The 72,089-nt window shown below is 42.1% G+C and overlaps 1 protein-coding gene across 2 annotated transcripts; it reads left to right on the top strand.

Annotated features, from left to right (window-relative positions):
* Nucleotides 1-38,256: 38,256 nt before the first annotated feature.
* ZBTB18 (zinc finger and BTB domain containing 18) lies at nt 38,257-46,048 on the top strand. Of its 2 annotated transcripts, none has more exons than XM_053459482.1 (2): nt 38,257-38,416; nt 43,731-46,048. In XM_053459482.1, the coding sequence occupies exon 2, from the start codon at nt 43,745-43,747 to the stop codon at nt 45,305-45,307; it is 1,563 nt and encodes a 520-aa protein (XP_053315457.1). In that variant the 5' UTR covers nt 38,257-38,416; nt 43,731-43,744; the 3' UTR covers nt 45,308-46,048. The 2 variants fall into 2 exon arrangements, with proteins under 2 accessions (XP_053315457.1, XP_053315456.1); XM_053459481.1 differs by lacking the exon at nt 38,257-38,416 and adding an exon at nt 42,400-42,580.
* Nucleotides 46,049-72,089: the final 26,041 nt, after the last annotated feature.

Here is a 72,089-nt window from a genome sequence, read left to right as displayed (position 1 = left end):
CTCCCCAAGACCTGTCATTAAGACCAAATTGTCTGTCACTGTATGATCAAAACAGAATGACCACAGAGTCTACACCAATATTTAATGAAATAGATGAATAGACAGACCAAGAAAAACAGTTTTAGCATTAGTTGTACCATAATTCTACTTAATAAAATATGAAATAATGTGAATAGAATCTACCAGCTAAAACTAATGAGCACAAAACTACATTGATTTGGCCCAGGGTGGATGAATAGAACATCTGGCATATTTGGCACCAATGACACAGCTGGCATTGTTGGAACTGTTTCTGCAGAAGGTACAGATGCAGAAATGGAAGAATTGGTACAAACAGTGCAGATGGAGCAGTTGGAACAGATGACAGTGGGCAGAGCTGGCGATGCTGGCACAGGTGTCATAACCTCAACAGCTGGCACAAGTTGTGACAATCCTGGGATTTCTCAGTGCAAGGCACATGTTCGTTTTGGCATTAACTGCTCAGAGATAACAGCATTTATAATTAGTAAATGTGCCATTAAAAAAAATCCCTGCTCATCCTTGAGGATATCCACCCCCAACTGTTTGAACTATGAATATTTATTGCAAATTATTTTCTTATACAACATTACAGTTGATATATATATATATATATATATATATATTGTAATCACAACTGTTATTAAAAAAAGAGTTTATTCTTTGATGTTTGTAATCATAAGCATAGTTAAGGCTGTGTTAGACATCAGAATACAAAACAGCTTTTTAAGTAAAGCCAAAACTTGTTTACCTCCAAATTGTTCCTTAAATTTAAGTATTCTACAGAGAGATTGTTACACAAAGTTGTGTTTTATATAACAATAGGAATTGTTCCTAAAATAAAAATTATTATAAATTCTTTGATATTCACTTTTAAGCTTTTCCAATTCTAACTATGTAGTCTTATTAATATATTTACAATAAAAATATTCACTTAGTCCTTTGGCTAGTGGGTGATTGCAAGTACAAAAACCCAGCCATATTTAACAAGCAATTACCGTATTTGCTCGATTATAAAACAACTATATGCCACTGTGCCCCATGATATGCCTTTTAACCCTCTAAGTGCCACTGTGCCCCATGATATGCCTTTTGACCCCATATGTGCCACTCTGCCTCCAGAATTGCCTCATACCCCTATATGCCACTCTGGCATTTACGGGGTTAAAAGGCATATTATGGGGCAGAGTGGCATATAGGGAGGCAAAAGGCATTTCAGGAGGCAGAGTGGCGTATAGAGGGTTAAAAGGCATTTTGGGAGGCAGAGTGGCATTGCCTCCAGAAATGCCTTATGTCCCCCGTTTAACACTCCCTCCTCCAAACTTACCGGTGCTTCTGAGTCCCCGGTGCTTAGTCCGGGCAGCGTGTAGAGCTCTACGCGATTCGCGTACACAACTTCCGCTTGAGCACCGGTAAGATAGAGGACGAGGCATGTCTTACCCGCCTAGACAAGTTAACCCTTCTTTCCGGGTGATGCCATTCCTGCTTGATGATATCAGACTGGCAAAGAAGGGGTCACTCTTCTGGGTAGCAGTCTCCTCTAGATGCATAGCAGACATCACAGCAGAGGTAGGGGTATCAATCTCTTCCAATGGGAAAAGAAAGGAACTGTCTTCCCGGATTTCTCCCTCTTCAGATGAAAACTCTTCCACCTCAGGGTAATCAAATTCCAAGCCCAAAAACGGGCCGGCGACCCAGGAGAGTGGGATCCTGCACTGCCGGGAGGTGAGGCCTGGAAGATGCAGGGACAGCTTGTCAAAAGGCAGAGAAGGTAGACTGCATCTCCTCTTTGAGGCAAGCGGTGCAAAGCTTCTTCCTGGGCATTGAGCAAGCATAGTCTTCATTAAAGCCTTCTTAGGCTTGTCCTCAACAGAGGGGGGCTCAGAATAATCAGGAGCAGACATGTTAATTCAGGATGCAACAGCACCCTATAAAAGAAATAGCAAGCAGCAGGAACTGAAGACAAAAGTTTCCTACTCACCCATCTGTTTAAATAGCGGCAAAATGGCAGCAACATTTTCAAAGTTATATGGAAACGAGGCTTGAAACTACCCAGGGGACCGGCTCAACCTTGAGCTGTAGGAAAACAAACGCATGACGAGTAGGGCTGCAACTAAAGATTATTTTCATAATCGATTAGTTGGCCGATTATTTTTTCAAATAATCGATTAATCGGATAACAAAAAAAAACAATATGCAAATTTTTTGTTTATTTAAAATAAAAACTTATAATTTACATTAAGATGTGTCATTAACACTGACATAATAATTAAAGCTATATTTTAAAGGAACCCAAACACACAATTTCTCAAACTAAGTTTTAATACCAAAAAAGTTTTACTAGTACATATTAAACAATTTTTTTTATATTTAATAAAAACTATGAGAAAAATGCCTCTTGTTTATATTTTCTTTTATTTGTCAACGTGCTCCCCAGTTATGCACATCTCACTTCCAGCTTGCAACTCTGCCCCATATATGCCTTATACCTTCTATATACCAGAGAGGCCACTGTGCCCCCCCAATATGCCTTATAGCCCCCTAAATGCCACTGCCATGCCACTGTGCCCCAATATGCCTTATAGCCCCCTATATGCCAATGTGCCCCTCTGATATGCCTTATAGCCCTCTGATATGCCTTATAGCCCCCTGATATGCCACTGTGCCCCGATATGCCTTATACCCCCTATATGCTACTGTGCCCCGATATGCCTTATACCCCCTATATGCTACTGTGCCCCGATATGCCTTATAGCCCCCCTATATGCCACTGATAAGCCACTCTGTCCCCTGATATGCCTTATAGCACCTATATGCCACTGTTCCCCGCTGATATGCCTTATACCCGATATGTCACTGATATGCCTTTTACCTCAATATGCCACTGATAAGGCCACTGTGCCCCGATATGCCTTATACCTCCTATATGCCACCATTTTGTGAGTCTCCCTGACTGACCCACTTGTGTATTCTGCACGGTAATCCACACAAAAAACGATCCATGACAACTATTTCCACAATCACAGCAGGTAACAGTTACCTGGTTTAAGCCACTCCCGTAAGTCATATAGTTGTGATATTTGGTGCTTTTTCAGGATCATAAATCCAGGAATAAAAGTGTTTCTGGATTCTGGTTGCTTGACTCGTGATCAGGACAGTTGTGCCACTTAACTCATTAATGTCTTGTTTCAGGAGGCTGGTGGCTTGTCACTGTTCCACCCTTGTAATTTCCTATATTGACACAGCCATTTGTGGTATCATGGCTGCCATACTTTCCGAAAATACTTTTGCAGATTCTGCATGAGCTTTCATCAGGATTGCTGTATTCTCTGCTTGTGCGTTGGCACATGTCCTGGGTCTGTGAGAGCTGGTGCAAGCCTTCCATTAACACCTTTGCACTGTTGTGCAAGCTGTAAGGACTTCATAAACTCCCCATGGTTTTCTTTAATACTTTAGAGTGCCCACAATCCATTGCTCTCAAGGAAAGACCCAAATGCAAATCATTAAAATACCAGCATTTGAAATAGCCTGGAATATCTAGTTTTCAAAAAAGTATGGTTTGGTTTGTAAATTCATTGGCCAGGTTCAAAGGGCATGGGTAAAAGATCACCATATGTCAGTTCAAAACTGAAAATTGCGCATCCTCCAAATGTGGCCCTTTGGCCCCCAAACAACCATGCAAACCTATGCATGGGTGGTATTACTGTGCTCAGGAGATGCTGAACACGTATTGGGGTGTTTGGCAATGACATTTACCAGAAGTTGTAAATTCATACCTAAGTAGAATATGTGGGGGGAAAAAACAAAAAATACTACTCCAGACTTTGAAAAAGACTGGTGGTAAAATGTGTCTGTGGAAAGAGTAAAAAGAAAACACATTTGAAATACCCAGGGGTCTCTAGTTTTCAAACATGTATATTTGATGCGGGTAAATTGAACTGACTGACTTCAAAGACTTCAAAGATGTCCCAAATAGCACACGGGGGCAGAATGACCCATTTGGAAAAATGTTTTTGAAATAGCAATATACTACTTGTACTTATTGCCTTATAACTTACAAAAAACATAAAACATTGGGTAGTTCTAAACTCAGGACAAATACCGTATTTGCTCGATTATAAGACGAGGTTTTTTCCAGAGCAAATGCTCTGAAAAATACCCCTCGTCTTATAATCAGGGTCGTCTTATAATCAGACGTCAAATAGCTCTGATTATGAGACTAAGATCCAGATCCCCCGCAGCGATGCAGAGGACCTGGATCCTCCTGTGTTAACCCCCTCCCCCCCACTTACCGGTACTTCTGAGTCCCCGGTGCTTAGTCCGGGCTGCGTGTAGAGCTCTACGCGATACAATCGCGTAGAGCTCTACACGCCTCCCGGACTAAGCACTGGGGACCCAGATGCAGGGGACCTGGATCCTCCTGTGTTAACCCCCGACCCAACTTACCGGTGCATCTGAGTCCCCGGTGCTTAGTCCGGGCTGCGTGTCGAGCTCTACACGATACAATCACGTAGAGCTCTACACGCTGCCCGGACTAAGCACTGGGGACTCAGAAGCACCGGTAAGCTGGAGGGGGGGTGGCATAACACAGGAGGATGCAGGGGACCTGCATCCTCCTGTGTTATGCCCCCTCCAACTTACCGGTGCATCTGAGTCCCCGATGCTTAGTCCGGGCTGCGTGTAGAGCTCTACGCGATACAATCGCGTAGAGCTCTACACGATACAATCGCGTAGAGCTCTACACGCTGCCCGGACTAAGCACTGGGGACTCAGAAGCACCGGTAAGCTGGAGGGGAGGGGGGCATAACACAGGAGCCCCGCGTGGAGCTCTACATGCTGCCCGGACTAAGCACCTGGGGCTCAGATGCAGGGGACCTGGACCCTCCTGTGTTATGCGCCCCCCCCAACTCAGAAGCACCGGTAAGTTTGGAGGAGGGAGGGGGAGTGTTAAATGGGGGGTGTAAGGCATTTCTGGAGGCAGAGTGCTCTTTGAAATGCCTTTTAACCCCTTTAATGCCACTCTGCCTCCTGAAATGCCTTAAACCTCCCTATATGCCACTCTTCCCCATAATATGCCTTTTAACCCTCTAAGTGCCAGATAGGGTTAAAAGGCATTTAGGGTTAAAAGGCATATCATGGGGCACAGTGGCATATAGGGTTAAAAGGCATATCATGGGGCACTGTGGCATTTAGAGGGTTAAAAGGCATATCATGGGGCACAGTGGCATATAGGGGGTATAAGGCACTTCTGGGGCAGATGTGCATAACTGGGGGGCAGGTTGGAAAATAGAAGGAAATAAAACCAAAATATTTTTCTCAAGCATACCTTTTATTAAAAAAGTGTTTAAATGAATTAACATTTACTGGTAAAACTTTTTTCCTATAGGGTCTTCTTATATTCAGGCTTTTTCTTTTTTTCCTAAATTAATATTAAGATTTGGGGGGTCGTCTTATAATCAGGGTCGTCTTATAATCGAGCAAATACGGTAATTGAATCTACTTAGCAAGTTTTTTTTCATCAGCTTTTGTAGATGAGTATCTATAATATCTTATAAAAATAAAAGTAAGAAAAAGTATTTTTTAAAATTTTTCACCATATTTTATATTTTTCGTTATAATAAATTATGATTGTGATATGATCAAAATAATGGTATCTAAAGAAGGTCCCTGTTCTAAAAAATTAAATATATAATTTGTGTGGGTACAAAAAAGGAGAAAGGAAAATTACAGCTAAAAGATGAGCCCCACAGAAATGCTAAAAGAACCATTGTCACAAAGGGTACAAAAAAAAAAACAGCTGTCCAAACAGAAGAAAATAAAGCAAAGCAATTCTGAACTGCCAATTTTTATAGGAAGACAGGGGGCTTCATATTTTGCATTTGCTCTGAAAAAAACCTTGCCTTATAATCGAGCAAATATGGTATTACATAGTTACGTAGGCTGAACAAAGACGTGTATATATATATATATATATATATATATATATATCAATAGGAGACCCAGAAGAACAAACTGTGCAACTGACACCAGAAGCCAAAACCTCACTACCACCCCTGCCTTTACAGAGCACAGCAGCTGAGATGAGGCATAAGATCCTGGATAAACTAGCTAAAATCAACCTTTGAGATCGATTACCAAGGCTCAGTGGAGAAAGACCATCGCCTAGTATGTTAGAAGATGCCAATAGATGCCTCACAACCATCCCTACTACCATCATAACCGATGAACTGGACTGGACCAATGAACTGGTATATGTTATAGCTGTTGTAATCCTGAAAATGCTTGGCTACACACTCAGGAAGAAAAAGAGAACATACCATACAAATGAGATTGGAAGCCAAGATCAAGGCAATTCATAGTGAAGTTAGCCAGCTGGTAGAAGTACAGAAGAATGTAAAGGTTAACAACAAGACTCGTCTACTTGAAAAATACAAAGGCTTAACTCCATCTTCAGCACTAGAGACCGCTTAACAAAGGCTCACAGTGCTGGATATTAGACTAAGGAGATATACTAAAGAAACAGAGGCCAAAACTATAAATGTTCTGTTCTCCAAAGAACCATCCAGGGTGTAATTGCAGTGTAACACAGTAACACAGTAACAGCAGAACCACCAGCAGCAGTAACTGGAAGGACATATAGGAGAAATGAAGGACATGGGAGAAATAAACACATAACACCAATGCAAAATGGCTTCAGGACCTGAGAGTATGTTATCCATGCCCTCAATACAGAACAGAATGGTCCTGACCATGTATTAGAATGGCTATGACTTGTGCTATTATAGGAGAGGAATGTGGTACCTGGATTGAAGACTCATGACCCCATAGAAGCACACTTGAATAAGATAAAGGAATTGACGCAAAAAAGCCAGAGATATAGCCAAGGAGGGGTGGAATCTCTTCTCCTGGAAGGGGCCTAGCAAAGTTTAGCAATATGCTTTCTAGTCTAGTGAAACCCATAGTAGTAGAGATAGGATTGATCTTTTTTTACTGCCTGAACATTATTCAAGCTGGAAGTTGTGTGGTGGACAACCCTTTGAAACAGGATCCCACAGGTGCACTACAGCAATTTGAGCAATGCTTTAGGAAGGATTCAGCTCCCTGAGACTGATTTCACAGGAGGGCCAATTAGGCCTATTGTACCTTCTGACCAAATTATTGACTTAATCGCTACAATGTTATCTTCTCTGCTGATTGACCTTTTATTACCAGCACAATCCCCTGCTCCTACTACTGTTCCTGTTCGTAGATTGTTTGTATCCCAGGTGAGTGAAAGTCCTTGCCCTGAATCACTGTTTTAAGTCTTGGAGGACAGATGCTGAATATTAATTTTGGTTTGTCAAACTTCTGCCGCCTCTAAGTCCTCTCGGAATTTACCATGTGGTTTACTGCAGCGCCTTCCCGTACGCAACTGTTTTTCATCCCACTTTGCTATGGATTTTATAGTCGACAGAGTACAGAGAGTTGTAAATGGTAAATCTTCAAGCTGGATAAAAGAGGTAAGTGGTGTTTCTCAGGGTTCTGTTCTGGGACCAATTTTATTCAACATATTCATAAATGACCTTGCAATAGGCATTGAAAGTCATGTTTCCGTGTTTGCAGATGACACTAAACTCTGTAAAGTAATACAATGTGAGCAGGATATTACTTTGCTGCAGAGGGATTTAGATACACTGGGGGATGGGGCACACAAATGGCAGATGAAATTTAATCTAGATAAATGCAAAGTTATGCACTTCGGGGTAAGGAATGCACAAGCAATTTACACCCTAAATGGTAGTGAATTAGGGATAACAATAAATGAGAAGGATTTGGGAATTGTTATAGACTAGGAAACCATGTGCAATGTCAGTCAGCAGTTGCTAAGACCAGTAAAGTATTGTCATGTATAAAATGGGGCATCAATTTGCGGGATAAAAATATAATTTTTAGGGATGCACCAATATATCTGTGGCTGAAATATATCGTCCGAAAAGGGCATTATCAGCAAAAAAAACGCAATAAGAAATAAAAAAACGTCTGAAAATAATCGTCTGCAGGGGCTGGGCTGCTTACCTGCGGGTTGGTCGCACAGTGTGCGAGCAGCATCTCGGCCAGGAAAAGCAGGAACCCAGCAGATTCACGTGAATGCACATCATGTGACTCTGCTCTGTTCGAGAGGAAGAAGCAGGGCCCCTGCAGTAGTCTGCGAGTGAGAGATCCGCAGTTCAGGTAAGGGGGTGGGGGAAGGTGTATGAGCAAGTATATGTGATTAAGGGAATTAATTAGTATCTGTAAATAAATGAGTATATGAGTGTGTGTGTGTGGGGGGTGGTATGGCATAGGTAGCCTGTAATGACACTCCTATCATGCCCAGGTTCTAGCATGTGCTGGCTGCCTGGGCATGATAGGAGTGTGATTGCTGTTAGACATTATATATATTTTATATAAAATATTGTTATTGATTTTTTTTATTGATATATGTTAACATATATATGTTAATATGATTGTTAACAGCAATCACACTCCTATCATGTCCAGGCATACCTAGATTCTAACATGTACTGGCTAACTTTGCATGATAGGGGTGTAATTGCTGCTAACAATCATATAAGTAATATTGTTATTGAAATCACAGTCCTATCATGCCCAGGTTCTAGCATGTACTGGTTGCCTGGGCATGATAGGAGTGTGATTGCTGTTAATCATATATATATATATATATTTTCAGTTTTTGTTCCGGAATTTTCATTCCAGTGCATCCCTAATAATTTGGCCCCTTTATAAATCAATGGTAAGACCACACCTTGAATATGCTGTGCAATTTTGGGCACCTATTCTAAAGAAGGATATTATAGCACTGGGAAAGGTGCAGAGGCGGCTACAAAATTAAGGAATGCTATAAAAGGAATGGAACACTTTAGTTATGAAGAAAGGTTAATTCATTTAATTTATCCCCTCAGAGGGGATATGATAGCATTATATAAATATATTCAGGGCCAATACATACCATTGTGTGGAAATCTATTCATAAGCAGGACTATGCATAGGACATGTGGTAACGCATTTAGACTGGAAGAAAGGAGATTAAGGCAAAGGAAAGGGTTTTTTACTGCCTGCAGAGGTAGTTTTATTTGAGTCTGTGCAGGACATTTAAACAACAATTAGATGTATACTTGCAAAAACATAATATTCAGGGACATGATTCTTAAATTATGGGGAAACACCTTCTTGATCCAAGGAGAGATCTGACTGCCATTCTGGGGTCAAGAAGGATTTTTTCCCCTAGTTTGTGAAAAATTGGAAAGAGCCACAAATTGGGTTTTTTTGCCTTCTTTTGGATCAATGGACGCATGTTTTTTTCAGCCTAACTATGTAACTATATGTGACCTGGACACCATCATGTAAGGCAACCTAGTGGAAACCAGGAAGGAGACATGATCAGTAGTGTGAACAGTGTCCATAGTGGAAGGGAGCCTTGAGAAGCCCAAGACATAATTGAGTCTATGGAATACTGGATAAGCTCTAAAAAATTAAGCCTCAAAATAGTTCCAGGGCTAGATAGGCTAAATGATTATATTGGACAGATGATTCACCACCTTTAATCACAATCTCAAGTTGGAAGCTCCTGCAGATATAATCATATTGATGCTGGCCGGAAATCAACACCCCATTATGTTTCGAGAGAGCTAATGTATCTTTTTGTGAGAACTCACTATAAAATATTCTGCGTAAAAAATACATACAGAAAGGAGACCAATAGGTACCCAAAACAGAGCAAGAAATCAGCACATATCTAGCAAATACCATTCAGAAACACTTATCTGAGGCATAAATATTTGTATTTCCATCCCACTGATTGATTAGCCCGCTTCTACAACAAAGTACCCCAATATCGGCAAGCCCTATCTAATTTTACATGGTTACATTGCTTACCAAGGTGCTGAATAAGTGGGATTGCAGTGCATTTTAACCCGCTTAGATTCTCAAGCAATTTAAAGTTGTTTCTGCACACCATTAATGAGGCACCTGTGTGGCAGGTGGATTGTGCAACCATAAAGTTTAGGAGCACTCCCTAAAAGGCATGAAAAGCATCCATATTCAGATTCATGGCTTGTTGGTAAAATAATAATGACTAATACTCACATAAAACAGCAAGGAATCAGTGCATACCCAGCAAATACCAAAATATATCTAAGGGCATAAATACCGTATCTGCTAGTTATAAGGCGACCCTGATTATAAGACAACCCCTTAAAATTTGAATATTAATATAGGAAAAAAAGAAAAAGCCTGAATATAAAACTACCATATAAGAAAAATGTTTTATTAGTAAATATTAATTCCCATGTGAACTGACTGAGAAAAATGCATTTTTTGTTTTTATTTCCTTTTAATTTCCTGCCCCCCAGTTATGCACATCTGCCCAACGGCTTGCTACTCTGCCCCCAGATATGCCTTATACCCCCTATATGCCACTCTGTCCCCTAGATATGCCTTATTCCCCCCTATTTGCCAATCTGCCCCCCCCGATATGCCTTATACCCCCTATATCCCCCCCCTGACTTACCAATGCATGCCTAGACATGTCCCCCATGCTCCAGACTTCCTGGTGTCAAGTGGGTGCAGCCAGTGAACGTCTTCGCCATGCGCACAGACAACCTCCGCTGCTACCCGGGACTTCTATGACTGCGCACCGGAAAGGTCATGTCACGCTGGTGCTCCATCATAGAAGCCCTGGCGGACGTGTTGGGTAGAAGCGGAGGTTGTCTGTGAGCATCAGGCAGACATTCACCAGCTGCCAGAGAGGACCCAGGTCTCCTTCAGTGCTGTGGGTGTCCCCCTCTCTGGCAGCCGGGGAACGTCTGCGCGATGCGTGTAGACAACCTCCGCTGCTGCTCGCTAATACTTCCGCCGGGGTTTCTATGATGGAGCACAGGAACGTCATGTCACGCGCTCCGTCATAGAAGCCCCGGCAGAAGTGCCGGGAGCAGAGGAGGTTGTCTGCATGCATCGTGCAGATGCCCACCGGCTGCCAGAGAAGAAGATCCAGGTCCCCTGCAGCGATTGTAGTCAGACCTCTATTTGAGGTCTGATTATAAGACAACCTCAAATATAAGACAAGGGGAATTTTTCAGAGCAATCGCACAAATACCGTATCAGGGATTCGATCACACTATCAGGTCATATCTTGCCGAGCTAGCCAAAGTACATCAAAGTACCCCGATTTCTGTGAGTCCTATCTAACTTTACATGGCTACATGCTTTGCGTACAAAATTGAGGTAATATGAAGTAGTGGGAAATGTGACTCCGCTAGACAATCACATACCAGAGTGGGCTAGCTCAGTGTTAAGGGTCATGTTTGGCTGACCCTGCTTGATCAGCTTGGACCAGGGAAACTGCCTTGTGTAGAGAATTGCACCACCCCCAGGCTAGCTAGCCCCAATAACAAAAGTTTCATAGATGTGTCAAGATTTAAGGGGTTGCCCATTACTGTAGAGAACATCACCCTATTCTTCTTCTATACCTCTCTTTTAATAAACATGTAAGAACTTGAATATTATAGTTATTTAACCCCTTAAGGACCAGGCTGTTTTTTATTTTTTGTACCCTTTGTGACTAAGGAATATAGCTTGGGTTGAGGAATGTTTGACCTATTGAGAGGTTAAGTGCATGAAGCGTGCTGCCATAGGCTTCTCGGCCTAGAATAAATCCCATTTGGTCTGGGTGGAAAAGGCTTGATGCGGTTCAAGAGGATTTTTGCAAAAAGAGTTGCATAAGATCGATGCCACAAGTGTGTGACTATGAATGTTGGTATCCTTTAGGATGGATTTGAAAGATTTGAGGAAGTGTGGTCTCTAGGAATAGCTTTTACACGATTTTAGCGATACACCATCTGGTCCAGGGCACTTTGGGAGAGATTAATAGTGATGGTCAGTTCAGGGAAGGAAATAAGGCTCAGCAAGACCCGTTAAACCTAAAGCAGACGAACCCCCACAAAAACCGCATCCTCCTGAAGCCCCCAATCCTCCAATCTTTACCCCCAAAGAACCCTAAATCCTCCACGATTGTCAATTGTGCAAGCCCTATGTATAGGTAGGCATAGGTACATGGTTCAAAGTGTACATATTTAAAAAAGAAAGCTCACATAATTCACCAGGTCGCCAAATGGGCAAGGCCCACTCTCTCTACTGCAACCCAGGAAGAATGCGCGGGAAGGGTTCAGAGGCCCCCTGGGCGGGATATAGAGCATTGGTAGGATATAAAAGGACAAAAGTATATCTTGGGCTCCGTATCCACATCAGGCCCTTAGGTAATATTGGACTGATTCCGAGTGGCAGCAGAATAACAGCTGTAACTTCCAAGGCTCTGGCCAAGGACAAAACAAATCAAATTTCCAGCCAAGCCTCCCCAAAAGCCCCTCTCCCAAATAGTGTCTTTCCTAGGCCTCAGGGTGCAGCTAAAGAGTCCAGTTCGAATAGAGGCAAAGAGGGTTTCTGCTCAATCGGGAAGAAGGCAATAGTCCCAATCTGGGTCCTCATCAGGCCAGATGAGTACAGTTCAACTGTGTCACCTCTACAGTGTCAGTCTGGTAGAGGGCAGGACACCCCATGGGTGTCAGGGTCCGCGTACTAGACCCCGCCACCAGAGTACGCGCACACCCTCTCACAAAACGTTATTGTTCCCGCACAGGGAACAAAGAGAATACGCTCGGATGACGTCCCGCCCTGTGAGGCGGGGAGTACCCAAGCGACAAGTTTAAAACCGAGCACTGAGTTTTGTTATTGTGCCTACTTACCATATCTCCTGTGTGCTCCTGTATTATCCTCACTGTGTACCAGGCGGCTTGCCTTGACTTCTCCATTCTCTACTGTATCCTCACTGTGTATCAGACCGGGCTTGCCTTGACTCCTCCATTGTCTTCCTCGTTGCCCTTGGAAACTAAACGGCTCCTGCATTTGTGTACCGACCTTGGCTATCCTTTGGACTTTGCGTATTGCTGTCTTTCCGTGTATGAACCTCTGGCTTATCCTCTTGACTACGCTTTTGGGACTGATCTACTAAGTACCTCGCCTGGTTATTATCCTGCGTACTGGTCTCCGCTCCCCACCTGTCGCTTCGGACAGACCTTGACAATGGGTTTTTCACGACTCAGAAACTGATCATTCCTAGCTTCCCACAACCCTGTCAGAGTATCATATGTGGAGATGCGGGTCTGATGTAATTCCTCAAATCCCATCACAGCGGAGACCTCAAGGAGTGCTGGGGACAGGGGCCTCCGCTGGACCACCCAAGGGACTCACGCCCATCAGGATCCAATTGCAGACCTGGCTGTACGAGACAGCTTGTGTTTGCAGAAGGTCTGGGACCTTGCTGTGGTGCCTCAATGTGCTAGGCACATTAATGTGCCATATCATAAAAGGAACAGGTAGCCCCAGCAATAATATATGTGCAGCCTCTGCAGCTCTGTTAAGGGGCGGAGGGCCATGGAGGGTGAGATCGGAGTTTGGTAAAAGGAGATTGGGTGGTCATCCAGACCCAGGTTCAGACCTCATGGGCCCTCTTCAAAATCCCCTCCTTTAATCAGAAGTCTGCCAGGCACCATATGGTATCCCTTGGGGACTAAGTGGGGAGCTTCTCAGCCAGAAAGCCTGGTGTGGCCTGTCCTGTTGTGCAAAGTCCTCTGGGGGACTTATGGGATGGTTAATGGAATGCTCTTTTGTTTGAACCAGCGGTGGAGCAGCCAGTTTAAGTAGCCATCTTCCCTGGTAGCTGGACTACCCCAACAATGTTTTTTGGAATGCTTTGTACTGTGGTTTGATTATCCTGGAGATTAGGTAAAATGTGCTTGTAAAAAGATGCAAAGAGGTGTGCTTGTCATAATCCTTGCAATCAAATGTCCTGTGTTTGTGAACTATGTGCCACTTTTTAAGCCCCTTTTTCAACTCTTGGCTCCAAGCAGCACTCCAAACTTGAGTTTAAAACTGATAACAAGTTACGGGGATAGTGGGCTGGTCCTGTTTTTTTCTGCAAAACTCTTGGGCAAAAGTAAATCATTTTCTATTGCTGGATGCTTTTCATATCACTGAACTGTAAGATTAGAGCCAACAAGAGTATTACAAAAATATTACAAAAGTATAAATACATTAAAAAAGCAGTTTATAATATAAAATATTAAAATTGCAATATCAGGTTTAATTATTGTTTTTTGGCATTTCTTGTTTCTATAACCTAAATTACTGTTTAAAAATATACTTTTTAAACAGAATTCTTATGACAAGTACTTCTCACCATTGATATTACCACCTGCCATCACTCCTCCACCTGCCACCATACCTCCATATGTCATATCGCCACTTACAAACAGAGCACCAGCTGCAAGCACAACAGCACATGACACTATGTCACCACATGCAGGGATGCCAACACCAGTAAAAACCCCAGGAAGGGACACATATATATGTTCATAAAACAGCATAAAAAATAATTTACAATAAAGAGGTAAAAGTCAATTTACATAATATATATATATATATAACCAAAATAATAAATGAGTATGAGAAAATCAATATATATATATATATATATATATATATATATATATATATATATATATATTTTACTGCTGTAGAGCATAATGCATATTTGGAAACTGACCAAAATAAAATAGATTTAACTCATGTGATGAAAAACAGTTTTCTATAATTTATATTGTTTTAGGACACTCTTCGTGAGTGGTTTGTGGTTAGGAAATAAGCATTTGTGGTATACCGAAGCTGGGACTTAAAAAGGTGATTATATATATTTGGCTCAAAAAACAAAGCATAGAAAAATGAGGAATTAATTTAGATAACAAAAGGAAATGATTAGTAGCCTTCATCACATTGTACAAAAAAACCTTTTTTGCTAATTGCATTCATTCATTGTTTTTATTTTTTTATTTTAAATCACTAGAAAGTTTGGGAATTAGGTGTTTATACAGGCGTGTATCCTCCAGGCAGCAAAAACAGTTTATACTTTCTCTTTTTTTCCCCTCCATTTTAAGATTTCAAAAAAGTTTAAAGCTCTCGAAAAGGGTAAAACTAAAAGCATGGAAGCCTTATAAAACCAGAACTTGTATCCCGTATTTGCCCGATTATAAGCCACACTTTTCCTCCCCAACCTATAACCGGGGTTTAGCGCAGGGATGCTCAATTCGTATTCATTTAGCTCTGCTGTGGGCAAGCAGCAGGGTTAGGATCCAGATCCCCCGCAGCACTGCAGGGGACCCGGATCCTCCTCTCCGGAATACAGTGGACATCTGCACGATGCAGACAACCCCGCTGCTGCTGGCACTTCCGCCAGGGCTTCTATCACGGAGCGCCGGTGTTATATGACCCTCTGGTGCTCCACCATAGAAGCCCAGCGGAAGTACCTGTCAGCAGCAGCGGAGGTTGTCTGAGTGCATCGTGCAAATGTTCACTGGCTGCCTGGATCCACCTCTCTGGCAGCCAGGGGAACATCTGTGCGATGCGCGCAGACAACCTCCCCAGCTACCCGACACTTCCGCCAGGGCTTCTATGATGGAGAGCTGGCACAGATGCCCTGGCGTAAGTGGCGAACAGCAGCAGCGTTTCTCTACGAGCATCGTGCAGACGTCGACCGGACACCAGGGAGTCTGGGGATGGATTGGTAAATCGAGGGGGTGGGGCATAAATCATATCAGGGGACCAGAGTGGCATATCTGAGACCAGAGTGACATATCAGGGGAGCAGAGTGGCATATCTGGGGGGCATAAAAAAAGATCAGAAGGCAGAGTGGCATATCTGGGGAGCAGAGTGGCATATCTGGGGGCATAAAAAAAGATCAGAAGGCAGAGTGGCATATCAGGGGAGCAGAATGGCATATCTGGGGGGCATAAAGCATTTCAGGGAAGCGGAGTGGCATATCTGTGGGGACAGAGTGGCATATCTGTGAGGACAGCGTGGCATATCTGTGGGGCATAAAGCACTTCAGCGGAGCAGAGTGGCATATCTGGGGTGTAGAGTGGCATATCTATATGTAAGATGCATTATGAATTAAAGGGGGGACCTTAAAATGGCTATTGGTTTCCTGTTTGTATATAACCTTTGCTGACTAACTGTATAATAGATACCAAAAATGTTAAAATGCATGTATTTCTGTTCATTAGATAAAATACTGTAAAAATAGTACCAAACTTTAAGGGTGCGACTTATAATCGGGTACGGCCTATAATCGAGCCAATACTGTAATGTTATGTGCTCCATTTATTAACTGCAGGGATCAGAGCATGTTAGCCATGTGAAAAAAAGCCAAGACTAAGTAGATTGGGCCCCTGGAGCACTTATTCTTTTGTACCCAAATCAACACAAAAACATTTTTATTGCAGATTCCTTTATACTCCCTTCTTGGTGACACTCTCTGTTCATATCAAGCATTATATATTATGTCCCTGGCCATTGCGCCAAGTTTAACTGTAAAATAGGCGCTGCTCATGTGCAGCCAATGAAGTGCTAATTTGTTGTGACATTGGACAAGATTTGGCAAGTGGTCTCCTCGTCAAGATTGTCTAATTCATATCAGGCCCAATGGCAAAAAATTAAATCTGGGGCACAACATAACAGTGCTACTTATACCACACAACAAAGGGGTGGAATATGGACTTAAACTCCTTTAAGCTAACAGAGTTACTATCAGCCATTGCAAATAAAGACACGTCCTTGTGCTTACTGACTTCACCAAGTCCACATCCTTATCACTTCTCCAGCCTGTTTTCCATAGCTTAGCCTCAGAGCTGGTTACCGTGACTCTACAGGCTTGCATATGATTGCCAATTCTCCTTAGCTGTGTCTGGTCAGTTGTCTACTCTCTGTGTAAAAAAAATAAATAAATAACTTCCTGTGACTGTGTCTTTGCTAGATTTGCTTTAATCAAGGTGGCTGCTGCTTCTTCTTTTACTTACCCTTTGCTCATTCTAGACAGTGTGATTTTGCTGCATTCTCCTACTCACTGACCTCGGCTTGCCTGACTAACTACCCTTCTGTTCCAGCCACCCAGGTGTGCTGGAACAGAAGGGTTCCAGCACACCTGGAATACATATATATATATACACACACACACACAACGATCAGCCATAAAATTATGACCACCTAATCTTGTGTAGGTCCCTCTTTTGCTGCCAAAACAGCCCTGCCAAAGCATGGACTCCACTAGATCTCTGAAGGTGTGATATGGTATCTGGCACCAAGACATTAGCAGCAGTAAGTTGCAAGGTGGGGCCTCCATGGATCTGACTTCTTTGTCCAGCACATACCACAAATGTTCGATTGGATTGAGATCTGGGGAATTCGGATGCCCAGTCAACACCTTGAACCCGTTGTTGTGTTCCTCAAACCATGTTTGCTCTGTGGCTGGGTTGCATTATCCTGCTAAAAGAGGCCAATGCCATCAGGGAATATCATGTCCATGAAATGGTGTACATGGTCAGCAACAATGCTTAGATAGGTGGTACGTGTCAAAGTAACAGCCACAAGAATGGCAGGACCCAAGGTTTCCACGCAGAACACTGCCCAAAACATCAAACTGCCTCAGCCGGCTTGCCTTCTTCCCAGTGCTGCTATGTTTTCTCCAGGTAAGCGAAGCACACGCACCCTGCCATCTACATAAAAGAAAAAGGATTCATCAGACTAGGCCACCCTCTTCCATCGCTCCATGGTCCAGTTATTATTATTATACTTTATTTATAAAGCGCCAACAGATTCCGCAGCGCTATACAAGGTAAAAATTTTATAGATAACGACAAGTACAAAATGACAAGCAATTGACATAGCGATTGACATACAGATACAAGAGGAATGGAGGGCCCTGTTCCCGCAGGAACTTACATTCTAGGTGGATAAGGGGTGAGAAACAGGAAGTGAGACCAATTGTTATGGTGATGTGCCCATCAGTGGACAGGGGTCAGTATGGGCAACCTGACTGGTCTGTGACAACACTGCCCCATACGCAACAAACTGCGATGCACTGTGTGTTCTGACACCTTGAGCTACAGTACAGCGGCTACAGTAGCTGATCTGTTGGATTTGACCACATGGGACAGCCTTTGCCCTTGTCAGCAGCCATGCTCTCACTCACCTGAATACACGCAGGTCGGTCCTCCGCAGCATCCACGCTGCAACTAGCTGGCACGCGCGATTCCCGCCTCCTTTTTTCTCTGCTTCAGGGAGGAGGGGGCCGCGCGCTCCCAATGACGTCACCAGCCCGGGGACATTCAAAACCCAGCAGCTTCTGCTGCTGGTCATTTGGTATAGTTTCTCTCTGAGCGTTCCTATTTTGTGCTATCATTATCCTGACCCTGCTTGTTAAACGGACTTTGCTGAATTTCTGGAGACCCTGACCCTGCTTGTAAAACAGACTTTGCTAAATTTCTGGAGACCCTGACCCTGCTTGTAATAAGGACTTTGCTGAATTTCTGGAGACCCTGACCCTGCTTGTAATACGGACTTTGCTGAATTTCTGGAGACCCTGCTTGTAATACGGACTTTGCTGAATTGCTGGAGATCCTAACCTTGGCTTGCCTACCGGACTCCTCTGATATCATTACCCTTACAGCCCCCCCATGTGCATCAATGAGCCATGGCAGGCCATGACCCTGGTGCCGGTTGACTGCTTTCCTTGCTTGGACCACTTTTCATAGGTACCGACGACTGCAGACCGAGAACACCCCACAGTTTTGGAGATGCTCTGACCCAGTCATCTAGCCATCATAACTTGGCCCTTGTCAAAATAGCTGAGATCCTTACACTTTTTCCTGCATCTAATACATCAACTTTGAGGACGGAATGTTCATTTTGCTGCTTAATATATTCCACCCACTGACAGGTGCCATGATAACAAGATTATCAGTGACATTCACTTTACCTGCGAGTGGTTATGATGTTATGGCTGATCAGGGTATATACACATTAGATAGCCGCTTAAGCTCAGGGTATCTAGTGGCTACTTCTGGCAAAAGACCCTGCTAACCCAGCCGCGGGACTCAAAACCTGTATCACATTAGTATCATTACACATGCCCATGTAGCATGCAGGGAAAGCAAAAGAGAGAGGAGTGAATCAAGGTAAAAAAAAAAGAAGAGGCAACAGCAAATCAAAGACAGTCTTAGACCTAAAGTCCTATACAATACTTCCTACTGACAGGGTGCAGATAGACACTGGGAAAGAAGAGCTGTCTCTACACTGGATTAATCATACCAGCAGAACCAGTTCCTGTCTGCTAGCGTCTGGCAGACCATAGGCTGCAACATTTGTGACAGCCCTGGAGCAGCAAGGCTCAAGCCTTGGACCTTGCATAACACAAGCAATAATACTGACTCAAAATTTCAACTGAGACTACCTTCTCAAGCAAAGCTTTTTACCTCAGGTGTCTATTTTATATGATTTATTTCCCTTGGTTTTTATTCTCAAAACCACATTTCTTGGCACAGTGCAAGTACGCAGGAATTCAAAAACAAAATGGGCACTTTCCTTCATGGAATTTTGTGCAATGAACGTGTTGTGTTCTATAAAGTCACTTTGTAATCACAAATAAAATTTTATGCACAACCACACTGAGGTGATACAAACTTTAATATCAGAATGATACACACATTAAAACAGTATCCAGGCTATCAGGTGGATGAAGAAAAAAAGGTTTGTGCCCCATTCAGCCCATCTGGTCTGCTCATCTTTCCTGATACGAAGACTCATACCTTAATCAGTCCTTGGACTTTTCTTAGAAAAGCTTTGTGCCTATCCCATGGATGTTTACATTTTCTCACTGTATTAACCTCTACCACTTTTGCAAGGAGGCTGAGTACAAACAATACCAACAATTATTAACTACATCCCAGTTATGATTCAGTAGGGTTGATTAGCTGTCATGAATGCTCATTTTCTTTCAATGCAGCTTTACCTTCAAGAAGAGCTTGTGACAGTCACACCATTAATCAAATGATGGATGTGTATAGCAAAAGATCACTAGACTTGACCCATATAATGTATAATGCAGTAAATAACCCCATTTAATGAATACATGCCTAAGATCCTAGTAAAATAACCCGTGTTATTTTACTTAATTTTGACTCCCAACATCAATTTAGAAGAAAAAAAATGCAATGGAAACGTGCCCTTTTTATATTTCCCTCTAATTCTGGAAAATTAACGAAACACCCAGGCACATACAGAATGTAGATATTTCTATATTTCTATAAACAACTGAATTTGTGTATGAACTGTTTAACAGGGAAATCATGGGTTAAGGAACGTTTTATTTGAGTTATTATATAATACATTTTCAGCTATATAGTACCAGTAAATATAAACAACACAATGTGCCAGAAGTAATAAAAAGCTGCCAAGCAAATCTTTGAACATGAGCCTTAAATGTCATAATGCTATTACTATGACACAAACACAAACAGCAGACCACTTTCAACCACACTCTTGCAAACACGCTGACCAATCTTAGCCATGTTCACAAAACGCATACACTATGACAAACGCTCAATCACTCTCAGCCTAACACATTGCATTCTTAAACAAATTACATACAAATAGGGCTGCAACAACTAATCGATAAAATCGATAATCGATAATGAAATTCGTTGCCAACGAATTTCATTATCGATTAGTTGAATCGATTATTAGCGATTATAAAATGAGGGTTTTTTCAGAGCAAACGCTCTGAAAAATACCCCTCATTATATAATCCGTTTAGTCTGACTCACAGCAGCAGCTGCTACTTACCAGTCCCTCCCTGTAATCACTGTGACAACTGGCCCCGCCCCTTCCTTCTCCCAGAAGGCCAGAACCACATGGCTGTGACACTCATTTAACTGTAAGTATAAAATTAATATTTGGGCTACTGAAAGTTAAGGGAGGTGGGGGTTAATTTAGGGGCAGTTATGGTTAATGGGGTGTTTAGGGTTAATTTAGGGGCAGTTATGGTTAATGGGGTGTTTAGGGGCAGCTATGGTTAATGGGGTGTTTAGGGGCAACTATGGTTAATGGGGTGTTTAGGGTTAATTTAGGAGCAGCTGTGGTTAATGGGATGTTTGGGGTTAATTTGAGGCAGTTGTGGTTAATGGTGTGTTTAGGGTTAATTTAGGGGCTGTTGTGGTTGACAGGGTCTTTAGGGTTAATTTAGGGGCAGTTATGGTTAATGGGGTGTTTAGGGTTAATTTAGGGTAGTTGTTTTGATGGGGTATTTAGAGTTAATTTAGGGGTAGTTATGGTTAATGGGGTGTTTAGGGTTAATTTAATGATGAGGACTGAGGGTTAATTTGATTAATTTAATAAAGTTAACTTAAGGTACAGTTAGAGATAAAGGGGGGCAGACTAAAGGGAATCTAAATCCTGGGGGCCATGAAGATTAACCCAGTACTTATTTATAAAAGTATGGTGTCAGTGTGCTGTGAACGGGTCTGTGACTCTGTGAGGGGACTATGAGATATCTGGGGGGTATAAGGCATATCTGGGGAGGACGGAGTGACATATCTGGGGGTATAAGGCATATCTGGGGCCACAGTGGCATATATGGGGTAGAGTGGAGTGGCATATGTGGGGAGGGCAGCGTGGCATGTCTGGGAGGCAGTGTAGCATGTCGGGTGAGGATGGAGTGGTGTATCAGGGGGTATAAGGCGTATCAGGCACAGTGGCATATGTGGGGGTGGAGTGGTATATTTGGGAGGCAGCATGGAGTGGTATATGTGGGAGGCAGCATGGAGTGGCATATGTGGGAGGCAGCGTGGAGTGGTATATGTGGGAGGCAGCATGGAGTGGCATATGTGGGAGGCAGCGTGGAGTGGCATATGTGGGAGGCAGTGTGGAGTGGCATATGTGGGAGGCAGCGTGGAGTGGTATATGTGGGAGGCAGCGTGGAGTGGTATATGTGGGAGGCAGGGTGGAGTGGCATATGTGGGAGGCAGCGTGGAGTGGCATATGTGGGAGGCAGCGTGGAGTGGCATATGTGCATTTTATCAAAGTTTTTTTATTCTGCTGTTTGTATTTAACATCATTTGTTTATAAAATTTATTTTAAATAAATGAAAAATTTACATTAATTTTTTTTATCCGATTAATCGATTAATCGACAAAATAATCGACCAACTAATCGATTATGAAAATAATCGTTAGTTGCAGCCCTACATACAAACATATACATCTTGGACACACAACATACAAAATGTAAACATGTAAAATGTCCATAACACAGCATAACTTCTCATTGCACATTTCTTTGAAAGTCAAGCCAAGTGTCCTCTTTTCCACAAGACAGTTCTAATTTTCAGGCGCTGGCCTTGATTTTGAGGGCAGTGGGATCATGGGCTGGTTGGAGAGAACCTCTGGTCTTCCCAGACCAACCCACTGCACCATGAAATCAATTGAAATCCATCACAGCTCCTACCTGGCCTCCTTCTGATTTAGTGAAGCTCAGTTACTGTGCGTGTGCTCTTAAGACAAGATTAATCTTTGCAGGCTAAGTGAGTAGCATGTATCTGTGGGTATGTTAGTGTAAGTGAGTGTGGGTATGTGTGCTTGTGTGTATGCATGTCTGGGTTGTTAGCGCATGTGTATGTTAATGTAAGTGTGTGTATGTTAGTGTGCATGTGTTTGTCTTAATAAGTTAGTATGTGTCTGTGTATGTTAGTGCTAGAGTATCTGAGTATGTATGTTAGGATATGATGTTATAACCTAAAAAGAAAGGAAATTGATGCCTAAGACAGGCACAAGCAAACATACACATCCAGATTGTATAGGATAAAAAAATATATATAAAAAAGATAATAAAAAAATGTAAAAAAAGCTTACATCCCATTGCCCTAGCATAACATCTACCCAGTATAACCCTCCTGCCCCCGTTCACAACCCTCAAACCCGTTAAGCCATAAGCATAAAAATTCTACAAAAAATGTACACCTTATAGTATGTTCCCTATAAGTGCTGGAAAAGTATGAAAAATCTATATACCGTATTTATCGGCGTATAACACGCACCCCCATTTTAACAAGGAAATTTGAGTAAGAAAAAATAATTTTAACTTGGAAGCTATGAACTTAATGTTGGAATAATATTTATTACATTATAACATTTATTATAACATTTATACCACTTATAAGGCAAATATGAAAGAAAAAGCACCTCTTTGAACAAAAAAACCGAACAAAAAAACTTCATCAGAATCACTGCTATCTGGGAAACCACACACACACACGCTAAGACACACAGTAAGACACACACTCCGACACACACACACTCAGACACACATGCTAAGACACACACAGTAAGACACACACAAACTCAGACACACACACAGTAAGACACACTCACTCAGACATACACAGTAAGACACACACAGTAAGACACACACACTCAGACACACACACTCAGACACTAAGACACACACACTCAGACACACACTTAGACACAGACACAAACAGACTCAGAGACACACACAAAAACCTCTTCCTCCCTAACCTCCCTTCTCAGGATCTCCTCTCATTCCCTAACCCCCCTTCTCAGGATCTCCCCTCTCCAGGGCCGGACTGGCCCACCGGGATACCGGGAAATTTCCCGGTGGGCCGGAAGGTCCGGGGGCTGGGCGGCCATGAAGACAGCCGCTGAGCTGCCCCCCAGGCTGCCCGAAATCTAATCAAAGCGGCCTCTGGGTGCTGATGCGGCCGGCCGGCCGGCATCAGCACCCAGCAGCCGTGTACGATGGCCGTCTAGTGATGGGAGCAGTGTGAGGGGTGAAAGCTCCGCCCCCTCGCACTGACCTTTCACCCCTCACGCTGCTCCCATCACTATGTGGCCATCAGATTGCTGGGAATGTAATCTGAACGGCCGGTGCGTGCTGATGCCGCCGGCCGCCTCTGCTTTAATACTTTTTTTTTACTTTATATGGCAAGCCGATCCAGCTTACCATATAAATAATAAAAAAAAAAGTGTTAAAGTAGCTCCGGCCGGCGGCATCAGCACGCACCGGCCGTTTAGATTACATTCCCAGCAGCCTGATGGCTGCATAGTGATGGGAGCAGTGTGAGGTGGAAGCTCCGCCCCCTCGCGCTCAGACTGCTCCAGCACCGGATGTCAGGTCAGTGGCATCCTGTCAGCATAGAGGAGAACAGTGTGCAGCTGCCAAGAAGTCAAGAGAAGTAGAAGGTGAGTAAAATAATGTATTTTTTGTACTGTATGTTTTTTGTATTTAAGAACAAAAATCGGCATGTGTGTATGTAAGTGTGTCCCCCTATATGCCACTCTGCCTCAGAAATGCCTTATACCCCCCTATATGCCACTCTGTCCCATGATATGCCTTTTAACCCCCTATATGCCAGAGTTGCATATAGGGGTATAAGGCATTTCTGGAGGCAGAGTGGCATAAAGGGGGTTAAAAGGTATATCATGGGGCAGAGGAGCATATAGGAGGGTATAAAGCATATCAGGGAGGCAGAGTGGCATATAGGGGGGCATAAGGCTTTTCTGGAGGCAGAGTGCCCCATGATATGCCTTTTAACCCCCTTCATGCCACTCTGCCTCCAGAAATGCCTTATACCCCCTATATGCCACTCTGTCCCATGATATGCCTTTTAACCCCCTATATGGCAGAGTGGCATATAGGGGGTTAGAAGGCATATCATGGGACAGAGTGGCATATATTATTTTTTATTTAATATGGCAAGCTGGATCGGCTTGCCATATAAAGTAAACAAAAATGTCCCATGATATGCCTTTTAACCTCCTATATGGCAGAGTGGCATATAGGGGGTTAGAAGGCATATCATGGGACAGAGTGGCATATAGGAGGGTTGAGGCATATCAGGGAGGCAGAGTGGCATATAGGGGGGGTATAAGGCTTTTCTGGAGGCAGAGTGCCCCATGATATGCCTTTTCACCCCCTTTATGCCACTCTGCCTCCAGAAATGCCTTATACCCCCCTATATGCCACTCTGTCCCATGATATGCCTTTTAACCCCCTATATGCCAGAGTGGCATATAGGGGTATAAGGCATTTCTGGATGCAGAGTGACATATAGGGGGTCAACGGCATATCTGGAGGCAGAGTGGCATAAAGGGAGTTAAAAGGGATGTCATGGGGCAGAGGGGCATATAGGAGGGTATAAAGCATATTGGGGAGGCAGAGTGGCATATAGGGGGCATAAGGCTTTTCTGTAGGCAGAGTGCCCCATGCTATGCCTTTTAACCCCCTTTATGCCACTCTGCCTCCAGAAATGCCTTATACCCCCCTATATGCCACTCTGTCCCATGATATGCCTTTTAAACCCCTATATGGCAGAGTGGCATATAGGAGGTTAGAAGGCATATCATGGGACAGAGTGGCATATAGGGTATAAGGCATTTCTGGATGCAGAGTGACATATAGGGGGTCAAAAGGCATATCTGGAGGTGGAGTGGCAAAAAGAGGGTTAAAAGGCATATCACGGGGCAGAGGGGCATATAGGAGGGTTGAGGCATATCAGGGAGGCAGAGTGGCATATGGGGGGTATAAGGCATTTCTGGAGGCAGAGTGACATAGGGAGTAAAAGGCATTTCTGGAGGCAGAGTGGCATATAGGGGATTAAAAGGCATATTATGGGGCAGAGTGGCATATAGGAGGGTATAAAGCATATCAGGGAGGCAGAGTGGCATATAGGGGGCATAAGGCTTTTCTGGAGGCAGAGTGCCCCATGATATGCCTTTTAACCCCCTTCATGCCACTCTGCCTCCATGAATGCCTTATACCCACTATATGCCACTCTGTCCCATGATATGCCTTTTAACCCCCTACATGTCTGAATCATAGCTTTTATTAAATATGGAAAAACATAGTCTACATGAATTAATAAAGAAATAAAAGTTTCTTACCAGAATATCGTGAAGAATAATGTGATCAGTGTTTTGTTCCACTGAATAAAATGGAACTCTTTCATCTAAAAATGTTCGCAGTAGTAAATGTTTTGATCCCATTATGTGTAATGTATTTCATTTATTAGGGCCTTTTAACACTTTTGCTTTCTGGCATTTTAATACAAATAATGAGATAAAAAGAATGGCACATAGTGTGACGCGGGTGTGTATAAGGGGTGCGTGTGGGTATAAGAGCTTCACCGTGAGATAAACTATATGGGGCTGGTCTCCAAATTTTTCCAGGGCTGCTTTTCAGTCCCAGTCCGGCCCTGCCCCTCTCCCTCCCTAACCCCCCTTCTCAGGATCTCCCCTCTCTCTCCCTAACCCTAACCCCTAAATTACTAAATTTCTCATTCTAAACTTTCAGCTAGTCATCCAACTATGGTATTAAAAGAAAGCTCTATCTCGCCTTCAAAAAAAACAATATATAGTTTACATGGGTACACTATTCACAGGAAAAGAGAATAATTGCTGAATTGACATGGCAAAAATGCTCTGGGATTTGAGGTACCAAAAACCCCTGGGATTGAAGGGGTTAAGGGCCAATTTGCCCTTAATCCTTGGGCCATCATGTTTATTTGACTGCTGATTTGACATGCCCATTGAATGAAAATCCCCAAAGCGTTCTAGAAAAGGCTGGTGCAGTAGGTGTGTCTCTAGGAACCAGTCGCTATTAGAGAAGGCCTTACCATGCCCTTTGCTGCTGGTGGCGGCTGTTGTGGGTTTCCTATTGGTGTCATTGCTGCCAGTTCATCCCTAAAGCAAAGCTGCACTACGGTTTGTGTTGGTTCATACCATAATTCGCTAGATGTCCTAACACCTTACCCCAGCTCACTTCCTTACAACATAACTTGCTCCTTGCAGTCCGCCCACCTTCCACACTCTGACTGCCTTAGTAATGTGGGATAATTTTGCCCACCAGATGATGTATCAATGGTACTAGTGGTTTCTGCCATGAGTATTAGTGATGATCATAATGGTGGTGGGGATAAAGCCAGTGGATTTAGGAGAATAACTGGTACAGCCACGCTGTTGCATCTGCAAAGTGGAAGAAGCAACACATCTAACAGAAATTACTGGAAAATACGTTGCTTGACTCCTCCTCCAATTTCTTATAATCTAAATCCAGGTCACTGTCATCATCAACAATGTTGATGACCATATACTTTTCCACTTGGGCACAGTGAGGCCTACTACTGCTGTAAGAGTAGATCTTTGCTTTTCTTTCTTACTTTCTTCTAGATCAAAGATAGATCTGCTGCCTGCCTAACTTTGCTCTACAAATACAAATGCACAAGTCTATTATCTAGTACTGTTTTGACAGCATGTGCTGGCCCCAACCCAGCAGCTATTGTGTTACCCTCCAGGATGTCACAAACCGGAAGTATCTCCTGTGTGGTATCCCTGTGGCTGTTTCTACTACTCAAGGGTATCCTGTTTGTGGTTGCTGGATTTACTGCCAAGTCCTGGTTCCATATCTTGCCTTTGTTTACAGAGGCTGACCTTAGCCTCTCCATCAACGCTCCATGATAGAATTCATGGTAGTGGCTGACTTCAGGGGCAGGGGCCACTCTCCAGAGCAGTCACAGTGCGCCCTCTGGTGGGTTTTTGGTGTCAATGTGTGCCTCAATATCGAGGCATTTTAGTAGCACCATTGATGCTTGGGAGGCGACCATCAAAGTCTTTTGAATCAGGAGTCCAACGACATACAGTGAATGGGGATGTTGACACCTAAGGGAGGGTCACACAGGGCCCCTACTGCCAATCTCAGTGTTGCTGAATGCCTTTCTTAGATCACTTTCTAAGCTTGTTTAATGCCATGACATACCAGGCAGGTCATGCCATTGTAAAGGGGTTAACTAGTACTGACTGTTTTTGTGTGATGTGTCACGTCATAGCATCAAATAATTCCAAAACTCCAAGGCGATTACTGTCTATACATATAGGTTCATTTCCCTTATGAATCAGGATAAGACTCATATTTTATTACAAAAATATATAGAAGAAAAAATTAAAGAACATAAAACATTTACATTCATGCATAATAAGCAGAAGAAAAAATCACAGAGATTCAATGTACAAGATGCTCTAAACTAGTTAACAGTAAAACTTAGGTTTAAAGTGAGAGGTTTACAACATTATCTTTTAGCCTTAATCATTTCTAATTCTTTATCTTTGCCCAGAAGACAAATATAACCAAAATGTTTGACTAAAGCATTTTGAGTATAAAAACATATTATATTATTATTAATATTTTTACCTGGAATATTAACTGACATTAAAACAGGAGTATGTCACGGCTCCACCCTGAGTTCAGGCCCCTGTATTATTTATTCTGGTTTTGAGGCTTTTTCCACTTGCAGTCTCTAGTTACCACTCTAATGGGTTTAGGAACTCTGACTCCATTCTGATAGTGTCTGTTGGGCCTCGATAACTACTTTGTCCTCTGGAGCCCTGCCCTTTAAGTAGCTGTGGCTTTCTGCAAATGGAGCCTCTGCATTGTGGAGTTTTGTGTTGTGACTCTACCATTGGCTGTCTGATCTGTTGCTATGTACAGTGCCCTGTCTGAAGGTTTCTAGCCAAGTGCCTGGCTAAGTTGTAGTCCTAACTTGGTCCACAGTTTCTCTGTGCTCATTTCTGTCTGTGATAACCAGGCCATATGTAAAAGTAGTAATTGTGGGTTAAATTCTGTGTTAAAATCTACAACCTGGTTCCATATACCTAAACGTTTAGTAGCGACCAGATGTCAAACATTAGATAGAGTTTGACAATTTTCTAGTGGAATTTAAGGTCTCCAGTAGGGCTGCAAAAACTAATTGATAATGATAATCGTTGTCAACGATTTTCATTATTAATTAGTTGAACCGATTTTATAGAATAGTGAGAATTCTTACCTGGGAATTCCTTTTCCTTGTCCATTTCCAAGGTGGCACAGGAGAAGAAGAAGAAGAAGGCTCCGCCTACCAGGTAGGGCAGGAAATACTATAAAAAAAGAAGACCTCCCCCTTCCTCCCCAGTGTGGTTAAAAAGAAAGACTGATAAATAATAGACAAGCAAAAGTAAATTTAATGGGTGGGAGTAAAAGTGTGCCACCTTGGAAATGGACAAGGAAAAGGAATCCCCAGGTAAGAATTCTCACTTTCCTTGCCATTCCAGGTGGCACAGGAGAAGAATTAGCGAGATAGGGAGGGAAGGATTCCAGTCTGCAGGACACGACGACCAAATTGAGACTCGTCAGAGAGATGAAGATTCAGCCTGTAGTGCCTTACGAACGCATGAATAGACCTCCAAGTCGCTGCCTTGCAAATGAGAGACGGATTCACTCCGGAGAGTTCAGCCCAGGAAGTCGAGACGGATCTGGTCGAGTGTGCCTTCAGGCCGGAGGGAGGTACTCTTCCCGCGGAGATGTAACATAAGGTGATTGCGTCCTTAAGCCAGCGGTTTATGGAAGCCCTGGATACTGCTCTGCTCTTGCGGGTCCCCGCAAAAGGACAGGAAGAGAGCGTTGGATTTCTTCCAGGCAGACGTATGCGAGAGATAAGACAGGATACACCTCCGCAGGTCTAGCGAGTGGAGTTCCAGCTCCATGGGATTCTTGGGATCCGGACATAAAGTAGGTAAGACGATCTCCTGATCCGAATGGAAAGGTGAGACTACTTTAGGGAGAAACTCTGGTGGTAAACGGAGGATAATGCAGTCCGGCAGAATCCTGCGAAAAGGTTCCACTCTGGAGAGAGCCTGGAGCTCACCCTCCTAGCAGAAGTGAGGGCTACTAGAAGGACAACCTTGTAGGTGAGCAGCTTTAGAGAGGTATCCTCTAGAGGCTCAAAAGGAGACGTGGTGAGTTGGTGCAACACAAGGTTAAGGTCCCAAGGTGGAACCGACGGACGGAGCCTAGGGCGAAGTCTGCACATCCCCTTAGAAAATCTGGAGATCCAAGGATGGGAAGCCAGATTGGAGTCCAAGAAGTTGCTGAGAGCTGAGATCTGGACCTTGATAGTAGCAGGTTGTAACCCCTTACCAAAGCCGTCTTGTAAAAAGTGCAGCACCTCACGGATGGATGGAGAGGATACTTTGTGCCCATTGCACCAGGTGATGAACGTTTCCCAAACCTTCTGGTATTTAGCAGCCGTAGTTTTCTTGCGGCTGGAGAGAATCGTTTCCACTACTGATGAAGTTAATCCCCTTGAGGTCAGGATCTCCCTTTCAGAAGCCATGCTGAGAGGTTGAGCCAGGAGGGATCTGGGTGGAGAACAGGGCCTTGAACGAGAATATCCTTCATCTGAGGAAGAAGCATGGGCTTGTCTACGGCCAGGTTGGTAAGGTTCCGAAAACGAGATTCTTCGAGGCCAGAAAGGAACAACCAGGATGACACTTTCAGGGTTTTCCCGAATCTTCCGGAGCACTCTGGAGATAAGGGAAAGCGGAGGAAAAACATACGCGAGATCGAAGTCCCAGGTCTGCGAGAGTGCTTCCAGGGCTCGGGGACTGCCGACTGGAGAGAGAGAAAAAAAACTCCTTTACCTGTTTGTTTAGATGCGTGGCCATCAGGTCTATCTGAGGAGTACCCCATTTCTTTGTGATGAAGGCGAAGACCCTTTTGTTTAAGGACCATTCTCCCGGAAGTACTGAGTTCCTGCTGAGGTAATCCACCTCCTGATTCAGTGAACCCTTGAGATGAACCGCGGAGAGAGTACAGTGACTGAACTCCGCCCATCGGCAGATCTGAGCGGTCAGGGTCTGCAGGCGCCTGCTTCTGGTGCCACCTTGTTTGGAAAGATAGGCCACAACGGTGACGTTGTCTAAAAGGATCCTGATGGACTTGTGTCGCAGGATTGTAGACCAGAACCTTAGAGCCCTCCAGACCGCTAACAGTTCTAGAAAATTGATGTGCAGGTCTGATTCCTGAGGAGACCAAGTTCCCTGGGTAATATTGCTTCCCATAACAGCACCCCAGCCTCTCAAACTGGCGTCGGTGGAAATTACTACCCAGTCTCTCGTCTGCCAAGAGAGCCCCTGTGAAAGATTCTTGGCTGTCAGCCACCATCGGAGTGACTCCCGAACAAAGGGAGAAAGTCGGACCTTCTTGCGAAAGGACATCCTGGAGCGATCCCAGTGATCCAGCAGGAACTGTTGAAGAGGTCTTGCATGAGCAAGTGCCCAGGGAACCGCTGAGATGGAGGAGGTCATTAGACCGAGCAATGACATGATGGCTCTGATGGACACTGACTTGTTTGTTAGGACCGCATGTGTGAATTCCCTCAATCTTAGGATCTTGTCCCGAGGGAGAAACGTCTTCTGTACGTGTGAATCGAGGATCATTCCCAGAAAGGTACGACGTCTGTTTGGAAGCAACTGTAACTTGAGACTGTTTACTAGCCATCCTAGGTTGTGGAGGGTCCTGAGAGAAAACGCCAGATGGGACTGGAGCAGAGTTGCTGAGGCCGCTACGAGGAGCCAATCGTCAGATATGGGACCACCTTTATGCCTTTTTGCCTCAGAAAGGCCACGACCACCGACATGAGCTTCGTGAAGATCCGAGGTGCTGAAGCAATTCCAAAAGGAAGAGCCCGAAACTGAAAATGTTGAATACCTTGAGGTAATGGAACGGCCAGACGGAGGAATCTTTGGTGGTCTCTTCTGATGGGAACATGTAAATAGGCATCCCGCAGGTCTATGGTTATCATGAAGTCCCCCGAAGAAAAGATCCCCCGAAGAAATGTGGCGGACTTCAGGGATTCCATTCGGAACCTGTTGTATCTTATACAGGTGTTCACCACCTGTAGGTTGATTATTAGCCTGAATTTCCCGGATGGTTTTGACACGACAGACGTGGGAATAGGTTCCCTCTCCTGTCGAGGAACCGGGACCAGAGCCCTTTCGTGAATTAAGTTGTTGAGTATGGAGAAGAAACCCGATCTTTTCCAAGGATCTGCAGGGGGCACGGACAGCAGGAATTTCTGGGCAGGTAGGTGAGTAAGCTCCAGAGCATAGCCTTGCTCGATGATGCGAAGGACCCAGGGGTCTGAGGTGATCTCTTCCCAGGCATGAATGAAACCGGTCAACCTGCCCCCTACCTGAAGCCTGCTGGCGTCAGAACCTTCCTGCTTTACCGTCCCTGCCTCTTCCTCTTCCTCTCTGGAATCTTCCTCTTGCGCAGGGTTTACCCCGAAAGGACTGGTAGTCTTGATTGGAGGTTGAGGACCTGTAGGACTCTCTGTCTCTTGGAGCTCTGTAATAATTTGACCTGAAACAAGGTGGTCCTTTCCTCTGAGGAAACCAGTGCTTGTCCCCCGTGGTGAATTCTAGGATCATGTCGAGATCGCTGCCGAAGAGGTGGCTCCCCTGGAACGGAATGCTGCACAGCTTGTGTTTAGAGGCATTATCTGCCACGACTTAAGCCAGAGAGCTCGCCTAGAAACCGCTGAAAGCGCAGTGGCTTTAGCAGGCGTACGGACTGATTCAATGGAGGCATCGGAGATGAAATCAACTGCTAAGCAGGTGTCGGACAGGTTTCTTGCGACCTGCTCAGTCCCTGGAATAGCTGCAAGGTCTTCCACCGCCTGTTGGAGCCAGATTTTAATGGCTCTAGAAATTGAAGCCATAGCAATAGCTGGACGAAAGTTCGCCGCTGCTGCTTCAAAAGACCTTTTGGCGGCATTCTCAGCCCTCCGGTCCATGGGGTCTTTGGGATGGGACGCGTCCTCCAACGGAATGGCTGTTTTTTTCGTGGCCTTGGCTACTGCGGTGTCGACTTTTGGGACTTCCCAGGCCTCAGAATTCTTATTATCGAAAGGAAAAAGCTTCTTGGTTCTGGAGGATGTGAAGAATCTCCTGTCAGGATATTTCCACTGCTCCGTGATAATGGCAGAAAGTGAATCTTGGACTGGAAATGTCTGCGGTTTCCTAGAGTGACCCTGAAAAGGATCTGGTTTTGCAACTGGTATGTCATCCTGTAGATTCAAAGTAGATCTGACTGCAGAGATGAGTTTCCCTGTTTCTTCGACTGGAAAGAAAAAGGTTTCTTCTTAAATCTCCCCGTCCTCATCCGAAGACTGTGGGTCATTCGACTGGTAGTCATATTCAGAAAAAGGAGCCGAATAATCTTCCGGGTTATCTGGGAGATAATTTGGTGGACCCTGCTGGTAAGGTTGTTGCTGGGGTACAGGTGCCTGAGAGGAGCTTGCCATGGCTCGAAAACAGTCAAAGGTAGACTGAAGTTCCCCCTTCAACCAAGAGGTAACTTCCGTCGTGGAAACTTCTTTAGGTCGAGAGCAGGAGTTGCACGTTTTGGCCGAAGGGTCATGCAGGGTCTTTTTGCAGGATGAGCAGGCTTTGTGTTTCGTCTTTCCCACAGATTTCCTATGTTTCAGGAGGGATATCCTGATTTTTGTCTGACATGACTGAGGAGACAAAACACAAGCTGTAACTGCAGAAAAACAATGGCATAGGCAACGTAAAACTCCTTCCAAGCCAAGAGGGCAGCACCTACTTGAAATGGCAGTAAACAATCCTCAGGCACAGGCAGGCACAATAGCAGAGAAGTAGATACAATACTACAGCACAGAAACGAAGAGCAAGGAAAGATCTTACCCATTCTGGCGTTTTATACAGAGGCATTTAGGTGCCCAGGACCGGAAACCTCACATCCGGAAATTCCCAGCCAATTGACCTCTCGTGACCCCAGGTCGCTGCACCGGAAGTGAAGCCGAATGGAGATAGTATGAACGTGTGAAGAGAAACCGCCACAGCCGGTTAGAGATCTCCTCCTGCCGTGCCGCACTCTGAGGATTCCCCGGGACGGAGTGAACCGGAGCCCGAGGATACACATCCCAGTGAGCCCCCTGGGCTGTGGGCAGAGCCGAACGAGGGCTGAGCCTCGTGTGCGTTGCCGCGACGAACGCGGCGTTGCAGCCTCCGAGGCTGCCGAACGAACCCTGGATCCACACGGGACCGCTACCGGGTAACAGAAAAGGACGCCCCCCGGGGCTCCGAGAAAATAAAAAAAAAAGGAAGTAAAGGTAAGCTACAGCCTAACTGCTACCTGAGTAGGGCAGGAAACAACACTGGGGAGGAAGGGGGAGGTCTCCTTTTTTTTTTTAATAGTATTTCCTGCCCTACCTGGTAGGCGGAGCCTTCTCCTTCTTCTCCTGTGCCACCTGGAATGGCAAGGAAATAAGGGTTTTTTTCTGAGCAAACAGAGGTCACACTACAATTCCAAAATAATGCCCCAGCGGGGACAAGGGTAAGTTACAACTACAAATAAACCAATCCCGTTCCCGGGATCAAAAAATACCCTTATTATAACCCCACTCTAAAACATAACTTTTATTAATATGTTTATTATAACCATAAAAAGATTTTTAAAAACACCAGTGTCACCAGTCCTACCATAAAAGGTATACGTCACAGTAACATAAGCCGTGTAACACTAATATTAGGTTGTACATACTGTTGATGGCTGCAGTCCTAACAACAGAAATAATTCAATTATGACCAGTGACAGAGGCTAATTAAAAACTCAGACAAGTAGCCCCCCTGACATGTTTTGCTCCTCAGAGCTTCATCAGAGGTCTGGGCTAATGGCTTCCAAAATGGAGACTGTTTGGCCTTATATCTCCTTTGTTAGCGACATCACGGATTCGGGGAGGGAACAATCATATCCAATGGTTACCGATGTATTAGATGTGTTGCCAGATCCAGCCAATTGCTTTAAAGGTGACTAAGCATGACATCACCCACATAGTCCAATAGAATTCCATATACATGATGGGCAGTGGTTCTCTCCAATTCCCAAAGGTGAGCAGTCAAAGAAATTGACTGACAGTTATTCTCACCAATCATAGATGTTCCTTTCCACTCAGAACCACTCCTATTACTAGATCTCCTATCCATTGTAATTCTTATTATTCACATTACACCCGGTTCACCAATGCAAATTGCCAGGCAGCACAGTGGCTCAGTGGCCTATACCGTTGCCCTGCAGCACTGGGGTCTAGGGTTCAAATCCCACCAAGGACACCAAAAACCATTAAGGCACCACATCCAAAAAACACCAGTACAAATTTACATCATTTTGGCATATTTACCGTACATAGTTATACGCTTCACAACTGAATAATTCCCTTCCCAAATATCCCTATCACAATGTAAGTCTCCATAATATGGTCATACCTCCATATAAAGTAAATAAATCATTATCAGACAATCAATATTACAAATCAGAGTCCTATTATTTAGAATCCACAAATAGGCTGAGAAGGAGAAACCTTCATTTAAACCTAGAGGACTCAAACTTTTGAGTCTATAGATCCACTTGGCTTCCTCTTTTAATAGTAATCGATCCAGATTCCCTTTTCGTGGACCAAGTTTAAGTTGAGAGATACCCCAAAACCTCAGAGACTCTAGATCTCCACCATGGAAAAAATTAACATGACGGGCCAAAGATGTTTCTTCTTTCCTCCTAATCGTGCCCAGATGTTGGGATATACATCTACGGAACTGCTGGATGGTTTTCCCTATGGACAATTTATCACAGCTACATTTAGCAGCATATACAATTCCCTTACTTTTACAATTTATGAATTGTCTGACTTCATAATTCCTGCCATCCACGGGATTCCGAAATGTTTTTACAGTAGAAAAACTGCTAAATAGATTTAAATGTTTGCCCTGAGTTTAGAAATACCCAAAGTTATAGCTGATGGCCTCACAAGCTAGTTTAAATCTGGCATCCGCCACCATACAGTGCAGATCACTGGTCGTTAAGGGGTTAACACGTTTATTGTGCCATGAAAATATTAGTTTTTCCTATATGTATATGACACTGAATCATATTGGAGACTTCCCTGAGATATAAGTTTATAAGCATATAAGTATCACTACCTGTGTGGTGTACCTAGATGGTGCAATTGTACCCCGACTGAAGTGCCAGCCAGCAGCAGCGGAGATTATCTGCCCGCATCGCACATTGGACTGTCCACCAGCTACAGCGACCTCTTCCGCATCTTCTACTTTCAATGGTCAATCTTTGATCTGGTATCAGCTTTCTTTGTTTGCATTAGAGCCCTGCGCGGGACTGCTGATTTTTTGCCCGCTCCCGCAATGTGGGTGTTCCACTCCCTCCACATTTGTGGCCAATCCCGCCCACTCCCGCCACATTTGTGGCCAATCACGGCCACCTCCTTACCTGAACTGCAGATTTCCCGCGCTATCCCGCAAGGCTGCCACAAGTTGCTCCCTCACAGCGTTTCTTCTCTTGCTCCGCCCATCACGTTACTCAGTTTTGTTCCTGGGCGGAGCAAGAGAGGAGACACTGTAAGGGAGTAGCGCGAAGGCAGCCCTGTGGGACTGCGCGGGATTACCGGGACCCACACGTACAGTGCCTGACCGCCCGCAACACCAGCAAGACCCCCCTGCAAGTTTTTTGGCGGGTCCCACGGGATTTGCCTCCCAATGCAGACCTCTAGTTTGCATCTCTACAGACATAACCTGGCAACTACCACCAAGATAGCGGCACTTGCAGTGATGTCCTCTCCCTCGATTGGAGAATCAGGGTGATGATGTCACCTCAAGTGCCATTCACCTGAGGGCAGTAAGGCGGCGCTTGCAGAAACATCCCCTTGATTGGCAGATCAGGACGATGTTACTGCAGCGCCACCATTTCACAGAAATTGCCGGGTTATGTCTGCGGACCAAGAAAGGAAATTATGGATTAAAGTTTGAAGATAGAAAAGAGAAGATAAAAGATAAGTTAGAGGAAGACGTAAAAGTAGTCGGCAGAAGCAGAAGTGGTCGGCAGAGAAGATAGGGAAACATTTAGAAAGCGTGAGAGTAAACGTGGGCACTGGGCAACGAATTTTGTTCAGGCATTAAAAATTACCCAAATTTTCACCAAAACCTAATAAGCAGGGAACGAAATTCGCTGCCGAACAACAAATGGGCAGAAAAATGTGCCCAAAACATTTTTGGGCCCTTTGCACATGTTTATTAAACACACACTTTATAGGCAGGCGAGCAAATGTTTTATAAGAGCATAATTAATTTGCCACTGACAATTAACCATTTTTGTTGTAACTAAAATAAAGTCAAGTTTCTCCATGGTGGTCCTAAGAAATGTACTTTGCTGACCTGTAAAGCCTTCCTTTGCTCAACAAGAAGACACTGAATTTAATCCTAAACCTAGATTCTAGAAGAAGAAAAAAAACCCATTTTGATTGTATGTATAAGGTGCGTGCCTGATACACCATCACCTGGAAAGTGAACCAGCAAAGTCACACTATACTCATGTTGCCGAAACACAAAATAGAAATCCAGTGTATCCATTGATAAAAATGATTCTGGGGGGAAAAGAACTACTTATTGGTCTTATTTAGCATCCCCCCCCCTGTTTTTTTTAATTTTTTAGCTGATTTAACGAGTTCATCTTTCTTCATTCTCTGTTTTGCTGGATTAAAAGAAATACAGATTTTCAATATTGGCAATATTCACATGAGCAGACAATGCCAGTCCACGTTAATCAAAAAGTGTTCTTGCTGTAGAGCCAGGTAATACACTTTAATAGTCTGAGCTTGTACGGTCACCAGAGTCGCAAATACATTTTGAGAGATTTGAGCACTACGAGACACTGTCCGTTAAAGAAAAAAAAAAAAGGCCTTTTTGGTAGTTGAGTGTTTCCACATACAATGTGAGTTTAAACCGATAAGCCAAAAGGAAAGTGTGGATGTAAACGCAGCGGAAACATCTTATAGCCTGTCCCGTTATGTAATGACAAACCAGTTAAATGTACGTGACTACCACCATCTGCTCACCCAACCTTCCAACTGTTGCACTGGCTCGACCCATGCTTTTTCCACATTCATAACAACCACAAATGGCAGACGGAAATGCTCAGCTGCTGTCGGATACTACGCTCGTCGCCCTTAATTAACTCTCCCAGCAGTTGATCCTAACGACTTGAAAGCCGTCAATGACTTCTTTCTAGTAGCTACTAGCGCGGTGTTTCATTATTTTTATATACACATTAAGTGACTGATTTTTTTTTTCTGCTTACGTCCATGCCAACAGGCGTAGCAAATATTCCTCTGTCCTTTCTGATGTCGATGAAAGTTACTGAGGTATGCAAACGGGAAAGCTTTGTCAGCTAGCGGCTACCTAACTCCCTACTGTAACGTATGAAAACTTGTGGGACTGGACTTCCTCTATTCCCTCCCCCGTGAACGCTCTAGCGCACGCGCCGTTATCTTACCGCTTCCGAGACAACTTGTCTCTCTTGGTGACCGCCCTTTCTGGCACCTGGCCGGGTAATACGCGCTGGGCTGATGTGACAGCCAGTGACGCCTTCTCAAAGAACCTGTTCCCCGCGTGGGGGAGCCCTCCGTAAACGAGCCTTTCGAGTGCACGTCGGGAGCACAAGAGTCCTCGAGACTAAACAGGTTCAACGGCCACTTGTCTAGCAGTGGCATCACTTCACAAGAGTGAGTATGTTTGCTGACTGGATTTAATGCTGCGTGGGCAATAAAGGTACAAAAGATGCTCTGCCCCAAGTCCTCCCCGAGACGTGGAGTGGTGAAAGGGTGTGAGGACGGGATGTCTGTGTGCGAAAGACGCAGGCAGTCGATAGGAGGATTGCGGCTGTGGCAGGTGACCCGCGGCCGCTCCTCACGTTACTGTATTACATGAAGCTAGTTTTATAGCTCAGCCCAGCGCACCTTCCCCACATAATGTTTTTTCCTTCTCGGCATGCTTCTGTATATTAAGTCACGACCTAATTGATAATATCTAAATGGTGTGCTTCAGTAGCCGTCAAGCTTGCGGGCCTGGGTGGCACTAATGTTTATATCTACCAGCCAAACGGGTTTTAGAAGCAGAGGTGGTTTTTACACGCGTGTTTGTTAACGCAAGGGGCCTAAGGTAACGTTCGTTTCAGCAGCGTGAAACCGCGATTATGCGTATATTAAATGAGCTAAGCTTACGTACATTTTCATAAACCCCAACATTGGTACAAGTCTCCAAATATTTACACCCAGAAAGTGAGTTTCATTCTGTATGTTTATTTGTATATGTAAATGAGCGAACGACGTGTGATCTTGCACACATGTGATTGTCAGTTCTGGATGCTGACCACTTTAACAGCATTCTGAGAAAATATATATTTTTTTCTTTTAATTTAGCAGTTCTTAAAGATCTAACCAGTATTTTTAAAAGCAATGACAAACTTAAACCAGTTGTTCACAATATTTTGTACGCATACTCTACATTTTTATGTTTAGTCGTGTCCATCAGCCTTTGATGGCTTGCTTTTTGCCCATTCAAGTCTGTTTTTTTTTATGGCGGTGTTTACCGCTTACAAAAACTCTTATGGTTTATCCCCTTCGCGACCTTTGCCGGTTCAGGACCGTCATGACAAGAAGGTCACTAAATGACCTTTGACGGTCCTGAACCGTCAAAAAGTTAAATAAGCTTAGAAAGTGATCAAGGATCACTTTCTTCGCTTAAACGGCCTTGCTGCAATGCCTCGATGTCGAGGCATCCAGCAAGGCCGAGATCGGCATCGGGGGCCATGTCTGGCCCCTCCCCGGGGCGTCAACAGCCGCCATACATTGTATGGCGGCGGACGCCCGTTTTAAAAGCGTTTAGGAGGCGATCAACGATCGCCTCCTAAACTTAAATGGTGTCGCTGGAATGCCTCGATCAGGAGGCATCCAGCGACACCAAACACTTACCTTTAGGTGGGCTGTGACCGCTCCGGAGAGCGGTCACAGCCGCAGCTGCCGGTGATCTTCGCCATCAAGTAAGATGGCGGCGGCCCGGGAACTACAACAATAAAGACGAAAAAGTTCGCTAGAGGGTCTCCAGACCCTCTAGAGAACTGGCTCCACTTGCTGGTTGAATACAGGTACTGCATTCAACCATGCAAGTCAATGGAGCCCAGCTTTCTAATCACTATGTGATTAGTAAAATATTCAAAAAAAAATAAAAAAATGGAAAAAAAAAATGTGCTAACATTTAAAAATAATTATGCAGTGATGTCACTAGATGAACCATCCAGTACCAGCACAATGTGTAAAAAAAATATAAAAAAAGTATTAAAAAAAATAAAAAAATAAAGTTTATTATTTTGAGCAAGTGCTAAAATTTCTCAAAAATCTCAGAGTTAAAATAAAAGCACTTCAAATACCCAAGGGGTGTCTAATATATAAAAAAAATGGCTGATGGGGTAAATTGGAGTGGCCGAGCTCAAAGATAGGGCATAGGTACAGACTGACCAAAATGGAGAAAAAAAGCGCACTTCCCAAATGTGGCATTTTAAATCTGAAACAACCCGACAAACCCATGCATGTCGGGTATCACTGCACTCAGGAGATGTTCCTGAACACATATTGGGGGGTTGTTTGACAGTGACATATACCAGAACCTGTATATCTATAACTAAAGTACAATTTGTGTGAAAAAAAATTACTATTACAAAGTTTGACAAAGTGTAGTTCTATAATTGGTGCATGGAAAGGGTTAAAATAACAGCATTCAGAATACCCTGGGGTGTCTAGTTTTCCAAAATATATGGTTTGAATGGGTTAAATTGAGTTAACCGGCTTCAAAGATATTCCAAAGAGGAGATGGAGGCAGAATGACCAAATGACCACCTGGATTACGCATGCCCCAAAAGTAGCCTTTTACCAGCCAAACAATCTGACAAACCCATGCATGTGGGGTATCGCTGTACTCAGGAGATGTTGCTGAACACACATTGGGGTGTTGTTTGATAGTGACATATACCAGAACCTGTATATCTATAACTAAAGTACAATTTGTGTGGAAAAAAAAATAAAAAAAATTACTATTACAAAGTTTGACAAAGTGTAGTTGTATAATTGGTGCATGGAAAGGGTTAAAATAACAGCATTTGGAATACCCTGGGGTGTCTAGTTTTCAAAAATATATGGTTTGAGGGGGTTAAATTGAGTTAACCGGCTTCAAAGATGTTCCAAAGAGGAGATGGAGGCAGACTGACCAGATTTGTTAAAAAAGATTTGGAAATCATAAAACGCTGCTTGTACTTATTGCCCTATAACGTACAAAAAACAGCAAAAAAACATAAAAACATTGGGTATCTCTAAACTCAGGACAAGTAGTAGAATCTATTTAGCTAGTTTTTTTACTTGCTTTTTTAGGTGAGTAAAAGATTTTTCAAATAAAAGTCATAAAATGTGTTTTTTTTCAATTTTTCACCATGTTTTTTTTATTTTTTTTATAGTAAATAAGATGATACGATCAAAATAATGGTATCTGAAGAAAGCCCATCTTGTCCTGAAAAAAACAATATATAACTTATGTGGGTACACTAAATGGGTGAGGAGAAAATTACACCTGAACACAAGCACCACAAAAGTGTCAAAACAGCCTCGGTCCCACAGGGTAGAAAACGAAAAATGAGCCCGGTCCTTAAGGGGTTATTTAGAAATCCAGTGTATCCCTTGATACTATGCAACATTAAAATGATTCTGAAAAAAAACTACCTGTAGGTCTTATTTAGCATATTTTTCTAATCTGTGTCTTTCTTCAATCTGTTTTGCTGGGATATAGAAATACGGATTTTTTTTCTTTCTTGTGGTTTTATTATTATAGGTGAAATCTGCTGTAATCCGCTATGAAGTCTTTTATCAGCACCACACAGCTTTATATGAATTGTAAAAAAAAAAAAAAAAATACTGGAGGCAGTTCGCCTAAATACCCTTCAGTACATGTTTGTGAGCTTTTCACAAGGTTAACAAGCAGCACAGGAGTGTATATATCTTCAATAAGTTACAGTAGTATTTCATCATCTGGTTTCATAAAAATGCTCCTTGGCCCTCTTAGCTCACACTTTTGTTTTTATGAAATGGTTTGCAATAAAGTGTTCAAAATATATATATCCATGGTTCATAATTACCATTTACAAGGTATTCACACCAAATATATTTATGTAGGTTAAATTGCCAAATCATAAAAGCAGTTCAAATTCGTAAACTTAAGAATTCATATGCACCCATCTTCTGCTACTCTAAGCACTTCTTGCAATTAATGCCTTTTTTTCTTTCTTTCTTCCAAATGCCTCTGGTGGTTTTATATATTCTTATTACTTCAAAGCAGAGTGGCGTGGGAGTGTACACCTTCAATTCATAAGATGGTGAAGGCTAGTGTGAAGTTGTTAGACAATTCCATAATTATAATGGTCCATATGCTAAGTTTTTATGTGAAGAAAGTTTAGTGCAAAATTAAACTTTGAAGTTTTTTTTTTTTTGTTTTGTTTATACTAACAGAACAGAAAAGTTCTCCTAAGAAAAAGCTGGTGGCAGGAGTGTAGAGGAGCAGCATATGGCATTAAAAGGAGCACAGCTGGAGGTAGCATTTCCATCTGAACATGATGTCAGAGCAGCTGACAGCTTGCCATCCCTCAGCCTTTTATTCTAACACACAGACAGGGAGTTAGTGTTTGCAAAGCTGTGTGGAGAGAAGGTATCTTATTCCTCTCTAACATCATCTACACTTTGCATCTGTTTCTGTTAGTCTGTTTTTACCCCCTCTATATTCTGACCTGAAAGACCTGGAAGCAGCTCTGCTCAGAAGGGAAGACTTAATCAGGTTTATGTATTCAAAAGGTAGGCCATTTGGTAAATGCAGTGTGAATTGTATTGCTTAATGCGAATATATTTGCAACTGTCATCCTTTGAGCACTCTTTTGCTGCTTTGGGAATCCCTTTGGATAACACCTAAGATATTAGGAAGTGTGTGAGTATGTATGTGTGTAAATATATATTTTAAAATTTTACCAAATAGTTATAGCGTGTGTATGTATATATATATATATATATGTATATATATATATATGTATATGTGTGTGTGTGTCAACTTCAAACTAATTATATATATATATATATATATATATATATATATATATATATATATACTATAACTAATTTGGTAAAATTTTTAAAATGTTTTCTTGCAAGTTATGTATAGCTAATATATAATATACACAAACAACTAATTTTTAATAATAGCCTGTTAGACATTTTCTTCTACAAGCTGACTAATTTAAAACTTGTAGATTTGAGCTGCCTGAATTGGCCAGACAGCTGTAATTGCACTCCTCTATTCTTAATCTCTTTATCAGGGCAGCAGCTGCCATATGGCTACCGTCAGCTGGATCAGATGTTTATAAGCTTCCTTCTTCGTCCCTCTGTCCTTTTCAGCCTCCTAATTTGATCACAGCTACCTCGTGAGCTGCCCTCCAATCTTTATTTTTAGTCCTCTTAAGGATTAGGATTGATGTGGGTTATGAGGCACTTAAAGTGATTGTATCTGTAAATAGTCTGTATACCCATTGCTATATTTCCAGTATATACATTTTTAAGGGGGAAAAAAACTACATTTTTGAGAACAAAATGCAAATCAAACATTTCATTGAAGTTTTAGGGCAATAGTAGGAATAGTCTTAAATCCTAATTTTGTCATGCCTTATGTTTGTTTTGGTTATTCTCTTTCATGCACTGTTCCAAGCAGCATTTTTTTGCTTCATTGATTGATGCTTTCGGTTTTAGCAATTCATACATTGTAAAAACTAGTATCCCACCCTTACCACCACCCAATGACTTTACATTTTCTTCTGCAACTTCTTAAATGTAAGCAGATTTAATGTATTTTTTGCCCTCATATGTAAGTTTTGAAGTGTGTATGTTTAAATAATATTCTTTTATTCATGGCTTTGAGAAAATTATTAACTATTTACATCAATATTTTATGTTTTAGGTTATGAAGACAGTATGGAGTTTCCAGAACACAGCAGACATTTACTACAATGTTTAAGTGAGCAGAGGCATCAAGGTTTTCTTTGTGACTGCACAGTTCTTGTAGGGGATGCCCATTTCCGAGCCCATAGAGCCGTGCTAGCTTCATGCAGCATGTATTTTCACCTCTTTTATAAGGATCAGCTAGACAAAAGAGACCTTGTTCATTTGAACAGTGACATTGTTACAGCTCCCGCATTTGCACTCCTGCTTGAATTCATGTATGAGGGGAAACTCCAGTTCAAAGATCTACCCGTTGAAGATGTGCTTGCAGCTGCCAGCTATCTCCACATGTATGACATTGTCAAAGTATGCAAAAAGAAGCTGAAACAGAAATCTACTTCAGAAACAGATAGCACTAAAAAGGAAGAAGACACTTCAAGTTGTTCAGACAAAATAGAAAGCCTGTCAGATGGCAGTAGTCATATGGCAGGTGATTTGCCCAGTGATGAGGATGATGGTGAAGTAGAAAAATTAAACATTTTGCCTGGTAAAGATAGTTTATCAGCTGAGTCAGGAAACATTTGGTTAAGATTGCCCTCAGATTCAACAAGTATTGCTCAGACCGGTAGAGAGGCTGAAGCACATACAGTATCAGCTGGAAAAACAGCAGCCAGCCCCTGCAGTTCTATGGGTTCATTGTCACAGAGGTCTACCCTTTCGGTGAGGGATTCAGCAGAACTAGACTGCGTGCTGGACCTGTCTGTGAAATCCAGTCTATCTGGAACTGAAACTGTGAATAGTTCCTATCTTTCGCCACAGGATAGTCTGAGAAATTGTGCAGCTCAGGTGAAATTAGAAAAAGAAGCTTCATGTGATGCGAATGAGACCACTGAGTATAACATGGAAGAAAGCACTGTGAAAGATAATATAAGCACTACTATCAGGACAACGTACGACCCTGTCCATATGGCCTCAATAAGGGAAGATTCCGTCTTAAGGGAGTTGGATCATGCTGAAAAAGTAAGCGATGATGAAATGATAATTCCAGATAATGAGAGGGTTCCAATGGATGGTAGTATGGAGAGCAGTTTGCTACCTTATGTGTCAAATATTCTGAGCTCTGCTGGACAAATTTTTATGTGTCCTCTCTGCAACAAAGTTTTTCCTAGTCCTCATATTCTCCAAATCCATTTAAGCACACATTTTCGGGAGCAAGATGGCATCCGTAGCAAACCTGCCAACGATGTCCACGTCCCTACCTGCTCTTTGTGTGGTAAGACATTTTCTTGCATGTATACACTTAAGCGGCATGAAAGAACTCATTCAGGAGAAAAACCTTTTACTTGTACTCAGTGTGGAAAGAGCTTCCAGTACTCCCACAATCTGAGCCGACATGCTGTTGTTCATACACGGGAAAAACCTCATGCCTGTAAGTGGTGTGAGAGGAGGTTCACACAGTCAGGAGACCTTTACAGGCACATACGAAAGTTTCATTGTGAACTGGTAAACTCTTTATCCGTCAAAAGTGAAACCTTGAGCTTGCCTGCAGTGAGAGACTGGACCTTAGAAGACAGCTCTCAAGAACTTTGGAAATAAATACATTTTGTGTATTTCTACATATCTGTGACCTAGGTTGTGTTATTTATATGAGAGAATTATAGATGTGTCTTTAAGGATATATGGAATATTGAAGGGATTATAGATGTGTCTATTACGGGAATCTAGAGTAATTTGTGTTAAAAAAAAAAAAACATCAACTTCTCTATATGTTTATGTAATAAATTAAATATTAGTTTTGCACTTTAGGAGGAATTCTTTCATGTTCACTACTGGTCATTACACTGTACCATAATAATAATTTAAAAGGTGTAGCAATTTACGTGTCAGAGAAGGAGCTCTGGCAGTACTATTTTTTTTTATATATTTTAATTTGTTAGAATACTCAGTTTGTGTTGTTATGCTTTGCCTAACATCATAATTCATGTAGCAGCTAAAGAAACTACAGGCACTTAAAGAGCTTGGTATTTTCATTGTCACGCTGTTATTACTTTCCTTTCTTCTTTGTCACATTAAATATTTACATGCAACTCTTACGGTTGGTGTACAATCTTAACTTTAACGTTAATTGAGTATATGTGTGTTTTATTTGGAATAAAAAGATGTTGATAGATGCGTGACATGAGGTTTAAATTTATAATAAATGAAAGGATTTCAGATTATCAGATAGGTCTTCTAACTAATTTTAAATACTAAAGAAATTCCCAAGCATCTTTCTTGTATTATGTGAAATAAATGTACCTGTTAAATTGCAAGGAAGGTTATAGGGCGAAAATCAAATGCACTGTTTCTAACTGAAATGTAACTGCGCTATTTTGAATGTATTTATATACTGTAAACTACAAATTTTTTTTGACATTCTGTATGTGAGTTACAGATTTAATATTTGCATGTCAAATCCTAGGAGGATCCCATTTTGCTAATAGTGCATGAAAAACATAATTAAGAATTTGGTCTTTGGACTAAACGCAATTCTAGTATAAAGGAAAATCTTTTAAATGACTCTATAAGCCATATTTCACACAAGGTGGGAATGACAACTGCTTCAGTATTTATGTAATAGCAACAAAGACTGGTCTTTGTATGATGACCAACGTTTTGCACATTTTTTTTTCTGTGCTGCATATTGCACTCATACTTTTTTGGTCAGAAACTTGTGAATCCTGAAATATTAACATTTTTGCTCCTCTCGGACTGATATTATATAAATAATATATGTTTGTATGTATGATATGCATAGGCGTGTGTAATATATATATCAACACACAGTCCTATTTTTATATATAATTTTATGTTTCATTTAGTCAGAAGTGTGAACTGTGTGATGGCAGACAAAAAGCTGTGAAAATGGACTATGACATTGTTTAGTTACTTGAACTTTTTGTAACATCTCAGATTTTAAAAGCTGTAAATTATTTTAGTAATTTAAAAAAAAAAAAGACAATCAGTGTGAAAAATTCCTAGATGTTTTCTTATTTGTTTAATATATGTTTGAATTTGCTCTTTATTAATATTGCATTACTTTTATTTCGTAATTAGATTGAGAAGTAACTTTGACAATCATTGTGTTTTATTTTTCTGAAAAAGGGAATTGGTAACTTATGTTTTAGTTTTGTACTTTTGTTGTGTTTAATGAATTTTTAAATGTGCAAACTGAAATAAATTGTATGAAACCCAAAATATGCGTATGGAAAATCTGTGCAATAACACCTTATTTCATTCATTATATTAGGCATACCCTTAGAATGCTTTTAGTTTTAAACAGCTTTGTATTAAATAAATAAATAAATAAAATATATATATATATATATATATATATATATATATATATAATCTCATTTCCAATTGTCTAGTTTGATGCATTGTTCCATGTTGCTTTTAAGCATTGTGAATTGAGAAAGCGTGATATTTCTTGCTTGTTTAATCTTGTTTAAGTACAAAAGAAAACAATTAACACGTTTATGTTAAATGTCTAATGAAATCATGTGTATTTATATTTTGTTTTCATAGTAGGTATGATCACTATATCAACGCCTTCTATGGACATTAATTTTGTTTTGTACCTTTTTTGTTTTTGCTGTAAATATAACAAGCCCAGCAACACACAATGACTACTCATTACATCAGTAATTAATTTACAGTTGAATTCCCCAACACCCTCCCCCAGCCATATCTGTGTATGAATATTACATATACATGAAACCTAATAATAAACAATGGGCTCACAAGGAAGTCTAAAAAAATTTTGGCAAAATTCCTACTTTGCCTTACACTAAACAATCGATGCTGTAAATGAGAAGGGATTGCAGACAAATCAATATCAATCGAGAAATTTACTTTATCTGTGAAACATAAATGATAAAATATCATAACTGGTTATCTTATAGATACTATAGAAGGACAACAGTTGGATCAAACTCAAAATTGGCAAAAACGCTTTTGCATTATTGGAACATATTGATCAAAACATTGTTTGTTTTCATGTTTTAAGTATTCACTTTTAAACATTTCCACATTAGATACCGTGGCTGTATGTATATATAAATTATATATATAATATAAAAGAATCCATGCGTACAACATAGATGGGGTACATTATATATGTGGGTGCAACCTTTAGGCGTATTCCCTATAGTAACCAAAAGGAAAAGAATGCAAATGAATTCCTAAAGTGCAAAGCATTGTTTTTAATGTTACTACTTCACGGTACATGGTTGCCATTGAGATCGTGAAAATACAGTGTAGAGCCGCAACAATTTTAATGCAGCCTTTGTGCTATGTCATTTCTGTAAGTGAACCAAGTTAAAGGGACTATACGTCCATCCTACCAGATTTTGCCAAAAAAAAAGGAATTAGTGCTTAGTATTATTTCTTATAATCTAATCCAGCCCTTGTGTTTAAGTAGTTCAACCACTTTCATTATTGTTGCATGAGATATTGTAATATTTTAACACAGACTACAATATATGCAGAATGATGTCTATGCCTCTTCTTTTTTTAATCATCATTTGGAGTCATGCTATGAGGTAACAACCTATATATATATAAATGCCTTTCACTATTAGTTTGTGTCCAACTAAATTGAGCAAATACTTAAATTTGAGAATGCTAATTTATTTTGCATGGAAGAATCCAAAATGTATGTTTTTTGTTATCCTAGAATTAGTTATTTGGATTTTTAATGTGTGAGATTGCTGGCTGAATGTTTACGTAACTAGAATATCTACTGTATTGTACAAATAAAAAGTAAAATAGCATCATTAATACTTTAAAAACCAGGGTTATTTTTCCTCCTGCATGTTTTTCCTCATGTAACGTTTGCTTTCCCGATCCTGAAGGATAAACCAAATATATCATATATAAATACAACTGGCAAAAAGAACAAAAGATTACATCATAAATGGGATGGAGGAAAAAAACAGGACTTGTTACAATTAACAGATCTTGAAGGTTCGTGAGCCGGAATATATGCGTCTACCTAACTTGCCTTACTCTAAGCTGGTTGATAAATAAAGTATAAAGCTGGTTATAATGTAAGTGGGATTGCAGGGAAAATTTGCTCTAATAGATGAGCCAACCTAGACCATAGTTGTTCTCTACACATCTCCTCATTGAACACTAAACACAATTGAATACAATTGAATTTGAAACGTTTCTCTTGTCCTGCACCTGTTTCTATTACTTTAATATTTAGGGTTAATTATATTTAAGTGTGCAGAAAGGGCTCACAATTATATGTCAATTTCATACCAAACTAAGTAGTAACACGCACATTAATATCCAGATCGTTTTACAAAAAGCATTCAAGTTTTAACAATATTTGATTTGTCACTTTTGCTTGTGTGGAGAATATAAACAGGACCACTTTCTAATCGGAACAGATTTTAAGTAATTTCTCTTAATGCTACCCTCTTTCTGTGCTTTCTCTTCCAGCTGTTTGCATGTACATCCCTTTAAAACAAAACAATCTTCAATCATCTGATTATCCCTATTTTTTATTTATAAAAAAAAAAAAGCTTCACCATCAGTTACTTTTCAGCTACCGTGAAGCTGTGATAACTGGCAAGCCCTGTTTCACATTTTCTGGGGGGTGAAATTAAAGAACAGATATAGTTTTTCTTAATACTACTGTTTAAGTAATGTATGTTGTTAGCATGATCTTAAGTGCTGAAGGATATGTCGGTCGAATAGTTATGAAGCTTTTCCCTAAAAAAGGAACATGTACTTGCAAAAGAAATTAATAAATGTGTCCGGGCCAAAGGGGACATACTGTGCAAGTTCAGCTAAACAGCATCCAAACGAAAGGCTTACAGATTAGCCTAAGGCCACAAAGGCCAGTGCTGTTTCGCGTCTTTTTACGAACAATATCTTCTTTGTTAGGAGTCTCAAGTTATAGAGCTGTAAGTAGCAGGCCTGTTTAATCACATAACTTTGGGCTTTACTTACAGAGGTAACAACAAAAATATCAGGGGACCCCAGATGAATTTCTCTGTGTGTATGACATATCATTTAACTGTTTTTGTCTATGCTTTATTTTTGACTGTAGTCTCTCTTTCGTATATAATGACAGCACCTAGTGTTGAGTTGTATTGCATATTTAGAACTTTTGAAAACATTGTCCGTTTTGAATAAAACTTCAGTGCTGAAACAAATGGCCTGCAGCTACTGCAGCACTACAAATTCCATCACCCTTTTACTGGCCACCCGGCAGCTGTCTGTTTTAAAAACCCATACCATTAGCCTCAGATGGACCTCCAGCTAACAGCCTGATGTTGCACTTCAAAAAAGCCCAAGACCACCATAAACATTTGTACTATTGTGCTTGGCTAAACTTATTGCAATGCAGCTACTGTGATACTACACATCGTCCTCAACCACCTTTACTTCAGCCTCTGAAACCTAATGGCCTGCAGACACACAACAAATGCCCTCATATACCTTGAATTGGCCACCCAGTAGATTGTGCCATTTAAATTGGCTATACCTCCTCTAAACATCTGTATGATTACTTAGATGTGATCTAATCCCCTGCAGTTACTGTAGCACTGCGTTTCCTATCACCCTCAGACACTCCTGCTTACAGTTCAATCATTGTCAGAAAACAAATCTTAATTTAGATGCTACCCAACAGTTTAGTGTCATGTTTCTATGATCAAGCATCAGTGACTCCACCTGCATTTCTTCCATTTTGTACAATAATCATATTTGAGTGACAACCATAACAACATATAATAAAATACACTCTATCTATCTATCTATCTATGGTACGAAAGTGGGAAGTTTATATATTGTAACAGCATAATAACGAAATGCCATCATGAAATCAAAGACATGCTGTTGCTATCATATCAAGAAATATATAAATTGCAAAACAGAAATTTTATATACTTATGAAATTGTCCATGTGGCCTGGGATACATAGGTAAGAGCGCAAGGTCTGTTACTATAAGAACTGGAAAGCACAATAAAAATAAAACACTTAAAACACGATACCCTGTAGGAGAATTTTGAAGAATGTGGTTTCAGTGTTGCATAATTAAGGTTTATGGGTATTGAATGTGTCCAAAAGGAAAGAAAACAAGACCAAACCGTTTTATGAACAGAGCTTTTTGGCAGTAAAAATGTCAAACATTGTGTCCAAAGAGAATATAGATTTTAGCCCAGTTCACTAAGGTTTCAGTTAGGCTTATGATATATCTCCAGTATATGGTGCTATGTCATTGGGATTCAATGAGCAGTTAACATTTCCTTAATGTCCCAGGGACCACCTTCAAGATACCATGAAATAAGGTGTTATGGAATGCTGTATAATGTGTGTGTTTGATACAAAATAGGTTTGGAGATATGACATGGATTACTTCACAAGTACTTATGAAAGATATATGCTTTAAAAATAAATGAGCTATGAAGCCATAATGTATCGCAAAAATATATGAAAGAAAAGATATAAAGTAAATAACAGTAGGGGGTACCATGCACACAGTGGGCAGAATGATCATTCTTACATATCAAAAATCCCTTTGTAAACAACATTTTAGGTATAAATTGTTTTTACCAAGCAACCCTGAGTGAGAGTATAAAGAATTTTCACCTTGGCTGCCTTTTCAGCTGTAGCTCTAGAAAAACGGACATGACTAAACGGGTCGGGACCAGGGGTAGGCACCGACGTTTCGGGCACTGGTGTGCTTGTACAGACACTTTGCCTATCCCTTGTCGGGACAAATAGATTCCATCCTTACTTAAAGTGTGACCCTGACATTTTGTATCAGAGCAGATGGACCTAGGCAGCTAAAATGTTTTCTTATTCACAAAAAATGTATATATACAGTGTATATATATATAGAGAGAGAGAGAGAGAGAGAGAGAGAGAGAGAGAGACAAATAAATACGCTTTAGCTTTTTGTTACAAGGCTAATATGAAAATGCAAATTTTACAACCAATAGTTAAGAAAAGATTGTACAATCTTCCTAATCTCCTAGAACAAGCAGACTTATTGTGTAGGCGGTTTAAAGAAATGTGTTATTCTATGGAAGTTGCTAATGCTGCTAAAATTAAATCAGATTATAATTTATCATTTTAATAAGCCTACTTGCATCTCTTTTGGTAGCATAGATACATGGTATTTCATGTAGTTATTAAAATTTAATTCATCTGTTTTTTTTGTAAATTATCTATTGAATTTTAGGATTTACATGTGTAATAAAAATAAATTGGCAAGGCAAAGACTGGAGGAGGGAAGAAAGTTCACAATGTATGTATTTTGTGTACTATCATACAATAAATACAATACAAGAAATGTATTAGATGTTTGTATATATAACATATCAACCTAGAACCTGTTTAAATATTCTCAAAATAATATTTTGATGCCACCAGCATTGGCTCACATGAGAGTTTCAGACTACCACACATTTCCACCTAAAGCACTCCAATTTATTCAGGCAGGCAAAAGTGGTATAAATGTGGACAATGGTGGTAGAGTTATGCAGCGGCTCTGAAGCTGCAGTCTTTGCATTTATGAGATCCGCGAAAAAGGAGAAGTGTTTCTACACAAGTCTAACACTTTTCTAGTTTTCTGTTTTTACCCTTTTCATCTTATTAGTGACTCCTATTTGTAATGCATGGTGTCACTAACCATAGCCCATATGTGTGTATCCTTAACAAATAGGTCAAGAAGTACCAGGGCTCTAACAAACAGGATGGCAAGTAAAAATAGGAACATAGAATTTAACAGTAGGTAAGAACCATTCAGCCCATGTAGTCTGCCCACCTTTCCTGATGTGAAGATTCAGACCATAATAAATCCTTGGTTGTCGTCTTAGATTAAGATAGTCTTATACCTGACCCGTGCATATATAAATTCCCTGTATTAGCCTTTACCACTTCTGCTGGCTGTGTCTGTCTGCCAGTGCCTGGCCTGACCTGTGCCTTGCCATATGTCTCAATGTCCTTCCTTTCTCTGGTGGATCAATTCCTGTTTGTAATATGAGAGGAGGATTCAGTCTGCCAGTGCTTGCCCTGTGCCCTGCTCTTCTGCTGCAGCTCAATTTCCTTCCTTACTCTGAGGGATAAATACATTCAGTGGCGGAACTACCGGGGTCGCAGGGGTCGCGACTGCGACCGGGCCCTGGAGTTCTGCCAGTCAGGGGGGCCCAAGGGGTGCCGAGCGGTTGCTGAAAACGACCGCTCGGCAACTCTTGGGCCCCCCTGACTGACAGAAATCCAGGATGCCTCTGCTCCCCGCCGCTGCCGCCGCCGCCTGCCTCAGCGCTGCCCAGAGTGCAGTGTTGGGAGCGTGAGACGTTTGTCTCGGGTGCCGGCGCTTCACGCTTAGCAGTGAAGCGCCGGCACCCGAGACAAACGCCTCACGCTCCTAACACAGGAGTTGACGGTAAGTAACCTACAAAGGGGGGGTAGGGAGGGAGTGGGTAGATCGTGAGGAAGGGGGGGTAGGGAGGGAGAGGGTAGATCGTGAGAAGGGGGGTAGGGAGGGAGAGGGTAGATCGTGAGAAGGGGGGTAGGGAGGGAGAGGGTAGATTGTGAGAAGGGGGGTAGGGAGGGAGAGGGTAGATTGTGAGAATGGGGGTAGGGAGGGAGAGGGTAGATCGTGAGAAGGGGGTTAGGGAGGGAGAGGGGAGATTGTGAGAAGGGGGTAGGGGGGGAGATTGTGAGAAGGGGGTGGGGGGGAGAGGGTAGATCGTGAGAAGGGGGGTTAGGGAGGGAGAGGGGAGATTGTAAGAAGGGGGGTAGGGAGGGAGAGGTTAGATCATGAGAAGGGGGGTTAGGGAGGGAGAGGGGAGATTGTGAGAAGGGGGTAGAGAGGGAGAGGGTAGATCGTGAGAAGGGGGGTTAGGGAGGGAGAGGGGAGAGTGTGAGAAGGGGGGGTAGGGAGGGAGAGGGTAGATAGTAAGAAAGGGATAGATGGGTTGGGGGTGGGGGGAGCCCTTAACAGATTCTCGCACCGGGGCCCTGAGGTTTCTAGTTACGCCCCTGAATATATTTCCAATTTTGGGGGAAATTCAGTGTCCTGTATGGTGGGGCTGCATATGTCAACCTACTCTCAGTGCCCTGGTCCAATTTTTGGAGAACTTGGGTAACATACCAGTGCTGCTGTTGCTGATGGTCCTGCAGTACAAAACCGAGTGTGGGACTCTTCCTTAACCTCAAAATGGTGCTAGGTGAAAGGTGAGTTCAGAAGGTGTCAGGGACCTCCCCCTTTGGAAACACCACCCATGTGTTGTTCATGAATCAAAGATTTTTGTCTGAGCTGAACGTCTGGGAAACTAGATTAATTGTCCGAAAACAAATGTGGCAAAAATGAAACAAGTTTTTTCAGATGATAACCCTAAAACAGCAATAAGTTTAAAAAAACTAAGAATATCTGTGTAAAAACATAGCAAAGTGTATCAAAGACACATAAAAGGTTCTTGTAATTTGTAAGCCAGATGGCAGCAATAATCCATCTGGAAACATGGTAGGGACTGATGTTGTAAGGTGCCTATTTCACAGAGGGCACATGGAGATGTGTGTGTCATGTGGGTAGACAGACTTTGTGTCTGTGAGAATAAGAAGGAGCATCCCTGAGTCTATTTAGACCTCCAAATAGTCTGAAGATTCTGGAGATAATAGTCCAAAACCGGATGTCAGCTTCAATTGAAGCAGTAGGTAAGGTTGTTGGGTGCAACACGGTGAAACACAAGTTGACTAATTGGGGGTATTGTTTCTGGCAAATTTGGCCGGGCCAAAAGGTTAGACCAGTTACTTGGTTGCCATTTGGCTGCTCTATTAGTCTGCAGGTGCTGAGCAGTGGAGAAAGATAAAGCAGTACCCATCTGTTCACAAAAAGCCATCCAGAACTGAGACACAAATTGAGTGCCTGTATCAAAGATGATCTTTTAGGGTCAAGCCATGCGCATGTATTATCTCCTGGATAAATATGGAGGCCAATTGTTGCGCAGTAGGTAACTTGCACCATCTTTGAGAATATGTCAATAACAATGAGGACTGTTCTATTCCTGTTGAATGGTGATAAATTTGCAATAGAGTCTATCTCCAAGTATGACCAAGCAGGGCCGGCCGAAGACTTAACGCCGCCTGGGGCGAAGTTTAAAACGCCACCCCCCCCCGCCGACGCCGGGGGGCCATTATAGGGCCAGCCCTGTGACCAAGGATGATATGTTATAGGCAGTGATTGAAGCAACCCACAGCATAGTGCTTGGGGAGTCCTTATGGCTGCACAAGTTGAAAAGTGGCTATATAGTTATGTTTTTGAAAAGACATGTCTTTTAAGAAAGTAGACAACCAAAGGTTCCTGGAGATCAAGGCTATAGCTTGAGCCCCCTGGGTGACTAGTGGTCATAAATGCATGGTTTTGGAAAGCTCAAATAAACAAATAAACATAGATATACTTTATGTATATGATCTATGCCAGTCACGTTAAACACATGGTCAGCGTTTACATGTATCATGTTCCGACCAAAAACAGTATTCATGTATAAGCAGAATCTTTTAAAGAAGCCTTCCCTAGATCCCGCATTCCATTCTGCTGTTCTGTCACTATTTTCCAATTGGTTTGTAAGCTCTTACAACATTTATCCTACAGTCACCAAACTCATTTTCTTTGCTTTAACTCTCTGCTTAACCCTCTACAATCCAGTTTCCTTCCACCCATTCTACTAAGACAGTCCAGGCTGCTGAATTGGAAACCATCTCCTTTACAGTGTGAATGAGTACTGTTTGGTACTGTCTAACACACATTTAAAGGCTGCATGCCTTATGCTGAACATTTATTGCTGTTTGTTGAGCAAATAAAAATTTTAGTCACAGATATATATTACTTCATCTGTCCAGTGGTTCAGCGGAGTGATATGCAAATATCTTTTAGTGTTTTTAGTGGTACACTCAGGGCCGCCCTTAGGGGTGTGCGACCTGTGCGGACGCACAGGGCACCATGGCAACAGGGGCGCCTGCCTGGGACTTAAATTAAAACATCAGGGGTTTTTTTTCACTTTATTTTAATCCTCCATGTTAAATAAAGTTTTTTTTAACTTTACTTAACATGGAGGATGTTAAATAAAGTTAAAACAACAAAAAAAAACCCTGATGGTTTAATTTAAGTCCCGGGCAGGGGCGCCGAGCGGTTGCTCGTGAAGTTTTCAGCAACCGCTCGGCGCCTCTCACTCTCCGTGACTCCGTCTCGGTGCTGGTGTTTCATGCTGAGCACCGAAAAATGATGTCATATTCCGGCGCTCAGCTGTGAAGTGTGCACCACGGCAGAGCGAGAAGAGGGACGCCTCCCGCTCCCACCGCAGGACTCCACTAGGTAAGTAAGGATAATGAGAAGTAGGGAGAGGGGGTGAGGGGAAGGGGCAGCGGGAGGGGGGGCAGTGAGAAGGGGCAGGGGGGGAGGCAGTGAGATGGGGCAGGGGGGGAGGCAGTGAGATGGGGCAGAGGGGGGGCAGTGAGATGGGGCAGAGGGGGGGGAAGGCAGTGAGAAGGGGCAGAGGTGGTAGATAGTGAGAAAGGGAAGTTTTGTGACAAGATTTTTTTCCTTTCCTTTTTTGGGATGGGGGGTGCCACAGGAGTAGTCCGCACAGGGCGCCAGAACACTTAAGGCCGGCTCTGGGTACACTTTCTGTGATGCATTTTTTTGCTACCCCTGTGATTGTTTTTCCAAATAAGTGTTCCTGTGAGACTCTTCCGTGTGACCTTATTCATTCGAATTGAACTTCTGGCTTTTCGGTCGTCTCTACTATCCACAATTCCTGATATCACCATTGAGAATTCCCATTGAGAATTCCTCATCCAACAGTTTAAGTTTGCTCAGCTCTCAGCTGCATTCCTCAAATCAAGTCACTAACCAAACCATGCCTCCTTCAACTGAGAAACATCTCTCAAAATCATCCGTTTCACACACAAGTGATTTATCCATTCCTTTGCAATATTCCATCTGGATTATTGCAATTTCATTCTAACCAGCCTCCACCTTCCCTGCCTTTCAGCACACCCATGGATCCTGAATACCTCCTGCCATACTAAGTTCCCTATCCCAGTGCTGTTTACCTGCTGCTCCATTGCACCAGTCCTTCCATCGACTCTTTATACCCCCACAGAATTAAATATAAACGACTGACCATGACCTACAGTGCCTTTAACAACCCTACACACCCCATATCTCTGCTTTAATCTCCAAATACTTTCCAGTCTGTTGTTTTTTCCAGTCTGCATCTCTATTATAACAAAACACTCTCCTATTTAAAAACTTCAACTTTACAGAGAAGTGAAACTATCAAGCCCATCTAGTCCAGTCTTTTTCTATGTTTTCTATGTAAGTCACATATAAATGTTTCAGATCATCAAACTAATTTTAATATTAGAAAAAGATAACCAGAGTAAACAAAATTTCATGTATAGAAGGAAAACTGTGATCCAATCCTATCTGGCCATATATTAAAAATGAAATGCCGCCTTAGTTACTAAATCAACCAATTAACCATATTTAATTAATAATTGGGCCAAATTTCACTAAGCACACCCAGGCATGATTTCTGCCAGCCCTGTTGAATCTCAACATCAATTGCAAAACAGATGAGAATCATCTGATAGATGTCAGACTTACAAAGTAATTTCTAAGGCTCTGGGACTCCAACAAACCACAATGAGAGCAATTATCTACAAACGGAGAAAACATGGAACAGTGGTGAACCTTCCTAGGAATGGCCGGCCTCCCAAAATTCCTCAAAGAACACATTGGTGACTCATCCAGGAGGTCACAAAAGAACCCAGACTAACATGTTAAGAACTGTAGACTGTACTTGCCTCAGTTAAGGTCAATGTTAACCAGGGGAGGGCTGGCAGCCTAAGGCCTGGGGGGCAAGTCTAGTCAACTGGCCCATTGCACCATCAAAGCGGCTGCGAGCGACATTGAAAGTGGCCGTCGTGCGGCAGTCACTCCACCAGCGCCTAATGAAATTAAACTGGCCGGCGTGCACACACCGCATGCCTCAGCTCTTCATCACACCCCTTTTAAGACGTGGGAAGAGGAGCTGAAGAGGAGCTGAGGCATGGCCGTTGGGTCTGACAGCCGCATGATGCAGGGGCGTACCTAGAGTATTTGGCACCTGTGGCAGATCCTGTATGTGGCACCCCCCCACACACACACACACTTTAAAACTGCATAGTTTCTATGGTTAGGCAAACATTGACAGGGGTACAGCAAAATTGTTATCATTATATACTTAGGGATTACGCAGCACCACCGTCAATGTGTGCCTATACACTGAGCCAGACACTGACAACCCCTATCACTATATACTAAGCCAAACATTGATGTGGTGTAGGCTTACCACTTTAGTGACTGGCATAGTATATAGTAGGGATGCACCGAAATGAAAATTCTGGACTGAAACTAAAAATTCAGCATTCACTTGGCCAAAACTGAAAAAAAAACCCCAAAAAAATACTTTATTAAAAGTAACACCAAAATTAGACAACAATATTAACATATTGTTATATATATATATATATATATATATACATATATATAACAACAATCACAATCCTATCATGCCCAGGTTCTAGCATGTGCTGGCTGACTTAGCATGATAGGAGTGTGATTGCTGTTTGCAATTATATATATATATATATATATATATATATATATATATTTATACTGTCATTGAATTATTCTGTCCAATAAAAGTGTTAACACACCGAAGTTGGACCAAAAAATAATTTATAACAGCAATCACACTCCTATCATGCCTAGGCAGCCACTACATGCTGGAATCTGGGCATGAAAGGAATGTGATTACGGACTCCCTATGCCAAGCTATCCCCCAACACTTACACATCCATGCTATCTGAAACCCTCATTCACAAACATTCAGCATAACACCCATCACTCTCACACACTTACATTCAGAATAACACCCATCACTCTCACACACTTACATTAGGCATAACACCCATCACTCTCACACACTTACATTCAGCATAACACCTATCACTCTAACACACTTACATTCAGCATAACACCCATCACTCTCACACACTTACATTCAGCATAACACCCATCACTCTCACACACTTACTAATCCACTCTCTCCTACCTTTTCTTCTTTCACTCTCACTTTTCCTCCTCCTCTTCTTCTTCTTCTTCTTCTTCCTGTCCTGTGCACTGAGCGCGGAAGACGATGGGCGTGGCTTCAGTGTTGTGCGCCGGGATTTGACATCACGTCCCGGCGCACAGCCACAGTTGCTGCGCGCATCGTTTCTGAAGGCGTGCCGGCATGGTGGCGCCCCTCAGATGAGCGGCAGCCGGGGCGGACCGCCCCGTCCCCTCCCCCCCCGCCAGGTACGCATGACGGCCGCATTCAATCCTGCTCGCGGCCGCTTAGTTTTTAACTTTGCGGCCGCAGCCGCATTGAATGCTCGTCTGCCGGTCGTCCGGCCGGCAATTGCCCCCCTGCCCCCCGGCCCAGCCCGCCCCTGATGTTAACAATTATATAATAAGAAAGAGGATGTGCAAAATGGCATCCATGAGAGTTGCAAAGTGAAAAGCAATGTTGACCAAAAAGAACAGAAAGACGTGTCTCACATTTGCCATAAACATGACATCACCAGCAATACCCCAGTGATCACCGTGATTGTGGGGACGTGGGGGCATTTTTTAGGCATGACATACCAGGTATGTCACTGGTCCTATGAGTACACTTTGGCATGAAGTACCTGGTACATCAGTGGTCATGAAGGGGTTAATATTATTTTTTAATTATGTGAGCTGGGCCATTGATGCAAGTTTTCCTACTTTTTACACCAAATAGTCATAGTTAAAATATGTGTACGATAATTATACACGGGCCAATATAAATATATAAAAGAACCAGTTACGCCCCATGCCCCATGAATGCAGAAGGATATTTATAAGGTTGGCCTATAACGCACAATTAAGAATATGAACATTGATTCTTCACAGATCAACAAATTAAATTTTTATGGCGTGAACAAAAAAAAAACTGAAAAATGCACACTAGAATGTAGTGACCCACATAGTACACGGCATTACCTTCATCATCACCTCCTTCACCACAGTAATTAATATACTTGCAGAGAACAGCAAGTATGCAACTAGGAGCTTCTGGACACTTCTCATGCAGCTGTTCAGCCACCAAACACTGCCAAAGTTAGCCAAAGCAATAATTTCCTCTGCTTTTTTCACCAACACTTTTGGTTTACTTAGGAGTTTTTGGACAGGTCACATATTATGGCAGGGAACCAAAATTGTTCTCTATATTAAGGAAATACCCCATATGTGTATTTTTTTTTCTGGACAGTACAGGGCACAAGTTGGAACATGCCAGTATATTTGGTCAGGGTGTTTTGCATACTTATGCTATATGTGAAGCACATTAGCAGTCTCTCATAAAAGTATATATTTTTGTAAAGCAGGCAACCCAGATTATTTCATCAGGAGTATTTGGACACTTTTTTATGCAGCTGCTTGACAGCCAATCTTTCATCTGGCACCAGTGGAGGTGGATTGTGCCTTCGGGTAAGGACATTTTTATGCCACCCTCAAACAGGATATCTTTAAAAAAAAATTTGAACTTCAACAAAGTGTAGATCTTTCCAGTTCCACATTTTTTTGTACAGCACATATTTGTTGGACATGGCAACCTGAGTCAGGTACAAGTTGACCTTTTTGTACCACATTTGGTTTTACGCAACACCAGGTACAGCTGTAGCTGATCAGAAAGATCTATTCACCCATATTTTTATTATAGTTGATGATGCACTGTGGTTTTAGGTCCTGTGCTTCACCTTTACGTTTATTGTGTATGGTGGCCATAATACACATCTTTTTTTGTCAGTGTACCTAAGGGCCCGAATTTCTTTGTTGTGAAAAGCACTAGTTGTGCCTCACTTCTGTTTGGGTTGACCTAATTACCTTGGGGAAACTTTACATCCTTTACAGTGCCACAGGCTTGGGTGTCAATGGTGTCCGGGTTATTAGGGGTTAAGGTCAGCCGGCAAGTGCTTGGGTCCTAGCTGAGAAACAGTTCCAGAGGATTATGGCCAGGATCCGATCAGGCAAAAGGGTATGTGCAAACTGGGCTCCAGTGTAAGAAAGTGGTGATTATGCTGGTGGTATAAGGGGAGCACAGGAACCGCATAACAGTAAACAAAATAAACAGATCTTTGCAACCCAGGGTTGTGACAATTATTTTCTACAAAAAATAATTAATCGTTATAAAAACAAATGGCAAAGTCAGATACATTATGCATTTGGCATGATGTGCCTATAAAGCACCCATGATGCTGTGTTTTGAATATTATATATAATAATATATACTGGGGCATTGCTTTGCTATAAATAAGATGGCATATAGAGTAGATGCTCTCCCAACCCGCAGCCATTAGGCTACATAAGATAACCGAATACAACACAGACCCCAGGGAACACCCAGAAAGGTACCAGTCAGACCTCAGTGACTGTCTCAGATCTTCTTTTGGCCTCCCAGGGCCCTCATGACCCTCTACTACAGACCCTCACAAGACTATTGGCGACTACAGCTTCAGAAGACGGTAAAGAAGAAGGATAATGCTGATCCGTCAATTTCTTTGTGAAGAATTGCCTATCCAACTGTTCGGAGACTGTGCCGTGGCTTTGGAGGAAGAGAGACACAATTTGACAATTGGGGACACTGGAACAATTTGTGGGTAACAAATTGTTCCTAGGTTGGACTTCTGTGTGGCACTGTGCTGTGACTCATTGGCGGTGCGATGCTAGCGTTGGGATATGTGTGTTTAGAGGTGTTTTTTTTTTTAATTTAACCCCCCTCCTTTTTTGTTTCCAATGTGCATACAGATGCTGCTGAATATGTATTAATTGAATTTTTATGAGGTCAAACGAACATTGAGGTCCCCAATTACGTCACAGATTCATCACACACACACACACATACATTTTTTTTCTTTTGGTTATAGTCCTATTATTGTGTTTAATTATATGTGTATACATAAAGGGAAGGGAGCAAAGAGGAAGGGAAAAGGAGGGATTTTATTCATGTCTGGGATCGTTCAGGTGCTGGTCTCCACAGCAGAATGTGATGTTACCCATGTTCTGTATTGAAAGAAAATGATGATGCATGGGTTAAAATAAACATCAACATTTCCAAATAGATTACATTTTACTTAACAAACAGTTTGTAAACGTTATGTTATGCTAGTCCTCAAAACTATTCCACAGCATAAAACAAAAGAGGAAATGGGCTTATTACAGCAATATTTCTTACAGGCATCAAGTCCAATCCTCCAGGAATACCAGGACTTCATCTTCCTCTGATTAACCCAGACTTACCTCTTTATTTCCCTAATTTCAAGAAGGTGAGTTGCATTGGGTGACCTTGCAGTAGTCGTGCCGCAGCTCACACTGAGAGCTGCATTAAGGACAGGCTGAGACTTCACAACTTTAAGCTCTGTGTGGCTGTGTGTGTCTGGGTTCATTAGTGTCTGTGTGTCTCTGTATGTGTATGTCTGGGTATGTTAGCGTGTGTCTGCTTATGAGTGTGTGCCTATGTATGTTACTGTGTGTTTGTGTTAATTTGTCTGGCTGTGTTAGTGTGTCTGGGTGGGTATGTGTTAGTGTGAGTTCTTGTGAATGTTAGTGGCCAGTAGCAGGCCACTAACACACACGTGCAAACAAAAACAATGTTCCAAGCAATTGGACATGGAAACAACTGTAGAGGAAGTGAATGAGTGCACAAGGGCAATATATCTTGTAGCATTGAATGCATACCGATTACTTGTTGAACCTGAGTATTGATCTCTTAATTGGACCATGGACAGGAGTGCCAGGAAGCATAGAAGAATATCAAAAGGTTATGGTCTCAGGTAATCTGAAAAAAAATACAAGGAGGCTGTGGTGGCAGCTGTGGGTAGTTTTTGAGTCGGTATGAAATGAGCCATTTTGGTGAGACAATCGGCTACCACCATTATCATTGTATACTGGATACTGGTGGTAGATCAACAATAAAATCCATGGATAAGGCTGACCATGAGCAAGAAGGGATCTAAGGAGAATGCTAGAAACCTGGTGGTTTAACTTGAGGTACACAAGCGAACACATATGGAACAGACCTTTAGATAATGTTACGCCAAAATGTTCTTTTAATTAGATCAACAGTCTTTTTATATCTACATTCTCTGTGAGAGGGGAGTCAGGGTGGTCTTGGAGTATCTCCTTAAGGACAACAAAAGGAACGTATAACTTGTGGTGATATAGAAGCATCCCGTCATTTGATACCAAAGAAAAGGAGGGAGGCCTTGTTTAGTCTGCTGTTTTATGTTATTCCAAAATCCACCAGCAGTGGCTATGGAGTAGTTAGGTGAAAAGACAGGAGAAGGACTGGATAATTTGGAAACAGCATCTTCATAGATTCGAGAGAGAACATCCGCTTCTCCATTTTGGTACTCGAACTGTTGGTTATCTGCGTATGGAAGCGACAAAATAAGGGAGCCCATTTGGCTTGTCAGGTTCCGAGGTGTTAAGCAGACTGAAGGTATTCCAGTTTCCATTGGTCAGTATTAAGTATAGCAAATTTAGCTCCCTCTAGGAGAAGTCTGCACTCCTGCAAAAGCCGGTTTTATGGCCAGTAATTCTTTTTTGCTGTAATTTCTTTGTGAAAGTGTTAGTGTTTTAGAGTAAAACGTCACAGTGTGGAGTTGTTTTATCCCTGCTCCTTACTATAGGATTCCCCCAGTTGCCGTATCTGAGGCATCCGGTAGTAAAGAAGTGTTTGAGTTTGTCAAAGGCATGTTTAGCTTCTACTGACCACTTAAAAGTTGGTCTGGTTAGAGGTAAAGTTTCTTTCAAAATTTGCAAATCCCACAAATCTCTGGATGTCTTTTTTGTTTGTGGGCATTCAAGAATGACAGAAACTTTGTGGGGTCCATTTGTAGACTGTGAGGTGTTATGATGTGCCCTAGGAAGTAAATTCAATCAATGTCAATGTGACAGAATGACCTGTCATACAGGGACCCAAGGTACTCAGAGATGGCTCCAGCCTGGCTGCCAAACAGGCAGGAACTCCATTGTTAAACTAATCCCATTAACAGGATGGCTACCAGGGGGATATTCAGTAGCTAAAGGGGACTAAAGGTTGGGTTGTCTACCTGTTTATCAATGTTAATTTATGTTAATGAAGTTCTGTGGCTATATCAGTCTATGTTTTACAACAATAAACTGTTCATTCCTGCTTTACTCAATTCAAGGTAGTTGTGTGTCTACTTATTGGGTACACATAGCAGGGTTCCAAGGTGCGCATGCTGGCTGGTGCTGGAAGTGATTCCGGGGACAAGAGGAGGATACATGTGGGTAATCTCTGGGAGTTACTACAGCTCTCTTGGTGAACCCTTTACAGTCAAATATACACTTTTTCCAGTGTATGCTAGGGAGGAGGAGGGGATGTATTTATTATTTTAGTATTATGTTTTATTTTTATAGCGCCAACAATTTATGCAGTGCTTAATACAATACATATACAGTGGGGCAAAAAAGTATTTAGTCAGCCACCAATTGTGCAAGTTCTCCCACTTAAAAAGATGAGATAGGCCTGTAATTTTCACCATAGGTACACTTCAACTATGAGAGACAGAATGAGACAACAAAGTCCATAAATCACATTGTCTGATTTTTAAAGAATTTATTTGCAAATTATGGCGGAAAATAAGTATTTGGTCAATAACAAAAGTTCATATCAATACTTTGTTATATACCCTTTGTTGGCAATGACAGAGGTCAAACGTTTTCTGTAAGTCTTCACAAGGTTTTCACACACTGTTGCTGGTATTTTGGACCATTCCTCCATGCAGATCTCCTCTAGAGCAGTGATGTTTAGGGGCTGTCGCTGGGCAACACGGACTTTCAACTCCCTCCAAAGGTTTTCTATGGGGTTGAGATCTGGAGACTGGCTAGGCCACTCCAGGACCTTGAAATGCTTCTTACGAAGCCACTCCTTCGTTCCCCGGGCTGTGTGTTTGGGATCGTTGTCATGCTGAAAGACCCAGCCACGTTTCTTCTTCAATGGCCTTGCTGATGGAAGGAGGTTTTCACTCAAATTCTCACGATACATGGCCCCATTCAATCTTTTCTTTACACGGATCAGTCGTCCTGGTCCCTTTGCAGAAAAACAGCCCCAAAGCATGATGTTTCCACCCCCATGCTTCACCGTAGGTATGGTGTTCTTTGGATGCAACTCAGCATTCTTTCTCCTTCAAACACGACGAGTTGAGTTTCTACCAAAAAGTTCTACCTTGGTTTCATCTGACCATATGACATTCGCCCAATCCTCTTCTCGATCATCCAAATGCTCTCTAGCAAACTTCAGACGGGCCCGGACATGTACTGGCTTAAGCAGGGGGACATGTCTGGCACTGCATGATTTGAGTCCCTGGCGGCATAGTGTGTTACTGATGGTAGCCTTTGTTACTTTGGTCCCAGCTCTCTGCAGGTCATTCACTAGGTCCCCCTGTGTGGTTCTGGTATTTTTGTTCACCGTTCTTGTGATCATTTTAACACCGTTCCAAGTATACAATGTTGAAATAATAAGCATTCACAACCACGTGTACTATCGTTAAAAAAGTTTTCCTTTGGTCTGCACATGGCACATGTTGTGCTGTAATGACAAGACATGCATGCTTCACTTTACATAACAAATGTGTTAAATAAAACACTTATTATTATGGTTTTGTGTTACAGTAGTTCTTAACCCCTTAACGTCCATTGCCGGGTCAGGCACGTCATGCAAAACGGTCACTTAACGACCTATGACGTGCCTGACACGTCATGAGACTTAAACAAGCTTAGAAAGTGATCAACGATCACTTTCTAAGCTTAAACGGTGTTGCTGTAATGCCTCGATGTCGAGGCATTCAGCAACACCAAGATCGGCATGATGGGCCACGTCTGGCCCCTCCCCGGGGCGTCAACAGCCGCCATACATTGTTTTAAAAGCGTTCAGGAGGCGATCAACGATCACCTCCTAAACGTCAATGGTGATCAGGAGGCATCCAGCGACACCAAACACTTACCTCTGGGTGGGCTGTGACCGCTCCGGAGAGCGGTCACAGCCGCAGCTGCACGCTGTCTTCGCCATCCGCAAGATGGCGGCGGCCCGGGAAAAAGAATAATAAAGTTTTAAAAGTTGGCTAGACGGTCTCCAGACCCTCTAGAGAACTCTGGCTCCCCTTGCAGGTTGAATACAGGTACTGCATTCAACCATACAAGTCAATGGAGCCCAGCTTTCTAATCACTATGTGATTAGTAAAATATTAAAAAAAAATATATATATATTAAAAAAAAAAGGAAAAAAAGAAAAAGCTTAAAAAAAACATGGTAACATTTAAAAATTATTATGCTTTAGAGGAACTATCTAGTTTATTATTATGAGCAAGTGCTAAACTTAGCGCTGTATCTTCCCAAAAATCCTGACATGGAAAAAATTAAATAAAAGCATTTCAAATACCCAAGGGGTGTCTAATTTTAAAAAATTAATGGTTTAATGGGGTAAATTGGAGTGGCCAGGCTCAAAGATAGGGCATAGGCACAGACTGACCGAAATGGGGGGGAAAAAAGCGCACTTCCAAAATGTGGCATTTTAACCCCAAACACCAGACATAACCATACATGTGGGGTATGACTGAACTCAGGAGATGTTGCTGAACACACATTGGGGTGTTGTTTGATAGCGACGTATACCTAGAGCTATAAATTTATACCCAAAGTACAATTTGTGTGAAAAAAACACAAAATAAATTACTACCACAAAGTTTGACAAAGGCTGATGGTGGAATTAGTGCATGGAAAGAGTTAAAATTGTAGCATTTGAAATACCTTGGGGTGTCTAGTTTTCAAAAATATATGATTTGATGGGGTAAATTGCTTTGGCCGGCTTCAAAGATACCCGAAATGGCACATGGGGGGAAGAATTACCAGATTTGGAAAAAATGGTTTTGAAATAGCAAAACGCTACCTGTACTTAATGCTCCATAACGTGCAGAAAAAAGCAAAAAAACATAAAAACATTGGGTATTTCTAAACTCAGGACAAATAGTAGAATATATTTAGTAGTTTTTTTCATTAGCTTTTTTGGATGAGTAAAAGATTTTTGGGGTTAAAGTCAGAAAATGTGGGGTTTTTTTTACATTTTTCATCATATTTTATTATTTTTTTTTATGGGAAATTAGATAATATGATTAAAACAATGCTATCTGAAGAAAGCCCTTCTTGTCCTGAAAAAAAACAACATATAATTTGTGTGGGTTCACTAAATGAGTGAAGAGAAAATTACATCTAAACACGAACACCGCAAAAGTGTTAAAACAGCCTCGGTCCCAATGGTACAAAAGGTAAAACACAGCCTGGTCCTTAAGGGGTTAAACACTGTTAAAATGATGTTATTTAGCATATTAAAAAATGTGTGGTATAATATTGAATAATACTTAATTTGATTTTAAAATGCTTTAAATACAATACATAATTTAAAATAATGCTGTACCGCCACCTAATGTTGAGTATATAAAGCTGCATGATACTGATTTCCCAATATCAAACATTTAAACATTTTCTTACACCAGTCATTAGAACCCGGTATACATTATCAGTTTTAAAATCAAAGTGCACTTAAAATTCTACTTAAAAACACATACAAAAAGCTGCAGATATGAAGGCCTCTTGTGGAGCCAATTTGGTCATTTTAGCCTTTTAATTCAGTCTCTCCTTCCTACATTTAGGTTATTGGAAACACTGCCTCACTCATTAGTCCTTATGTTGATTTCACGGAATCTCCCCTATGGTTCACATTCTTACATGGGTAAGTGGGTGACATCATGTTGCCCCCAGTCTGGCAATAGTCATTCAGGGTAGGAAGGAAAAAACATGTTATAGTGCATACAATGTCATTACAGTATTTGCTTGATTATAAGACGAGGTTTTTCTCAGGGCAAATAGAGGTCTGACTACAAGACTAAGATCCACATCCCCCATAGCGCTGTAAGGGACCTGGATCCTCCTCTTTGGTAACCTCCGCTGCTGCCGGCACTTCCTCTGGGGACTTCTATGACAGAGCGCCAGCAAGGCATGACCTTCCGGTGCTCCATCATAGAAGTTGGCAGCAGCGGGGGTTGCATCACGCAGACATTCACCGGCTGCCAGAGAGGAGGATCCCTTGCAGCGTTGCGGGGATGTAGATCCTTCTCCCTGGCAGCCAGTGAATGTCTGCACGATGCATTCCTGTAGGCAGAGTGGCATATAGGGGTTAAAAGGTATTTCTCGGGGAAAATAGTTTACATGTGAATTAATATTTACTAGTAATACATTTTTCATATAGGATAGTCTTATATTCAGGCTTTTTCTCATTAATTAATATTCAAATTTTGGGGTTTCCTCTTATAATCGAGCAAATACGTAATTAGAGTAAGCTATACACACTTTGTACAGTAAGCTTGCACAAAGCCACTGCCCAAAAGTCCACTTCTGTTTCAATTTGCGGGCACCATTTCTTGCAATGTAAACTGTACAGAGATTCTGCATCTTCTCTAATGCACTCAATCTCTCAAGTAGCATTTTTCAGAAAATAAGAAACATTTTATGCAACATTTAAAAAAAAAAGAGAGAGCAAAACTAGGAAATGGTTTCCACGTGGCCAAGTTCCCAAAGTCTCAATAGTTACATTTTGGTCACCAAAATTAAATCAAATGTCTCTTGATAACAGTATAAGTGCCATGTTTGTACCCCTCCCCCTTAAATGTATTTTCATTTTTTCACTGAAGGAAGGCTTTCTGGGATGGTAATCACTTCTTTTGGCTTAGATCAAGCAAGTACCCTCAAGAGAGAGAGAGAGAAAGCTTGATCCTTTGACAATAAGGTTGAGTGGGATCTTTGAAACCAGAGGTACTTACAGAACCCCCTGGTTTGGTCTGCCAGGACACTAGCACAGTGGGGTTGTGGTTGCAGGGCATTGTCACCATATGCTATACTGGTAAGAGCAATGTATAGGATGCATCAGTGCACCATTTTTTTTGCAACTCACTAAAAACGCCCTGGCATATGGCTGGTGGGTGGAGCATGTTTTTTTATGGACAGGGGCAAGAAATGGCAGTTCACACATTCTCACTTAACACTTTTTGGCTTTGAATTGATTTTGACACTTATTTTAAGTGTAAACACAAGGAAGGAGAGCTGAAATTGCAGTTTGGCCATTTTTGAGAACGTGACAGGAATCCTGTGTCCATATTCAGGGATGGACTGGCAATAAGGGGTTGACCATCATGACATAATGCTTCCTATACACAACATTTCCACATAAGTAGAAGTATGATCATTTGATATATGCTTTATTATTGAGCTGAAAAGTATTATTCTTGGAGATGTGTTTACATAGTTTACAGCAAGGTTTGCAAGATATGGGATATTGGAGACAATGGGAAAGTAAAGTAAATGTTTCACTCTTCAGGTTGTGTACTATAACCCCATTATGCATGTGCAGGTGTTATAACATAACCTTCATCAGAATATAGTTAGCTAGACATGGTATAGCATAAATCCTATCACTAAATAGTGAGACACTGAGGGTTGTACAGTATAACTCCCATCACGATATCCAGAGCCTGAAGGTGGTACAGCATAACTCCTATCAATATATAGTAAGACTGATAGCACAATACAAAATAATTAGAAGAACTGATCCCTTTCCAGAGTAAGGAAAGAGACAGCGGAGCAGCATCAGCAGTAGTAGGGCACTGGGCCCGAGCATGCACTGGCAGACAGCTACTTGGTTCAGGATTGAATTTCTACAATATTTGAACAATTACAAGAACTGATCCCCCAGAGTAAGGAAGAAGACAGAGGAGCAGTATCAGCAAAGTACTGGGCCTGGGCACGCACTGGCAGATGATAGAGATGTGCAGCCCCTTGGTGCTGGATTGATCCCCCCCCCCATATTAAAAATGCAAGGCACATTTGTAATCAACTTTGACACCCACACAGTCCAGCATTTGGAATAGCTGCTGTCACGGATGCCTCCGTGACTTGGGGGGCGCCTGGAGGTTCCCGTTGTAGATAGTGGACCCCTGGATTGCATTACATACTTCCAGCAGGCGACAGTAACTAACACTGACACTAAATGCAGTGCAACATCTGGTTCCCTTGCTTGGATTTATGTTTAAGTCACCCTGTACCTGACTAGGGGTACAGGGTGGCAACAGTGAGAGAGACAGAGCTCTCTAGATCCCGGTTCCCCTTTCCTCCTGCCAGCCTGACCAAGAAAACGAAGAAGGGGACCTGGTGTCCACTGTGCCCTTTTTTGATTTTTCTTCACATCGGGCGACAGGTCATTCCCGTCACAGCTGCCCCTACCACCAGGTATAGTATATGTGCTGTGCAACGACAACCTAGAAAGTCCCCATCATGAACTGCTTTCACCATGTTTGTTGCCCCGTCAGTCACCATCAGTTCTATTTATACTGCAGTGCATGCCTTTGGTCCAATCCAGTGAACCAGCATCTTCCTGGTTCCAAAATATGAGCTGATGTGTGCTGCTCATCCCTAACCTCAGGATAGAGTAGAAAAGACCTATAAGCCTGCTACCCTTCCACCCCAGTTCTGCCCCTCCTGTCACTCCTGTCGCTTCCATGTGTGCCTACAACAGCTACAGTGGTGTTGCCTTCCAAATATTTGGGCAGCCACCAGTATGTTGTCAAGAAAGGCAGGCTGTGCACTAGTGGTGCTCCATATGTCGGAGGTGAAGTGGATGGTTTGTCCAGCTGCCTTGGACAACTCATTCTTCAAATATATAAGCCCTAATGGATTCTAGGACTGACTCTTCCTCCTCTGACCCATAATATAAATACAGGTCATCGTTGTCATCAACATTGATGATGACCAAATCTTTTTCCACTTGGGCACAAGGTGGAGTAAGGTCCACTCCTGCTGCAAAAGTAGACCTTCCCTCTTCTTCCTCACTTTCTTTTGGACCAAAAATAAATCTTCTGCTATGTCTGCCCATCTTTTCTCTGGTGAGACTGGGGAGTCACCAATATTTTTAATTATTAATTGTTTTGCGTTGTCCACAAACTAGAGGTTTTACCTAGGATAACTCTGTAAGCTCTACTGACATGTTAGAACTGTATCAGCACACTTATATATCCAATGCTACATTAATCCGGCCCTGCATAAACAATCCAATGTTATAAATCAGTGTCAGGCAAAGTGAACATTGATCTGGACCTTCAGCAGGGACTTGGTCTGCAGACACTTTCCAGCCAAACAGCACATTCATTCATGCAGAGAGATGAGAAAGTAAAAAGCAATATACTGTAGGTTTATTGCATGTCGTACTTAAAAGATTTAGTTTTGGTGTCTGAGTTGCCATTCTCAGGCTTTGCCATTAGTTTTAATTTGTTTTTTTGGGGGCCCTCATCTTTATCTGAGATTCATATGAACAAACAAAATGCTGTTAAAATTAAAGTTCATACGCACCCGAATGCACGTGCAAGTCTAATAGAAACTAGACTTGTGCAAATGGACCAAAAGGTTTTTTCTGTTTGTTTTTGGTCAATTAGTTTTCGGACAATGAATTTCGTTTGGGTTCAAATGAAACTCAGAGGATGTTTTCAATTTTGGAAACAAAATTCGTTGTCACTAATGCTCTCCACAATCTCTCATTCTCTCTTACACTCTCTCAATGTTTCCCTACCTACTCCAACCACTGCTTGTATGTCCCTCTTTCCTTTTCCGCAGTTCCACTTCTTCTCTTGTTTTTTTCTTCTATCTTTATTTTTTGTACACTTCTCCACTGTATCAACTTCATTATCCAAATACTTCTGCAAAAGAACAGAGCCTCTGTGCACATCCACTCTCACAACTGGAGAAACAGGGGAGAGACTGTCTTCCTTGTGCACACTGTGGCTCTGCTCTTTTGCAGCAGTACTCCAAGAAGCCACAATATTGCAGACAGATCCATGGAGAAGGAGAGGCAGAGGAACACTTCTCTTTTACTGCAAATCCGTCTTGCTATTTGGAGATTCATACAAATTATACAAATTTGCTAATTTTGTTTAAATTAACATTTGTATAAATCTGAATGCACAAGTCTAATAGAGACCACAGGTCTCTCATTACCCCCCCCCATGATGTAATTTGAGCCCTGTCTTCTGACAGCTGTGTGATCAGCACAAAATATTTTTAAACCTGTCACGCACAGCAAGGTTGGAGACACCAGAGTCAGGTAGAACCCAAGGGTAGCAGTAACATGGTCAAAC

Source organism: Spea bombifrons, chromosome 3 (genome assembly GCF_027358695.1).
Source record: "Spea bombifrons isolate aSpeBom1 chromosome 3, aSpeBom1.2.pri, whole genome shotgun sequence".
Lineage (NCBI taxonomy): Eukaryota > Metazoa > Chordata > Amphibia > Anura > Pelobatidae > Spea > Spea bombifrons.
The sequence above is the reverse complement of the archived record's forward strand: the minus strand, read 5'-3'. Positions and strand labels throughout refer to the sequence as shown.